At 47.3% G+C, this 72,089-nt stretch overlaps 1 protein-coding gene and 1 pseudogene across 2 annotated transcripts; both read right to left on the bottom strand.

The window, feature by feature from the left end:
* Nucleotides 1-5,097: 5,097 nt before the first annotated feature.
* On the bottom strand, nucleotides 5,098-20,418 carry LOC123171400 (probable aldehyde oxidase 4; annotated as a pseudogene).
* Nucleotides 20,419-27,812: 7,394 nt separating this feature from the next.
* Nucleotides 27,813-43,102, bottom strand: LOC123166651 (putative aldehyde oxidase-like protein). 2 transcript variants are annotated; one of them, XM_044584454.1, is made up of 10 exons: nucleotides 42,752-43,102; nucleotides 31,973-33,637; nucleotides 31,615-31,874; nucleotides 30,812-31,021; nucleotides 30,419-30,637; nucleotides 29,163-30,131; nucleotides 28,966-29,061; nucleotides 28,758-28,856; nucleotides 28,378-28,567; nucleotides 27,813-28,263 (listed from the first exon to the last, which is right to left on the bottom strand). In XM_044584454.1, exons 1-10 carry the CDS (start codon nucleotides 42,900-42,902, stop codon nucleotides 28,049-28,051), a joined length of 4,074 nt encoding a protein of 1,357 aa, XP_044440389.1. In that variant the 5' UTR covers nucleotides 42,903-43,102; the 3' UTR covers nucleotides 27,813-28,048. The 2 variants fall into 2 exon arrangements, with proteins under 2 accessions (XP_044440389.1, XP_044440390.1); XM_044584455.1 differs by lacking the exon at nucleotides 42,752-43,102 and adding an exon at nucleotides 40,703-40,941.
* Between the last annotated feature and the right edge of the window lie 28,987 nt (nucleotides 43,103-72,089).

Raw genomic sequence — 72,089 nt, forward strand, 5'->3', positions numbered from 1 at the left:
CATTACTAACTGTCACCCATTTCTTTTCCCCATCATAGTATTTGTATACCACTTCATCAAGCAAACCTCAAGGATATTGGCTACAAATTACCTCCCCAAATTGTCTGAAACTCCAATTACTAGCCATTGGCAACCGATAATCAAAACCTCCTTGGTATTTCTTCTTATCCTTTGCATCGAACATGTACGGTCCCTTCTAATGTGCACCATGAAAGCAAACCGCCACTCCATCCTAACCGGCGAAAAACAGAGACGCAATCAGCACACTAATTGGGCAAACCTACTTGAATCGAGTGTTCAAATGCACAACTAATCTCAATCTAAACAAGAGGCGAGACTTACCCCTCAGGTACCCAGTCGTGGACGCGGCGGATCTCCGGCCCGATGCCTGCCTCGCCAAATACTCCGGGTCGCCGCTGCTCGCCATTTCGCCCTAGGGTTCTTCCTCCTAGTTCAAATAGCTCCAGCAGCCCCCCACCATTGAGCGCTCCGGCCGGGCGCACGGAAGGAGGCCGCGCCGCGGGTCGAGCAGGTGGCGGGCGCCCCACCCGTGGCGTCGCAGGAAGGTGGCGGGCGTCGCAGGTAGCCGTGGAGCGTAGGCCCAGGACGGTAGCGGCGGAGCAGGCCGTGCAGCTGGTGGCGGGGCAGGTGCTGGCCGCGGCGCAGGTGGCGGCGGCGGCGTCGCAGGACAGCCGGCCGGCGGATGGGCAGAGTGAGCTAGAATGATTTGGGGATTTAGTTGCACGGGCCTACATGTTAGCTCCGGACCCACGTCCATGCGGTCCCACGTGTAAGCTCCGGACCCACAACCACTAACGCCGGCGGACGGAATGGACTCAAATATGGCCGTTTGGCCTCGTCATAGTTGTTGTGCATGGACTAGGGGCAAAACTGAGCACAATTCGCATCTGAGGGCAAAACTGAGCACATGGACACCACTGAGGGCAAAAGGATAATTAACCCAAAAGATTATGTGACAAGTAATTAAAGAGGATGTATGGATGGATTTGTGCATGCCTGTAATGGATATCATGGATGCGACAAGTTACTTACCACTACAACCAGCCTGATGGATGGATGGATGATGTATGCATGCTACTGTGTGATGAAGAGATGGAGTCCTTACCAGGGGCAATGATGATGACCGTGGCTGAAATAAGCCTGTCTTGAGCAATTAAGAGCTGTGGCCTATGGGTACTAAATTAGAGCACACCCTTACCTCTCTTGCAGCCTGTTCAATTCATCGCTAATGTTGGATGTTCTGCGCCTTGGACGGTCATTCTGATGAATGATAACCAGGGCAGTTCTTTTACATCGCGATGGGTAGATTATGCAGCAAGAGATGCGAGTGTTGGGCTTGAAGATGAAAGGCAAAACTGAGCCCTCTTTCTCTACGCTACAGATATTCGATTTTACCTTCTCTACTATGCAGCGTTTTTTCTTTTCTATTCCTCTCTATTGTGTTGATGTGAGTAACGGCCCATCTGGACTTGGATTGATGTCTTCTCTTGGTGATGAAGCCAACCGCCCTAGCTTGGATTGATTTCTAGCTGGCTTTGTTCTTGCCTGTATAGTTGTACAAACTATATATGTCGAACACACTATTGTTTTTGACTTGGATTTCTACCTTATGTTTTTCTTCTTTTCCAAAATGGGAAATTTATAGTCCTGTTTTTATTTGGCTTGGAGTTAATCCTTTTATCTGAAGTGAACAAATGTAAATTGCTTCTTACATTGCTAGTAATACGGCTCTAATTATTTGTTTCTGTTATGTGTTGATGAGTTCTATTCTTTTCTGAATGGCTATGATGATTTGCTCCTCTTTGGTGTTGGAGATCTTTCAACATATCCCGAGATAGAGATGATTGGTTCCATTCAACTTTGCCCAGTTAGACAGTTAGTCGTTATACTAGGAGGCCTTGCTCTACAGCAAGTTACCAGTTGCAGCTAGGGATATCACCAAAGAACTAGCCATGGACAGGGGTGCATGAAAATTAGCTATCCACGTGCCTACCCCAATTGTTTGGGACTGAAAGGCTTTGTTGTTGTTGTTTGGTACCAAAAGGCTTTGAGTACTACCTGAAGCATTTTCCAACTTTGGTGATTTATGGTGGGTTAAATCTGAGCCATTCAAGTAATACTCCACAATTCTCCTGGATTTTGCGAACTATTCCTTGTGCATGTGTTTGTTATGACACCTGTGTCTGATACTTGTACTACTGTTTGATTAGTAATTTGATCAGTGAGTATTTTTGGAATATACTCCAGAAAACAGCTTGATTTTCGCTAATAACTTTTCTTTGTTTCTTCTTAATTTGAGAATGCCTGTTTGGTAACTGTGAATGGTCATGGCTTCATTGTGAAAATTAAGTTGTATATATTCTGGACATTGTGGGCCTGTAGCTTGAAAAAGAAACCTGGCATTACCTATGGCTTTGGTTCTTTGTTATGGCTCTGGTTCTTTGTGTGGACCTTCTGGGAAGGTGAGATGGCATGAAATCATTTTATTGAACCAATTTGAAAGCATATTCTTACTGATGCTATTTTCAGTTTTTTGGTCCTATTTTCGCATCCATTGTCAATTTTTCTATTGATATTTGCCATTCTAGTCCTCCTTAACTTCCACCATCGATGCTTGCCATCCCTATGTCCTTATAAAGCTTCATCTGTGAGGGAGAGGCATCGATGAGGAAGGATGCTGGTGGTGACGCCTGCTGTCTCCCCTGGCCTTTGAGCTTCGCTACATGGGGTCAGCCCTCCTGTTGCGCCCTCTGCACTAATGCATCGGCTTGGGAGGCCCTCCGGCAGCCGCCGCAGCTGAAACATCAGGGGCTGGCGGTTTGCGGTGTGGATCGTGGGGCGGAGTACTCCTGTGGCCTCTGCTGATGGCTGCGAAGTTGGGTGTACTCAGCGAGATCTGAGCTATGGATTTTTCACGATTCAGTTCCGCTCTTTGGACCTGAGCTGCTGTGGCTGGGAACTCTGAATCCCTCTTCGCCTGAGCTCGTACTGAAAGTGGAGGGAATTAATATGAAACTTGCGTTCCAAAGAGGCCCTTAAATCTTAATTACCACCTCTTCTCTCTTGTGAGCTCTAATTGCGCTCCAGCTGCTGATACTGTGCTTAGCTGCAGATGTTTTGTATCTGACCCGACCTATTTTTCACCCTTATCTGTTGCATGCGCAAAGGGATCTTCGATTATTCTACTTTTCCTACACATTCTGTTGGTTTTGCAGTGTGTCAACCAGTTCTGTTGTTTTAGGAACAGTAGTCTAGCCGCACTTATTGTTGTCTTTGTTCTTTCTTTTCTGTTCTTCCTTTTTCTTGAATGGATATGATAATTCTGCTGTCCCTTGGATAGTTCTTCAAACTATCTTATTTGGTGTTGGGTCAGTTTGCTTGTTTCAATTGCTATTTGACTTGATAATTTTATTCTTCTGCTGTACTCTTTATCTACTTATCAGTTTGTACTTTTGGTTTCACGTTACTTCTTTATTTGTTTCAACTTAAGGGTCGTATAAGGTAAGTTAAGATTACTGTTTCCTTCGTGTCATGTTCATGAATGGCTGTGATGATGTAGCTTCCCTGCGAGAGCTTCTATCGAACACCTGAATTGATTCACTTGGTGCTAACTAGGATGGCTTGTGTCACAGCAAGTAACCAGTTCAGCGTCTAACTATTACTCCCCCCATTCACAAATATAAGATGTTCATGGTCATTCTACCAGAAGTTCAGTTATGGTGTTGAGATGGGGGTATATCTGAGCCATTTACTTATACATGGCCCAGTTCATGATTTGCTCCCGATGTAGTGATTCTTTCTGCTTTCACTGATTCTCCTGTGGTTTCTGGTCATCTTGCGCTCTTTTCTTCTCTCTGATTCAAGTAGAAATAGACTATTGGCTTCTCTGTTATTCTCTTTGTGTGATTTGCGCCAAGTGCTGTTGATGGCAATGACGAGTAAGGCTCATTCAGAGGAGGTACTGAGATCAGATACCATCGGTTGTTTTCATGGTATGGGTTAGGGTTAGGGTTTTGTGTGACTAGGTGGAAGCGTGCAAATCGGGACGACTTGCTTTCTAGGAGCAACCATTTGAATGCTGAGATGCCACACAGTGGATCACCAAGTGTATCGGATACAGAGTGGGTTTTGCCCATATGATAGACGAGCCAACTCTGAGCCTCCCATTTTTTTAATTTTCTTTAATAAATACGGCCTCTCTTTCTACAATTTGTGGTTATGTGTTTATGTGTGTATGTAATAATCTTCTCAATATGTTAATGATTTATAGCAGTATTGGGATCTCACTGTAATATATGTTATCATCTACGGCACTTATGAGAAATGCCCATAGCGAACTGGATGTTGAGCTATTTTACACTTGCATTCTCGGAATGCTTTGAATTACTGATGCATCACAGGTTATACATTGTTTGAATAAGAAACAATCCTGTGTGCCGAGGGCCCTGGGAAGCGGCAGAGGGCCCAGAATTACGCATGAGCCCTCAACACAACTGTACTATCATACAATATGTATATAATACTCTATAATATTATTCCTCCTTTTCATCTTTGAAGCTAGTTCCTGTATTTGTACCTTTTGTTTCTGGCAGAGGTACGTGCCTACATGCTTACTCCCAGAACTTAATGGCCGTTCGCGATTATAGAAGTACACATGTTCCTCTTGTTGCCAGTGCTTGCTAATGTGATTATCTGTATGATTGATGAGTCTGGGCTATTTTCTCCCCATATAAATGTTCAGTTTTGCTTAACAAGAGGATATTGTCCAGTAAATTTCTTCAGTATCAAAATACCTATTCGTATGGAAGGTTGCATGTGGACATGTAGAGAGTGAGCGAGACAAGTCGAAAGCGACCGGGAGTGGGTTAATAAACTCATTTGCACATTTGGAACTGGAGATATTGTACTGGTACAGATACATCGATCTACATGTCACCTGTGCGCATACGCTTACTTTTTTAAAATTTAAAACCGGGCTCAGCCCCTTACCATTACAAAATACTATAACAGAAATGTAGCCATCTAAACAAGGTTAAGAAGGGAAGAGAGAAAGCCATCTAAAAAAGGTTAAGAAGGGAAGAGAGAAAGCGAGTTCAATGCATTGACAGAAAACTCCTCATGTCATTTGATCACAATTGAAACACATGATGTGGGACGAAAACCTGACAACACCACAAACTAAACCTAATACAGTAAGTTCCAACATAGCATAACTAGGACTACTCAGCATGAAAGCTGACCCACCACAAAAGGACAACTCTAAACCACAACAATCCTTCCATAAGCAGCTAGACCCCATATCATCCAGATGAAGTTGTCACCTCTCCAGGGACAGTAGCACAGATCCTCATCAGCATAGTTGTACTAGTCTTCGACATCTTGGCACCTTGGGTCATCACCTACTCAGTCGAATCCTTTTGAAGACCTGCCCAGTATAACAAGGACGCACAAGCAGCAAGCACCCTTTCAGAAGGAGTTTTATAGGCCATTTAAACTCAAACATAGCTCTGTTACGACAATTCCAGATCACCCATCAAACAACAAGCCCAATTGTATAAACTTTCTCATATGTATAAGGGCTGCAACGTAATGTACTCTCTCTGTTTCGAAGCAAGGCATTATCAAATATCGAACAATATCCATTCTCACTACAGAATGATAAAAAAGTGCGTAACACAGTGGAAAATATCTCAGACCTGGCCCAAGTCCACTGCAGGGTTCAAACTCTTTCCACAGTCATACACAAGGTCACTCCGTAGTAAAGTAATGGCTCCTATAAGAAGATCAATCTCTACCTGGATTTTTAGTAAAAAGTGAAAAGGAAATAAGAAAAGAATCACAATATCATCCATATGTAGAACATCCAGTAACTATTGAACTATGTTAGTCTGATTGACATTTAGCAGAATATTTTTGTACCTCGCTTATACCAGCTCCATAGTTCAGATAGGTACTGGATTCTTGGCCAGGTACCCAGTATATATGTACTTGAGGACAAATTAACATTATCCTTAACAGCCTGTTTGGGAACATTAAATCGTACAACGATTAACCGTTAGCACACATAAAAATAACAATTTCCATACATACATGTTTTACTCCCATATAGAATAAAAAACCAGAGGGAAATAAAAAAACAACCTGAGCAATCAAAGCATCCCATGAAACGGGCACCGTCGGATTGCTGCTTGAGCTTCTCCATGACTGGCTTTAATCTGTCAACCAGCATGTTGCAGGCCTCAAGGGTTGCTGCACAGCTAGATTCAGACGAAGTGCTGCCGGCGGTGAGCCCACCTTGGATCAAGTTCAGCGTATCAGCCTGAAGAACACGCACTCTATCAAGAAGGGATTCACATCCATCAGGCCACAACTGTCCCAAAGCGAAAGCTGTCATTTGCTGTACTTTGGTCCAGAGCCCTTGCCCAATCTCAATGCCTCCAACCTCAACCACAATGGAACCATCGTTGAGCACAGAAACTCTTCCAGGAGCTGGCCTTGGTGCCACCTTGAAGACGAGGGGCACACAAGAGATACCCCGCTTCCACCACTTGGTGCAGCTGTTGTACTGCCTGATGGATTCGGCTCGATGCAGGTAGCTCGATGTCGTAAGCAACCTATCGAAGATAGAATGCAATGTGTACGTAGAAGCTTCGCCTGTGCTTTCTGGATAGAACAACACAAGGCTGTCATAGGTGTGGAAATTCTTCTGTCTGACACTATTAGCATCAAGTGACAGCACCGAAGCGACATGCTCGATGATAGCTCAGCGATAAAAGATCCCTGAGCATCTCCAGGAGCACGCATTGCTGACTTGGATGTGTTGTTTGTTTTACAGAGCTTGTTGTCGAACGAGAGAGCACCCCAGTTGTATTTCTTCAGGCCTGAAATGATGGTGTCTGGCATTATGGTGCTAGCATCTGGAGAAATTCCAGCATTGACTAGTATGTCCAGGTGCAAGGCTGTGATTCTCCCATCAGACTTTAAACCAACAGAGTAACATGCTTTTATGGGGTGACGACCCCAATCATGATCATGTCAGTACTGCGGTTGAGATACATCCGCACCGGACGACATAACTTGAATGCACAGAGTGCAGCTGCCGTTGCTACCTACAAAAACATAAATTGTCGGATCACTAAGCACAACACAGCTGAAATGGTTAATGTCTTTTGCTTTCTTGGAAGTTGAATGAATGGTAAAATGGCCAAACTTATGTTAAAACCTATCACTAGAACCCTAATCCACCATAAAAAAAGGAATGTTAGTTGTAAAAATAGATTAGTGGATTAGATGTTGCGTCGTGAACTCATCTTATGTGAAACCTAACTTATACACTCATGTTCGTTGAAGGTATATACTAGAAGTAAAAAAAAATGCAATTATTCATATAAAGATACTACCTCCATCCGGAATTAGTTGACCCTCAAACGGATGTTCCGAACGGAGGGAGTACTTGTTAGATTCTTTCAGTTGTGCCGCATGGGCTATGAATTTCTTTTGTCGCTTTGTCGGACTGTTGTTTAAACTTGTTAGATTCCTACTTACATTGCATGATATGAATGCCTTCCCACCAAAGCCTCCTCCAACCCTCCTTGTAATGACACGCACGCTGCTGAACGGAATGCAGAGGCACTTGGCTATTGCACTCTGTGCAACCTCAGGGTACTGTGATGAAATGTATACGACCATGGTGTTATCTTCATCTGGAATTGCTAGAGTCGCTTGTGTTTCCATGTAGAAGTAGTATTGAGAGGCAAGTTTCACCTGTGATCATTCAAGGTACACATATAACTTTGACAAAGTTGCATCATACAGTTGCTATGTTACTGAGCAGATTAAATGGTAACTATAAAAAAGAAGAATCAGATTAACTACACGGACCATACCAGAGCTCAAGTTAATTAAATGATAGTGACTGTAAAGTTATATATGTAACAAAAAGTGGTATCCACTAGTAATGCATATGGTCCAGTTGAAAATAGATAATATCAAAAATGAAATTTAGAAGTTTGTATTGTTAAGTATAAAAAGTTCCATTAAATTTTCAGTAATGCATGTTAAGTATAAGAAGTTCCATTAATTTTTGAGTAATGCAAGCGAGATGTTAGAATGGAAAAGGTCTCATAGTATTTTGAATTAACATACTTCCGTTGAGAGGATCTTGTGGTCACCTTCTGCCATGCCCTTGCAAAAATTACCAACTTGTTTTGGATACATCTCAGGAGGAACTTCGAAATAGCTGTTGTTTTGTACTGCTTGTTCTACAGTAAAGATTGGTGGCTTCAAATCTTTTGTGTCATATTCAACAACAACCTGTTTTCCTGCCAATTTGGCGTATCTCTGAGTTTCTGCAATCTGAAGTAAAGTCCACATTTTAGGACATCAGTACTGAAAAAATACAGAATATATATTTTCATTCTTAGAGCAAAAGGTACCTAATGCTCACTTGTAATTAGGGGAAAATGTGCACTTAAATAAATAGTTTAATTTAACAAGATCACCTTCGGTATTTAATTAGGGGCAATTGTGAGAACAATACAATATATTTTTGGCATATCCACTTGCATTGAGTTTCAACAAGCAATCTTTTTACGAAACAAACAGAGATATAGGTGCTCCTACTACACAAAATTTCTGTAGGCGTTTAATTAACCCAATCTAATAGGTTGTTCCTTAGGGCATTTTACAAGTAAATTTCTGGATATTAATATTATATATATATATATATATATATATATAATTTTTGGAAAAATGAATTTGTGAAATTAAGGTTTCATTATTTTAATTTTTACAGATTTGCCCCTAATTAAGATTTACTTTTTCTGTAACATTCACAAAGGTTTTTCTCAAAGAAGAATAATGAAGAAAAACCCATTTATGAATTGCCTTTATTATACAAGAATTTATTGCGGAGTGAACATTAAAATATGAAAAGATAAGTACCACGACACCAAGAGCTTGTCCAGCATACGCAACAATTGGGGCACCAAAAAGTGGTTCGTCCCCAAACATCAAGCTTGACCCAATATTTTGCCCTCCACTTGGAATATCATTTGCAGAAACAACCGTGAGGATCTTCTCTGATGCTAAAGAAGGTTTGAACTTGATATTCTTGACATATGCAAGAGGTTGTGTGCTGTAAATAAACTCTCCGTAAAGGCAATTTTTTGGAGCAGCAATATCATCTACATATACTGCCTCCCCTGCAGTACAGAAAGAAATTATATCAGTCTGAAGCTAATCCTAAAGGAAGGATAATTTAGAGAGGAAGAAAACTTCTAGATCCCCATTAGGAATTCTGATGGTTTATATTCATCACATACCAGAAGCTTGAAGCTCAACTGCATATTTCTTAATCGGCTCACCAACTGGTTTATATTCATCACTGGAAACTGTTTCTCGACGTGAAGACAACGGAAGCTTACAAATATCATCTGTATCTAAAGAACCAGCAGAACTAATATTCAGAGTTTTTCCAGGCCCTTTGATTCCTTTAACAAATGGAGACAAGTAATTGAAGAGAAATCCAACATCCACACTGACTCTGTATTCAGGATGTGATGTTCCTTCCATTGGTACAATTGTTTCTCTAAGTAGCTGAACTGCTTCGAGCACAACAGATGGAGTGAGCACTTTTCCGTTCAGGTGTTGTTCAACTTTTGTTGCTCTAATAGCATGTTCCGTCCCATAGGCACCAAAGGCCATGTGTAGCTTACTCAACACAAGATCACCAGATGATTCATTCAGGGAGACATTGCCCAACATAGCAGAGTTAACATATGAAACAGCATTGCCAAGAGGGCGCGGTGCCGCTCGGTAAGTTTCGAAGATCACCTTACTTTCTTTCTGAGAATCTGAAGCCCGATGTGGAATAAATATGTTCAGGAGCAATGTACTGGGATCAAGAGGAGGCTGCTCCAGAAACTCTTCAAAAGTTACCTCTAGTGTTTCTGAATAAACCTGAAGACGAACAGTTGAAGCAGCACCAAGAAGTATGGTCACGATGTCCGAGGGAAACGGGTATTTCTGTGCTAGAATTATGTTCCCACCAAGGTTTGCTGTGTTGCGGACAAATGGTGTGGCCACCATGCTCATGTGGTCGGCAAGTTTTGTGAAAACCACACTTCCATTTGCACATGATGTAGATCTAGCTTCTTGCTCGAGTATCTCAATAGTTTTACAAATTGGTGTAGCTGCCCCAATTTCAATGCCACTATCGTTCTTCCAAACAGCTGAAAGTTCAGGAATGTCACCGATGTCAATATACTTGTTATATAGATCCAGATCCTTGTATCCCTTTACACCAGAACTTGTGTTCCCGACAACCACTTTAACAGCACAGTCAGTAAAAATGCCAGAGTTCAGCAAGTCATAATACTACCCGATGCTTTTAGGATGATACCAACCCACCCCGGAGACTGTGACATCCGAAACATCAGTTGGATGAAGGAGCGAAGATTTTATCTCGGATTTCAGGAAGTCCGGGAAAGTGCAGATTCCACCGCCAAGAGTGTAAGCTGGCAACTTCCTAGCGTGGGCGTCCTTATCACCTTTCTTCCAGAATATATTGAGGCCCAAATCCTCCAGGTCAACATCTGAAGCAAAACTTTTGCACGCATCGACAATCGGACGGTACCCGGTACATCTACACATGTTGCCTGAGAAAGCCCTTTCTGCTTCAGATACCGTCAACTTTGAGAACCCCTTTCGTGGTTCGGGCTTCTTGGATTTGTCAGCATTGGCAAGAGAAGTGAAAATAGACATGCACATGCCAGGAGTGCAGAAGCCACACTGAGAAGCATGGAACCCGGACATTCTTTTCTGAATAGAATGGAAGCCATCTTGTGTATTTTCCAGACCTTCGGTGGTGATGACTGAGCAGCGATTTATGTTGTAGAGCAGGGTTAGGCATGAACTGGCGGAGAATTCGGTTACTTCATCTTTTGTTGGATCATAGGTTGCTATAAGGACTACACAAGCTCCACATCCACCTGAAAGAGAGCACAATTATACAATTAGTCATGACATGCTATATCCGCCTCTTTTCAGTAGAATGAGCATAACATGCCAGTATATCCTCTCTCTCTCTCTCTCTCTCTCTCTCTCTCTTATCATGGATCTGGAGGGACCGGCCGAACCGAAAGGACTAGAACTTGCGTGAGCGCTGAACAAATATAACCAAATTTACCGCCGTTTATGTATATATTTATCTCAATTTGGTTTGGATTGTTAGTTCAAAATCTGAACTTGTATCTAAAAAAATGACAAAATTGAAGCATACGGATCCAAAGTACACAATGAATGCCGACGCGCAAACCGTGGGCGGTATGATATATGAACCTTACATAACCAGGCTCTTAACAAGATTTCTGCATGAGCTTTAGCACTGCCACACCCGCATCGACGGAGTTTGTATATATGTTCGAAACAGGGTCACCATGACATACTTTGATGTTCGAACACTACGCGTGCTGCATCGAGCTGGTGAAATCCACACAGAGATACAAAATCGAGCCGAAATTGCTTATATCTCTGGTGATCGGAACGCTGCCATGTACAAGTACAAAAGTACCCACCCGCTTAACGTGGTTAAATGTTACTCGCTCGTGCTCTTAATCACAGGACATAGTTGCAGTTTACCTCAGTGTGAAGTTGTGGAAGTAACAGAGCTTCCAGGGTTTGGGGCTCTGGGGCTCCGGCTCCGGGGGAAAGCAAGGAGCGGGCCGGGCGGAGGAGGAGCTCGATGCTGACCAGGGAACCGGCGGAGCGGACGGGGGAGATGGAGATGCAGAGCATCCTTCCTTCCTTGGCAAACCTGGCGGAGCTAGGTGGCGGCGTGATGGATCTGTCGTCCCGGAGACCGGATTCGGCGTCCTCGACGACGCCACCGCCCCCCGCGACTGCCCACCGCCGACGCCGTCGTCCTGGCGTGCGTCCCTCCCCGAGACGTGAGGGAGGTGGAGCTCGTCGCCCGCTCCCGTGTCGATGGTGGTATTCTGGATCTGTCAAATGTTTGAGAAGTATTGCGAAACATGCTCACTCTGAATTTGTCTGCATTGAATGGATTTCGTGAAATTTCCTATTGCTTTTTTTTTTAGAATCAAGAGCTTTATTAATTTAACCAGCGGGATTACAATCCTTCGTCACACATGCCGTGAGGAAGGTCGGAACATAGTTGATCCAAATACACCGACGTCTAGAGGAGTTACATTGTTTAGCACAAAGATGAGCTAGTTCGTTCGCTTCCCTCGAAATGAAGGATAATCGAAACTCCTCAAAATTCCCGCAAAGCTCTTGGATTTCCTTAATTATGGTAGCTATCTCCGAGCGGTCATTCTTTGGAGAATCCCACAGTTTAACCACAATTTGGGCATCAGTTTCCATGTGCACTTTCCTATACCCCAAATCAAACGCAAGCTGGGCACCATCTCGTATTGCATACGCCTCCATGGACATAGCAGAAAGTCCATTCTCATACCAAATTGCCTGAGCACGAATTAGCTTTTCTTCGTGGTCGCGCACACCTAGTCCTGTGCCTCCCTGATGGGAGTCCTCTTGAAATGAGCCATCTACATTTATCTTCAGGGTGGCTTGGTCCGGCGGCTTCCATCTTTGTACCTCCTTATTGGCGACTATTGTCATCTTTTTCCCAGTCGCCGCTAGATCAGCAGCAACATCTGTTCCCCATTTAACTGATTGCATCAAGGATCTTGTGGTCTCACCATGTGTGCGTGCATTTCTTTCTGTCCAGACGGCCCAGGCACCACATAGAATTACACATGCATCTGATTGCTTAACCTTGTCATGATCCACCATATCCACAGCCCATGTTTCAGGACTTAACACTGGTAGCTTAACTGACGTAGCTTGCTTGACCTCCTGCCAGAATAATTTTGCCCAAGTACAGTCAAACAAGGCATGGCGGATGCTTTCCTCTCGGCCACAAGCTTCACAGAATGCTATTCGCTCAATATGTCTCCCGCAAAGAACATCTTGAGTTGGGACATACCCTTTGATCACCCTCCACCAAAAATTTCTTACCTTCGGCGGTACTGGGAGTCGTCACAGTTTCCTCCAGAACCCCCTCTCCTGCCCCTCTGAGCTTGATGCTGAAACTGTATCACGCCGTAATGCGACCATCAGGTTGTATGCTGAACGCACTGAGAAATTCCCAAATCAATCCGGGGACCATGCCCAGAAATCATCCTGTGCTTTCCCAATCGGTATACGTGTGATCATGGAAATATCAGGCTCCACAAAGTTTGATCCAATGACTTGCATGTCCCAACATCCATTGTCCTCATCTATCAATTCATTCACACGTGAAATAGAAGCATTTGGTAGTCTGACAATGGGCCTTTTACTGTGACTTTCAGGAAGCCACGGATCATCCCAAATCTTAACGGAATTGCCGTCACCGATCCTTCTAATCAGCCCCTCCTTAAGTGCCTCAATACCATGTAAGATAGCTCTCCAAGTATGAGATGAATTTCTTTTGTTTTTTTGCTTCCATAAACTCACAATCGTGAAAGTATTTTCCTTTTAGGATCCTTGCACATAATGAATTGGGGTTTGTAATAAGTCTCCAACCTTGCTTAGCCAGCATAGTTTGGTTGAAGATTTGTATGTCTCTAAATCCCATACCCCCTTCACTCTTCGGTATTGCAATATCGATCCACTTCCTCCAATGCATTTTCCTCTTCTTCTCATCTCCTCCCCACCTAAATCGAGCTAGCAGACTGGTTATCTTTTTACGCATATTTTTTGATAACCGAAAGCAGCTCATGGAAAAGGTTGGGATCGCTTGACACACTGATTTAACTAACACTTCACGGCCTTCGAGGGGTATACGTCAAGGGGAAATTTCCTATTGCTTTATGCAGCTTGGTTCAGTTTTCTAAAAGCTTGTCTAAAGATTCATAAGTTTTTTTAGACCCGTAGAAAGAAATTTGGTTTGGTCGTTCCAATGAAAGATGGTCGATCATCTAAGTTATGCTTAGTTTGTGGATGGTTTCTGAAACGTGACTGAATGTACAATAGTGGAAACGAGAGTGAGTCTGAAAAAAAACACATATGTGCCATTCTCCTTGTTCCGCTGCTTCCCTCCCCCGCATCATTCTCCCCCCTCGTTGCTGGCGTGACCGGGCGAAGCCCGAATGGCGTCAGCGGGGTTCTCTCTCCCCTTCTCGTGGCAGGTGGTGGCGCAGGAAAAAATGGTTGGGCTGAGGCACGGTGCGGCGTGCGGGGCATGGCGGCACATGGCCGCGGTAGTACTCACGTGGGCATGAAACGTTTGATTAGTGGATGTGCATCATGTGGGACCTGATGTGCTCGGGGTGATGGCGTCCAGATCTGGCAATGTGGCGGCTTTAGACTGTGCGGGCGACTTCCTCCTCCCCGGCATGGGGGTAGGGTGTGCTCAGACCAGGTACGGCACGACTGGTGAGGCTGGATCTAGGGTTGGGAAACAATGGGCCTCAAGGATTGGCCCTTGGTCGAACCTGGAGGGCTGTATCTGGCTCATCAAGAACTTCCACCCTGCCACCCAGTAAAACCATGCATGGGGACACAAATCATGGCTAACCAGCCGTCACCGCTGATGCGTCGTTGCGAGCTTCAATGGTCCCGCCACTGGGATACATACCTTTGCGCCTCGGTGCCACCATTTAGCTCGAGAAGCACCCGACCATGCCCTCCGACTTTTGATGGGTGAATTTTACACTCACTATTTCCCGAGTTTAAGCTTCATATTCCCTTTGACTATCACATCAAATTGCTTACTAATCATTAATAACTGCAAAGATATGCAATCTACTTATCTTAATGTTTTGTTGCGGATATAGATGCAATCTGGAGGAAATGAAGACATAATCAGAAAGTACTGAAAGAGAGGGTCGTTTCCATATAAAGGAGGTCACCAAGGTGACTCCATAAGTGAAGATGCCATGTGGTACGAGATGGCGCCCTCATACCAGCAATCGGACCGCATGGAATCAACCTCGGGAAGTCAACGCAAGGTACTTCTCTGTTAGGCCTGAAGTCCAATTCGTGACGCCTCACCCTTGAAACCCTATTCCAGACCTCTGCACTCTTTAAAGGAAATGGAGAAGGAGAGGGAGGACTCCGGATCAATGTCTTCACCACTTCTCCTCCACTTCCTTCATACCTGTCATCTCCTAGCAACAACCACCATCTCCATCTCCCATTAGATTATACTTGTACTCGAGATTTTATCGCAATCAGCGATATTGTAGATGGTTAATCATTCCAAGTGAAATCTTCTTTGATGTCTCTTGTATGTGGTTTGATTGCGATGTGTGAGTAGTCCTCTTTTTTCTCAAATACACAAAAGGTTTGCATATCATTGCATTGATAGAAGAAGAAAAGAGTCATACAGGTGGTTCGTGAACAGACCACAAACACAATTACATGGCATGGCCTACACGACAGGACGGCTGGCGATATACATTGTCGCCCGATCAGTCAAGGCTAACGTGTGAGTAGTCCTCATGGGCTAAGGGCCAAGGCATAGCCTCATGTCCCGTGTAAATCTACCTATGGGTTGACGATATGACTTCCTTTTATTATGTTTCTACAACAAGTTTTGTCTTGTCACCTCTCGGTCCTAGGATTCACTGTAGTGGAGACAATGGTGTTGGTCCATGAATTTTCCTTCCTTCTGCTACATTTCGCCCAAAGGGTTGAAGAGAGATGGTAGATCAAGTTATTCTCAATGGCCCAATTGACCCTTTTCCCCGGGGATCCCAGCTGAGGGAAGCCTAGGGGAGCTGCCGACTCCAACTATCGTCCATGTATGATCAATCCAAGACCTGACCAACTGCTTATCCTACCTTCTCATACCTTCTGCATCTCATGTTTTTGTCTCGGTAGATTCTTTCAGTGGCATGTTTCAGTTCTCTTCCCCATTAGTTAGAAACAGTGAGACATTAGTTCAAGTACAACATACTATCGTTACCGCCTGGATAATTAGACAATCAACCTGTAATCACAATGGCCCAATTGCAAGAGCATAGCTCTACCAGCTTAGCTATAGCCCCCTGCTCAAAAAAGCTTAGCTTTATCCCCCAAAGTCAAGAGGAGTATGCAAGAAAGAGTCAGATGCTTCTTCTATTCTTTATTCTGGCACAACTGGGCCGTCATGGATTTGAACCAGCAGGTCACCCGCTTATCTAGTTATAAGTTTATTATTTTTAATTCATCACACCAATCTTATCTATCTTACAGGTGAATCATCAGCTCTGGCCAATTTTCAAATATTGTTTACAACCGCTCCCGATTGTTGTTTGTGTTTGCACACTGAGCTAGCATTGAAGTGTACCGGCCTGGAGACAAGAATGATACGCGATAACATGTGCTTGCTAGAAGTGCCCTCTACCTCTTCCTGATTCGATAAACCTAGGTCTCTAAGAAAGAAGGTCATTTACTACAACGCAACCTGGATTGAGATAATTAGCTTCGACGGAAGGCAGCGCCGCCGCACCAGCGAGGGAGAGATGGGGGGGGGGGGGCGTGATTGGGGTGTGTGTTTGCTAAGGGTTGCCGTTCACTCCTTTCAAAGTAAGTGTCGCTTCCCTATTTTGGAAAATGTAGCGCTGCCAAACCATCACATTGGCTGTACAATTCATGTGGGCTCACTAGCACAACATTTTCCCCTTCACAATGTTTGCAACTAGTGTTCTCCAATTCATCTAGTATCATTTGTTCTCCTTCTCTCAAACCAAAATTTAAGTAACAAGCATGATTGCGCATACATTATTGAGATTATCATTATCCTTACGAGTTCACATTTTTAAGAACCGGTCCTTAAGAAAAGATGGAATTCAGATAGTTTGGAGAAAATTCATCCTCAAACATTATGGTTGACATTTTTCTTCTACTAAAGAGGCCCTAAACATTCTTTCCTTTCATCTCACAATATTTTCCCTTCTCGTTTGATCTTGAAAGATACTACCCACTCTTGGTCTTCTCTATTAAGTAAACTAAATAAGAAACATATGCACATTTAATTGAAATGGTCGTAAATCAGATGTCTTCTTGACTCATGGGAACAGATTATATACTTGCTGGTTTTTTTATGCCCGGTGATGACTCTTTGTGCACACCGCACGCATGAGAGCAATTTTTGTTTTGTGTGAATTCTATGGCTCGCACGCTTCTATATCTCAATGTTGATGAAAAGCCTTATATTGTCTATATACCTATTTTATTTACTCAAGTTTTAAACAATAGTTTAGTCCAATTATGCTCCTTCTATTGTTCATATGTCTCTATCTCCTATCAAACTCTATAAACGTGACCAACTGTTAATTAGGAATTGTTTCCGATTACATGGTCCAGTTGGAGACAAAGTAGCATACCATGCCTGAAAACAACATATTCGGGCTTAGCTATTCTTTGGTAAAACTAGGTGGATTAAATAGCTAAATATGGTATAATATGGGTAACAACTAAAGCAACTTATAACTCTCATACATTAATGGTGCTATTGAGGAGTATACTTGCAACCTAGAACTTAATTTTGCCCTTTATACTTTAACAAGGAGATTAGAAGAATGTAAATTCTACCTCGCCATTGTTACTGAAATATCAAATCAGTGATATTATATTTCAGTCACAATGTATAAAAAGTTCAACCCTCAACCTCAAGCAAATAAAATTAACCTCCCTCGATCAAAATGCAACCTAGAGAATGACTAGAACAATCAAGAGAAAATAGGTGACATGTGAGTCAGGGGTTGTACATTCTAGGCCTAATGATGGAGCTGACAAGACCACCTTTCCTCGTAAGACAAGAGGTGGGACCACGAGAAGGATATGTGTAGCCATGAGAAGAAGATGTGCAACCATGAAGATGGCATTGCAGAGGGTAACAACATCACAAAAGGAGATATTCGGACTTCGATGGTGTTTCGACTATGATGTATGAGGGAGACGTTTCAACTTTAGTGTTGCAATTGTGTATGTGCTATTTGAGCCCCAAAGTGTATGTGCTATGAACGTCCGTCGGAGATGAGTATGTGTATGTGCAATGAAAGTATAAAATCTATGTGTGTATGTGACTTCATATGAAATACAATCTTTATATGTTCCTTGTATAAGGAGTATATAAGTTGTGTAGCAGCGCAGCATCAACTGCTATGCACCACCACTAGTCACCAGTGACTGGTTGTAATACAAGGCCACCCGGTAGTGACATAGCCCTTGTCGCCTCTCATAAGTCATCACTGACCGACCGACCGGTCAATGATGACTAATCATCAATAGGTCAAATGATCGATCAATGATGAGGTAGTCACCACTAATGCAAAATCACGGACGGGTCACTGGCGAGTCAGTGATAATGGTTTTTTCCCGATCAACGCTTACTGGCTCTATAGAAGTTAGTGTTCTCCCCTAAAAACATCATTCTCTTTTGAGTCATCAATTTATAATTTTGGTAGTAAATCATTCTATTGAAATCCTAGAACTCTACATGGTTCATCTAATAAGAGTACTAAAGCAAATGCTTATGTCTCTGCATGCTTGCATAGAAGAGAAATATGTGCATCCCCGCGGTTGCAGAAGTGTGGTGTACTCGTCGATAGCCATGCCTATAGGCGGCGGTTCAGAGACGACGTGAAAATGCCAGAATGGTGGCGGTGGGGGGTAGGGGAGGTGGCTGCGACGACGGTGCCCGGGCGGGAGGAGGGATCCAAGTGGGAACTCTAGCTTTGCTCAAGGCTAAGGTAGAACGAGGAGAGAAGGGGGAAGTCATGGTTGTTTTTTGTTTGGGCTTATTCTTGGCTTTCGTACTTTGGCACTTTGGCTTGTATAAGCCAAAAACAAAAACACCTAGCCAAAGTGCAAAATTCAAAAAGAAGCCCAACAGAATACCTAGTGCTCTTGGCGGCAATTTGACCGTAATTTTGACCAGTCTGAATGGACGTCCGAGATCAAAGGAAACAAAGATCAGATGGCTGAAAGCTCTCGGCATCTTTCCGGGTTAAAGCTTCAGAGGATGTGGGTAGAGAACTAAAAATGCAAATTATTATTGAGTTGATGAGTACACGGAGTCCAAATTTCAAACTACCACCGACGACATATGTGATATGTGGTGCCGAAACATAGCACGCATGGTAGTGATGCCCTTCACGGCGCTCCAGGCCATGTCGCAGCACAAGGTAGGAAGTCCCTACCAACGATCTCCTCTCCCCCTTTCGCTATTCCGGAGGATATCGGTTAAGAAAGGGACGCGCAACCATGGATCAACCACCCCAGTAGCCAGTACGATCCCAGGGTGAAGGACGATGACAACGAAGGATGAAAAACAGTGGGTATTGGCTCTGACCTGTGACAACGGCAGATGAGAAAGCAAAGTAGTACTCCGTCTGTAAAGAAATATAAGAGCGTTTAGATCACTCTTATATTTCTTTACGGAGGGAGTATGATGTAGACCGGGCGGTAAGAACGTGAGCTGGTTGAAGTGTGAGGCGGGCAAAAGGGAAACTCCAAGGAAGATCAATGTCACTGCAAGTACTATCAGAACCGATTGGTCGATCTGCTTAGCTATCAGTGGCTAGCTTTTCGCCAGTCCGCATGCCCTGTCACGTCTGCTAAGCTAGCCAGCTCAGGTCAAGGCCATCCGCGCTAGCTTTCAGCTTTTGAATTGCATTTGAGCACTCGCTCTTATATTATGAGACAGAGGGAGTACATAGCTAGATTAATCACGTAGAGAAATCAGGAATACGAAATACAACTGCAATCTGTTCGGAAATTCTGGTCACCCTTATTTTTTTTGCGAATAATTCCGGCCACGCTTTACATATCCGACCGAGCTCACCATATAATTTTGTGGACCACATGATAATTCATCGCGATCAATACGCAGAATGATATATACTAGTAGATCGACATAATGATCTCGGAGTCAGACTATCGGTCTCCAACAGACGAAAAACACTAATTTCCTTGTACCGGGAGTTGCCAGGACAGTGATCGTCCTTGGATCATCAAAATTGATGATGTACGCTCGGACTACAACGTCGCATGTCGACGCAAAAATCACAGAAGCTAATCGTACGCATGATCGAGAGCACCACACTCAAACCATGTCGCCCTCAGGAAAAGAAGGAAAGGATCTGCTTCACCCTTCACGGAGTGCAATTGGCAGAGTCACGCGTAGGTTCCAAGAGCTTGCTGGCTTGCAAAGCTAAGAGAATATGGTGGATCAAGAGCGAGCGAGCGTACGTACCTATCTTCGCCGCAGCCGAGCTTGGTGCCGGTGAAGGGCGTCCGGGTGCGGATCAACTCGAGCAGCGTGGTCCCGGGGTGCACGTCGCCGCCGGCCACCTCGTACCGCCGCCCGTTCAGCGCGAACACCACTCTCTCCAGCCTCATCGGTCGATCTCCCTGGTCGCTCGCCGGCCGCCGGTCGTCACCGATCGGTGGACTGCGCGCGGTGGGCGGGCTGCTACTCTGCTTCTGCTATATGAGACTGTGTTATGAGCCGCCTTGCGATCTAGGACGATGTGCACGGCGCGGCGATGGAGGCGAGCTGCTACCAGCATTTTGATTTTCGGTTTTGGGATTTTTTTCGCCCCAGGCCGAGATGGCCGAATTTCGGCCATTTTCAAAAAATTTGGCTGAAATTTGACCAAAATTTGACTGATATTTGATCGAAATTTACCAAATTTAACCAATTTCGGCTGAAGATAGATTTCGCCTCAGGCCGAGATGGCCGAAATTCGGCCGAAATCCCTTTTTTCGGCTGAAAATCAAAACACAGGCTGCTACCTGGGAGTTGAATGAATGGGCAGCTGCGTGAAAGGCGAAGCAATAATGCTGTCCAGCCCAGACACGAAAAGGTCCCAGCATTAATTTTCTCTGTTGCGTTCGTATTCCTGTAAAAATACAAAGGCGAAAGAGACATGATCCTAACTGTAGAATAGTGGAGGAAGAGGGAGATCGCACCTTGGGTGCTCTCCGGTGTATACTCATGTATATATAGCCGGTTACAACAGGGCGCAGGGGTGTGGCGACGTGCATGGATCGTGGGATCGTGCATGCATGACGTGCGCATGTACAGGGAGAGAGAGAGATGGGTAAGCTAGCTACTGTTAACACCCCGCCACAGGTTGAGCGTCCGGTGGTCGGATGTACAAGCTGGACCGGAATTCCTCGAACGCCGGTGTGGGGAGCCCTTTCGTGAGAACGTCGGCGAACTGTTGACTCGTGGGCACATGGAGAACGCGCAGTTCACCGAGTGCAACCTTCTCCCGGACGAAGTGGATGTCCAACTCGATGTGTTTTGTGCGACGGTGGTGGACGGGGTTGGCAGCCATGTAGACGGAGGAGATGTTGTCGCAGAAGACTACACTGGCTTTTCGAAGCGGTGTAGCAAGCTCGTCGAGAAGTTGTCGAATCCAACAGCTTTCAGCGACGGCGTTGGCGACGGCGCGGTACTCGGCTTCTGCGCTGGAGCGAGACACGGTCGCTTGGCGTTTGGACGACCAAGAGACCAGGGCGTCGCCGAGGTACACCGCGTAGCCGGAAGTGGAGCGGCGTGTGTCCGGGCAGCCCGCCCAGTCCGCGTCGGAGTAGGCGACGAGGTCGAGGGAGGCGACGCGACGAAGATGTAGTCCGTGGGTGGTGGTGCCTCGAAGATATCGGAGGATTCGCTTCGCCAGCGCAAGGTGCGGAGCGCGGGGATCGTGCATGACGAGGCAGCACTGCTGCACCGCGTAGGCGATGTCCGGTCGTGTCATGGTCATGTACTGAAGGGCGCCGACAATGCTCCGGTACTCTGAGGCGTCGGGGACGGGTGCGCTGTCCGCAGCCGACAGTTTGGAGCGCGTTTCTACGGGCGTCGAGGCCGGCTTGCAGGTCTGCATGTTGGCACGCTCGAGGAGTTCTTCAGCATACTTGCGTTGCGACAAGAAGAACCCGTCGTCCGTGCGCGTCACAGCGATGCCGAGGAAGTAGTGAAGTGGCCCGAGGTCTTTCATCGAGAACTCGGTGGAGAGCAGACCTTGCAGTCGTCGTAGTAGAGCGGTGGACGACGCGGCAAGGATTATGTCGTCGACGTACAGCAGTAAGTAGGCGCCACCGGCGTCGCTTTGGAGCACGAACAGAGATGGATCTGCGCGCGAGACGGCAAATCCGATGCTGCAGGCGAACGCGGCGAACCGCGTGAACCAGGCGCGCGGCGCTTGCTTCAACCCGTACAATGATTTGTCGAGGAGGCAGATGTGGTCGGGGTGGTCGGCATCAACAAAGCCCGCCGGCTGCTGACAGTACACCTGCTCCGTCAGATGGCCGTGGAGGAAAGCATTGTTGACGTCCATCTGGTGGACTGGCCAGCCCCGCGACGCCGCGATGGTGTGGACGACACGGATCGTGGCCGCCTTGACGACCGGCCAGAAGGTTTCGTCGAAGTCGACGCCGGGGCGCTGGGAGAAGCCGCGAACAACCCAGCGCGCCTTGTAACGCACCAGCGTGCCGTCGGCCTTGAGCTTGTGTCGAAACAGCCACTTGCCGGTGACGATGTTGGCGCCGCGCGGCCGGGGTACGAGCCGCCGGGTATTGTTCGCCATCAGTGCCCTGTACTCCACCTGCATCGCAGTCAACCAACAAGGATCGCGCAAAGCGGCACGCACAGTCTTTGGGATGGGTGAGATCTCGTTAGACGTTGAAGTGGTGTGGTTCTGGTGGTATTTGGGGTTTGGGAAGAACTTACCAGCCTGAGCACGAGTACGCATGGTATGGGTGGGCACTGGGCACTCGCGACCGCGAGCTGCAGGTGGTGCTGGTGAGGAGGGCAGGGGGGAGACGTCGGGGAAGGCAGATGGATCGACGTCGGGTGTGTTGGGCTCGGGTGTGGGGGGCGATGGTGTGGCTGCCATGGCAGTAGGCTCAGGTTGTTGCGGGGAACACAGGGGTGTGAGTGTAGCCACCGGTGGAGCGGGTGTAGCCACCGGTGGAGCAGGTGGCCGGACGGTGCGTGGTTGGCGCGGGACATGTGGCATGGAGTAAATCTCGTCGGTGAGGGATGGTGTGGTGGGTGTGTCTATGGCGTTGTTCTCTTGGAAGGGAAATGTGCCCTCGTCAAAAACGACATGCCGTGAGATGACCACACGCCCGGTGGCGCGATTCTGGCAGCGATAGCCTTTGTGTTCGTGCGAGTAGCCGAGGAAAACACAAGGCGCCGACCGGGGAGCAAGTTTGTGCGGGGTGGTGGCCGTGAGGTTTGGATAGCATAGGCAGCCGAACACCCGAAGGGCTGTGTAATCTGGGTGGACGCCGTACAGAAGGAAGAACGGCGTGTGATCGTGGCGGGGGCGACACGGGCGCCGGTTGAGGAGGAAGGTTGCCGTCTGAAGCGCTTCAGCCCAGTACGAGTAGGGCATGTGAGCATGGACAAGCAGCGATCTGGTGATGTCGTTGAGTGTCCGCAGGGCTCGTTCTGCGCGCCCGTTCTGGGGCGAGGTGTACGGGCACGACATGCGGAGCTGTGTGCCAAGGGAGGAGAACAGGGCGCGGGAGGCGGCGTTCTCAAATTCCTTGCCATTGTCAGTTTGGACAGTGAGGATGGGAAGGTTGAATTGAGTGCGTGCAAAGTGAAAGAACGTGCGAATGGCGGGAAGCACCTCCGATTTGTGGCGTAATGGGAATGTCCAGGCAAAATGGCTATAATCATCGAGAAGTAATAGGTAATACTGGCAACCAGAGTTGCTTTGGGCTGGAGCAGTCCATACATCACAGTGCACTAATTGAAAGGGAAAGAAAGATACATGATCGGATGAACCGAACTGGAGCCTAGTGCTCTTTCCTAGTTGACAAGCTTGACAGATAGTGGGTTGGCTTGGGGTGTGGTCGACGCCCGAGAGACGGAGGGTGCGGCTGAGGGCATCCCCGCCTGGATGGCCTAGGCGTTGGTGCCACACATCTCGCGAAGTGGCGGTGAGGGCGTGGTGACCATGTGGCAGCGCAGGTGTGGGCGTCAAGGGAAAGAGGTCATCATCGGCGGCATTACAACGGAGGATCACCTTCTTCGTTCTTCGTTCCTTGACAGAAAAACCAAGATCATCAAATTCGACATTGAGAGGATTGTCACGGGCAAGAGCTTTAACTGATATGAGATTCCTAATCAGGTGCGGGGAGACGAGGACATTGCGAAGACAGATGGGGGAGCCGCTGGTGGGAATGGTGGTGCCCGGTGTGCGTGACCGCTAGCGTGCTCCCGTCGCCGACAATGATGCGAGATGAACTGTAAGGGACTGAGGAGGAGAGCATACCAGACGAAGACGCCATGTGCGATGTTGCTCCGGTGTCGAGGTACCAGTCGGCCGTTGGTGGCGCCGGCTGCTGCTGCTGCATCGACATGGAGTTCAGGGCGTGGATGAGCGCATTCTGATCCCAGGAAGGACCAGGAGGGTTGGTGGAGTTGTTCGTCAGTGCGTCGTACAGGGGGTGAGCGGGCACGACCCCTGGTTGCCAGACCACAGGAGGTGCGTGCGCTGGAACGCCTGGCCCGGCGGCATAGTGCGATGCAGTGCCGGTGAACGGCGTGCTCCCACCGGGTCGGGGTCCAAGGACGCCGGCGCCAGGTGCATGGAGACGCCAAGGCATCGGCCAGGCGTGGACCATACCGGTCCATGGAGCCGCAGAAGGAGTGGGAGGGCGAGTCATGTGGCCGCCCCCGCCGGAGTACGAGCCCTGACCCCCGCCGGAGTTTGAGCCCTGGCCCCCGCCGGAGTTGTTGGCCTTGCCCTTGCCCTTGTAGCGCCCGTTCCCGCCGCTGTTGCGCCCGTGGCCGCCATTCTGCCCGCCCGAGCCGCTGCTGGTGTTGGGCACACGTGCAGCATGCAGGGCAGTCTCAGTGTTGGCGTCGGCGGACAGACGACTCTCCTCGAGCAGCAGGAATGCACGGCATCGGAGGAACGCCGGGAAGGGAGTCTGCATCGTCAGAATGGGCACAGCGTAGCGAAAACGCGGGTGCAGACCACGAAACATGTTGAGCACCTGGTCGCGGTCGGTGACGGGCGCGCCGAGCTCGGCGAGGCGATCGGCGCAGTCCTTGAGCCGTGCGAAGAAGGAGAGGATGGACGAGCTCCCCTGCTCGATGCGGCGAAACTCGGTGGAGAGGAACACCACCTGGTGCTCAGCGTTCTCGAGGAAGAGGGTGCAGATGGCCGCCCAGAGAACGGCGGCGGTGGCGCCGCGCTGGTGGACGAGCCCGAACACCTCTGGGCTAACTCGGTTGTACAACCAGGAGACGAGATGAGCATCGTCTTGCGCCCAGGCAGGGTCGCGGGGACGTGGCGGTCCGGTGAGGTGATCTGCGACAGCGAGCTTCTGGAAGGTGACTTCGAAGAGGGTGCGCCAGTGGGAGAAGTTGGGTGGGTTCAGGGTGAGCACAAGAGGGACGTGCTGGTTGATGAAGACGCCGGCGAGTGGGGAGGCGAGCGGCTGGTGCGTCATGGAGGAGGAGGCCGTGGGGTCTGGAGCGAAGAGAGCCCCGTGGGCAAGTGCAGATGGGGTGAGGAGGGGCTGGTGAATGGTCTGAGAGGAGGGAGGTGTGACGGGCGAGCTGCCAGAGAGAGAGCCCGGACGTGGTGTAGGTGGGGAGGCGGCGGCGGCGGCGGCGTCGACATGACGCCGGCGAGCGCAGGTTTGCGGAAGCGGAGTGGAGCGGTTTACAGGCGAGGGAGAAGCCCAGCGTCTGATACCATGTAGAATAGTGGAGGAAGAGGGAGATCACACCTTGGGTGCTCTCCGGTGTATACTCATGTATATATAGCCGGTTACAACAGGGCGCAGGGGTGTGGCGACGTGCATGGATCGTGGGATCGTGCATGCATGACGTGCGCACGTACAGGGAGAGAGAGAGATGGGTAAGCTAGCTACTGTTAACACTAACTCCCGTCTCAGTCGAACGTGCAGTCGGAGGCTCACCCAGCACGGTACGGCAAACCGAACGTGGATTTTTGGAGCACGGGTGCTTTAAATAGTTTAAAAACACTTTGAGTTTCAAAAAATTCTACATAATCATATGGATGTATACTGCACATGTCTAAAGCTTGACGATGAAATAAATAAACATGTGAGCTATACAAAAATAATAAAATGTTGGTTTCTAAATAGTGAATAATACGTACACGGTTCAGCAAACTTCAAAATACACACCATTGAAAATATAGGGCTCACTAGAGCTCGTGCACCAAACTTACTCTTTGCGCTCCTCCCTCCCCCTCCCTCTCTGCTATAGTAGATAGGCGACCGAATCCCCAGCATCGAACACTAGTGAGGCCGTGGGTTCTCCACCCCTCCGTCCATCGCTGGAGGGGAGGGAACTGCAACGACCCATCTTGTAAACCTGTTGGTCAGGAATTGTAAGAGAACTTGCAATCATCATGTATCATAATGCACCTCATATCATAGCTTAGCATATAGTTGCATGGTGAAAAAACCCTCTAGGTTAACTTCGCATTATGCCCAAATCTGCTCATAAGTGAATGTTGAGAAGAAAATGGCATCCAACTAATGAATGACCTGATATTTCCCCGAGTCCTAGATGTCATAACCAATCCCTAGGACTGATCTCAAATTTTCTGGATTAGTTTTGGTATTTGAATCAAATGATAATTGTTCAGATTCAAAAATTGGTAGAAGTCTAATTTAATTGCTTGGTGGTGATCCCCTTATGAAAATTCATGAAAATTGATATATCGGGATAATATGTTGTCCTTAACCTCCAGTAAAATTATCAGGACTTTTGGAATCATATTTCATCTACATGCAATTCAGACCCAAATTTAGGGCAGAACTGAATTTGAATTTAAATGATAGCCAAATACTTCTGAAAAATCTTGAAAATTTTCACAGTAGTGTGAAATAGTATGATTGAAACCTGTACCTAGAGTTTTGAGCCAACAAATGGTTAACTAGCCCTTTAAAATCCAAGGAATGAAAGGAATACAAGAAATAGAAGACAGGAGGGGCCAACCCAAACCAAACTGTGGGTCGAACCGGGTCTAGTCGGTCACCCCGACCTATTTCTTTTTTTTTTTCTCTGTTTCTCAAAAAAAAAATTGTCCTCTTTTCCTTTCCCCACTGACCAATGGGGCCCGACGGGACCCACCAATCAGGTTCCCTTCCATCTCATCGGTGCAACGTGCAGAGAGTTTGCCTCCAGGTCGAGATCGGCATTGGCACCCAGGGCACCAACAGAAACACACGTTGTCTGGACGCAATCGTGGCCTCCTCGCATCTTCCGTGAGCTCTCCCCTCTGCCTCCATGTCCTTGAGCTCCACCGTCACGGCCGATTTGGCGCAAGTACTCGAGCCGATATCGGCGTCGTACCCGGCTTCGGCGGACACCTCCACGGTGCCTTCGTCGCAACCTTCTTTCCCGAGCTCACCTTCTGCTCGTCTGAGCCTCGAGCTTTGACGAATCCTCTCGACCAAGATCACTTCTGCTCGTCTTCTTCTCAGGACGGCGCCTACCGCCGCCCGCTCGGGATCCGCCGGCCGCCCCTAAGGCCAGAGCATGCAACGCTCGCCATCGAACTACCAGGTGACCTGTAGCTCCTGTAAGTCCACGACCTCAATGCCGTGGAGGCCATAGCAGCGGAGCAGCACCCGAGCCGCCGCCTATGACCCCCATACACCGGCGACACAGCGGCTAGCCATGTCCTCCCTGGCTCGGCGTCGCCCCGGCTCTGCCTCGGACGGTGCCTCGCCATCCTCTTCTCTTCGCAAATCGAGTGACGCAAGTTTCATTTTCAGACAACTTGCAAATAGCACATGGATTACTATTTATAAACGTGCATTTCAAATGCAGGCCTGCCTTCAGGTTCAGTCAGGAATTATCAATGCAAGTCTCAACCCAGAATTATTACAAAAGTGTGCAAGCACAACACTGAATGTTATAAACATTCCGAACAACATGTATGCAATTTACCATTCAACGTCACGCAACACGACAAACCACACCACTCCTTCCGGTTGACAGTACCCCATTCTTGTATCATGCCGCAGCTCGAGACTGATGTGCAGATAGGCTTTCCAAGTACTTATCCACGATGTCCAAACCACACATTTCCTTCACGTGGGTCATCGGCGCGGGGACGTCGAGCTGGAACGTGAGCTCTGAGCTTCCAAACTCCTTCCTTGCCGCTCGGATGGCCTCTCTCACCGCGCAATGGACCGATGCTGCAAGAACCAGGGCAGGTTCCCCAGAGGCTGCCAGAGGCAGACTAGTTAAATCACTTTAACAAATGAAATTTTCAGCCGGCAAAATAGTAAAACTATATTCATGTTGCTTCAATTCAGGGAAAGCACAATCCTACTACATACCTTTTGACGAAAGAACACGGTTCTTATGGTACCCAGTGTTGAGCACCTCAGCGTTGAACTGCTTCGGGATGGTGTCTACGCTCGGGATCTTGTAGACCCATGTGCTGTCGCTCACAACCAGTCCATCGGCATTTGTTTCGTGTTCTTCGTTTATGAAGAAACCGATTCCTTGGATGAAGGAGCCTTCAATCTGTAAGATGGATGGTAGAGATCAGATATGAATATATGATGCCATCATGTACTATAATGAAGAAAAAATCTGACCAGGGCTGTAATGTAATGTACTTGCTCTGTTTCGATGTAAGGCATTATCAAATAATATCCGTGTTCACTACAAAATGATAAAAGAAGAGCATAGCGCAGTGGAAAATATCTCAAACCTGGCCCAAGTCCACTGCAGGGTTCAAACTCTTTCCACAGTCATACACAAGGTCGCTCCGTAGTAAAGTAATAGCTCCTGTAAGAACATCAATCTCTACCTGAATTTTCAGTAAAAAGTGAAAAGGAAGTCAGGAAAGTATCACAATATCATCCAGTAACTATTGAACTATGCTAGTGTGATTGACATTTAGCAGAATATTTCTGTACCTCACTTATAGCAGCTCCATAGTTCAGATAGGTGCTGGATTCTTGGCCAGGTACCCAGTATGCACTTGAGGACAAATTAACATTATCCTTAATGGCCTATTTGGGAAAGTGTTAGCATGTATAAAGATAACAATTTCCACACACAAACATTTTACACTTATGTAGCATAAAAACCCTGAGGAAAATAAAAAAATAACCTGAGCAATCAAAGCATCCCATGAAACAGCACCGCCGGATTGCTGCTTGAGCTTCTCCATGACTGGCTTTAATCTGTCAACCAACATGTTGCAGGCCTCAAGGGTTGCTGCACAGCTAGATTCAGACGAAGTGCTGCCAGCAGTGAGTCCACCTTGGATCAAGTTCAGCGTGTCAGCCTGAAGAAGACGCACTCTATCAAGAAGACATTCAGATCCATCAGGCCATAACTGTCCCAACGCGAAAACTGTCATCTGCTGTACTTTGGTCCACAGTCCCTGCCCAACCTCAACACCTCCAACCTCGACCACAATGGAACCATCGTTGAGCACAGAAACTCTTCCAGGAGCTGGCCTTGGTGCCACCTTGAAGATGAGGGGCACACAAGAGATACCCCTCTTCCGCCACTTGTTGCGGTTGTTAAAATGCTTGATGGATTCAGCTCGATGCAGGTAGCTTGACGTCGTGAGTAATCTATTGAAAATAGAATGCAATGTGTACGTCGATGCTTCGCCTGCGCTTTCTGGATAGAACAACACAAGACTGTCATAGGTGTGGAAATTCTTCTGCCTGACATTATTAGCATCAAGCGACAGCACCGAAGCGACATGCTCGATGATAGCTTCAGCGATAAAAGATCCCTGCGTATCTCCAGGAGCACGCATTGTTGACTTGGATGTGTTGTTTGTCTTACAGACCTTGATGTCAAACGAGAGGGCACCCCAGTTGTATTTCTTCAGGCCTGACATCATATAGTCTGGAATTAGGGGGCTCGCATCTGGAGAAATCCCAGCGTTGATCAGAATGTCCAGGTGCAAGGCTGTGATTCTCCCATTGGACTTGAAACCAACAGTGTAATATGCTTTTATGGGGTGCCGGCCCCCGATCATGATCATGTCAGTACTGCGGTTGAGATACATCCGCACCGGACGACGTAACTTGAAGGCACAAAGTGCAGCTGCCGTTGCTAACTGCAAAAGCATATATTGTTGGATCACTGAGTAGCAACAGCTAAAAATGGTCAATGTTTCTGCTTTCTTGGAAGCTGAATGAATGGTAAAATGATGCTCAAATGTGCAAACTTATGTTAGAAGCTATCACTAGAACTCTAATCTACCGTAAAAATAGAAATCATCTCTTCATAAAATGCAATATTCATAAAAAAGTACTGTTAGATTCTTTTAGTTGTAACACACAGGCTTTGAATTTGTTGCCACTCTGTTGGACTGTTGTTCATGATTGTTTGTTTCTTACTTACAGTGTATGATCTGAATGCCTTCCCACCAAAGCCTCCTCCAACCCTTCTTGTAATGACACGCACATTGCTGAATGGAATGCCGAGGCACCTCGCTATGACACTCTGCGCAAGCTCAGGGTATTGTGATGAACTGTAGACTACAAGAGTGTTATCTTCATCTGGAATCGCCAGTGCTGTTTGTGTTTCCATATAGAAGTAGTATTGAGAGGCAAGTTTCACCTGCGATCATCGAAGTCATACATATTAATGCATGCCATGTGGTGTTGAAAACAGAGACCATCGAAAATCAAATTTAAACGTTTGCGTTGTTAAGTATAAGAACTTCCATTCACTTTTGAGCAATGCATGAGATGTCAGTATGAAAAGGTCTCGCGGTGTGTAGAATTAACATACTTCTGTCGCGAGGATCTTGTGATCAGCTTCCGCCATGCCCTTCGAAAAATCACCAACTTGTTTTGGATACCTCTCAGGAGGAACTTCGAAATAACTATTGTTCTGTACAGCCTGTTCTACAGTTAAGATTGGTGGCTTCAAATCTTTTGTGTCATATTCAACAACGACCTGTTTGCCTGCCAAATTGGCATATCTCTGAGTCTCTGCAATCTGAGGTAAAGTACACATTTTAATGGTATCAGTATTGAAGAAATACACAATAACAATTCATTGTAATAAGTTTGTGACCAGGGCAAAAGTTAGCTAATGGTTACTTGTAACCAGGGAAAAATTGGCACTAATTATTAATTAGTTTAATTTAAAAAGATTACTCTCGGTGTTTAAACTAAATACGAGCATATTATGATAAAATGTGACATGAATACATTATATTTTTGCATATCCACTAACGTTGATTTTTAGTAAGCAATTTTGTTATGAAAGAAATGGAGATACAAGCGCACCACAGAAAATTTCCGTGAGCGTTTGATTAACCCAATCTAATATAGATTTTGTTAGGGTATTTTATAAATGAAAATTTGGATGTACATATATAGATATATCTTTTGGATGACAATGTGTGATATTAGGGTTTATTATTTTAATGTGTACAGATTTGACCCTCCTAATTAAAAATAACTTCTTCCTTAAGATTAACAACCTTATTTTACAGAGACTAATGAAGAAAATCCCATTTATAAATTGACTTTATTTCACAAGAATTTATTTTTGAGTAAACATTAAAAATATGAAAAGATAAGTACCACGACACCAAGGGCTTGCCCAGCATACTCAGCGACAGGAGAACCAAAGAGTGGTTCGTCCCCAAACAAGAAGCTTGATCCAATATTTTGCCCTCCACTTGGAATATCCTTCGTGGAAACAACCGTGAGGACCTTCTCTGATGCTAAAGATGGCTTGAATTTGATATTCTTGACATATGCAAGAGGCTGTGTGCTGTAAATAAACTCTCCATAGAGGCAATTTTTTGGAGCAGGAATATCATCTACATATACTGCCTCCCCTGCAGTACAGAAAATTAAAGGAAGGACAATTTGGAGAGGAAGAGAACTTCTAGATCCCATTAATAACTTTGATGATGTAAGCTTATTAAACACATACCAGAAGCTTGAAGCTCAACTGCGTACTTTTTAATCGGCTCGCCAACTGGTTTATGATCATCACTGGAAATTGCTTCTCGACGCGAAGACAATGGAAGGCTACAGGGATCATCTGTATCTGAAGAACTAGCAGAACCAATGCTCAGAGTCTTTCCAGGCCCTTTGATTCCTTTAGCAAATGGAGACAGGAAACTGAAGAGAAATCCAACAGCCACACTGACTCTGTATTCAGGATGTGATGTTCCTTCCATTGGTACAATTGTTTCTCTAAGTAACCGAACTGCTTCGAGCACAACAGATGGAGTGAGCACTTTTCCATTCAGGTGTTGTTCAACTTTTGTTGCTCTAATGGCATGTTCCGTCCCATAGGCACCAAAGGCCATGTGTAGGTTACTCAGCACAAGATCACCACATGATTTCTGGGAGACATGGCCCAGCATTGCAGAGTTAATATATGAAACCGCATTGCCAAGAGGGCGCGGCGCTGCTCGGTAAGTTTCAAAGATCACCTTACTTTCTTTCTGAGAATCTGAAGCCCAATGTGGAATAAATATGCTTAGGAGCAATGTACTGGGATCACTAGGAGGCAGCTCCAGAAACTCTTCCAAAGTAACCTCTAGTGTTTCTGAATAAACCTGAAGAAGAACAGTTGAAGCAGCACCGAGAAGTATGGTCGCGATGTCCGAGGGAAAAGGGTATTTCTGTGCTAGAATTATGTTCCCACCAATGCTTGCTGTGTTACGGACAAACGGTGAGGCCACCTTGCTCATGTGCTCGGAGAGTTTTCTGAAAACCACACTTCCATCTGGAGATGATTTAGACCCGGCTTCTTGCTCAAGTATCTCGATGGTCTTAGAAATTGGTGTAGCTGCTCCAATTTCAATACCACTGTCTTTCTTCCAAATAGCTGAAAGCTCTGGAATGTCACCGATGTCAATATACTTGTTATATAGATCCTGATCCTTGTATCCCTTTACACCAGAACTTGTGTTCGCGACAACCACTTTAACTGTGCAGTCACTGAACAAGCCAGAGTTCAACAAATCATAATATTGCTTGATGCTTTTAAGATGATACCAACCCTCCTTGGAGATCGTAACATCCGAATCATCATTTAGATGATGAAGCGAAGATTTTATTTCGGATTTCAGGAAGTCCGGGAAAGTGCAGACTCCGCCGCCAAGAGTGTAAGCTGGCAACTTGCTAACGTCGGCGTGCTTATCGCCTTTCTTCCAGAATACATTGAGGCCCAAATCCTCCAGGTCAACATCTGAAGCAAAACTTTTGCAGGCGTCAACAATCGGCCTATAACCGGTACATCTACACATGTTGCCTGAGAACGCTCTTTCTGCTTCGGACACCGTCAGCTTTGAGAAACCCTTTTGTGGTTCAGGCTTGTTGGATTTGTCGGCATTGGCGAGAGAGGTGAAAATAGACATGCACATGCCAGGAGTGCAGAAGCCACACTGGGAAGCATGGAACCCAGCCATCCTCTTATGGATGGAATGGAAACCATCTTTGGTATTTCCCAGGCCTTCGGTGGTGATGACTGAGCAGAGATTTATGTTGTAGAGCAGAGTCAAGCATGAACTTGCAGAGAATTCAGTGACTTCATCTTTTGTTGGATTGTAAGTTGCTATAAGGACTACACAAGCTCCACATCCACCTGCAATAGAGCACAACGATACAGTTATTCATGGGATGCTATAACCGCCTTTTCTCGGGACAATATAAACATAATATTGATCTGGAGGAACCGGCCGAACTGAAAGAACCAGGCGTTATGTGAAAATTGAACAAACATAACCAAATTTACTGCTAGTTATTTATCCCAATTTGGTTCGGATTCTTATTCCAAAATCTGAACTCCCAGGTAAACAAAAACAATGACAGCAGTGAATCATATGGATGGAAACATATACACGATAATGTCGGTGCGCAAACCACGGGCCGTATGAATCATATAGTGCCAGATTATAAAAAATATTTGCATAGGAGTGAAACACTATTAGTACATGAACTTGCCAGGGGTGTTATGTTTAGTACATCAGCCTAGAAACCAGTCAATTTCAGAAGTGAAACCTACTGATGCAGAGCAAAGCATATCTAGAAATCCTCCAGAAACTGTTTCCCCCCTGTATCAGAGGTGCAGAGACCCTCACCGCCCTTGTCGCGTAGGACATGTGGTGCGCCAGCGGCATCTGAGGCCGTGTCCTCTCGCTTCACACTCTAGATCGCCTCCGGCCATGGGTTGGGTCAGAGGGGGAGGCGGGGGAGAGAAATGGGAAGAGATGGGAGAGTGAGGGGGAGGGGAACCGAAAAGAGAGACACAGTGGCTCGACGGAGATAGCGCCGGAGCCGGGGAAGACGTGCGGCGGCAAAGCTAAACTGGGGATTTGAGGGCCGATTTGGGAAATTTGGGTACCGTTTTCACTCTCTGAGGTGGTGAGGGGCTTCTGTGTAAGATTCCTGCGATTTTGTAAAATATCGCTATAGTTGGTGGGTCTGTTTCTAAATTAACATCACTAACAAATTTACGGTTTCAATGTATTTTACTCTTTTCACAAACTTCTGCAGTATTGCATTAGCATCCGCAGAGATTGTAATAATGATACTTGTGTCTAAACCAGGGATTCCGTGATCTTCAAAAACTCTCTTTCATCGAGCTGGTGTAATCCATTTAAAAAAAAAAAAAATCAAGCCGAATTTTGAATAGCTTTCCCTACGTCTTTGTTGATCGAAATGCTATCATGTCAAATGCTACCCACCACTAATGTGTTTAAATTGTCACTTTGAATCCTTAGCTTAAGAGATACTACCTCTGTTTCAAAATAATAAAAGTTCTGGATTTGTCCTAAGTCAAAATTGTTAAATCTGACCAAGTCTACAGAAACATATATTAACATCGAGAACACTAAATTAGTCTCATGAGATTATTTTTGTACTAGTGTATTTGGTGTTCTAGATCTTGCCATATTTTTCTATAGAGTTGGTCAAACTAAGACAAGTTTGACTTAGGGCAAACTAGAACTTCACTTATTTTGAAACGGGGGTAGTAACTCACTAGGTCTTGTTCTAAAATGTAGGACAGACTTGCATTGGCTCAATGTAAGTTGTGGATGTGCAGAACTTTTGAGGGTTTTGAGCCTATGAGGAGGAGGGGCCGTTACCAATGGCGCTGCTAATAGCAGGTCAGCCGGGGAGGATCTCAATCTCAATGGCGTGGTTGCTGTAAGTTCTAACACACTCATCGAGCTAAGGAATTGGTGGAGTGGTAGACGTTGGTTCACGCTAGACGGGGAATATATTGTCCAGGTGGATCGAGCGAGGTGCAAAAGTGCATGGCCCCACTCGATGGGGCTGGTGCTCCAAGCTGTGTCGCACTAGGTAGGTAGGAAGATGAATGCCGACCATAACAAATCTAGCTCGGCAGGCTTCTATCCCATGCAGTGGCGGAGCTACATTGGGGCCAGTCCATATCATGGCCCGCCCATCTTTTAGAAATTTTTAAGCTATACATTTACTCTTGAGCCTTGGACCAACAAAACATAGGCTATTCCCCTTTTGTTTGACCCTCCTAGCCCGCCCAGCACTGGGCTTTAAGCTTGATCATTGATCCGATGACATCCCTACATGGAGGTGATCCTATTTCGCGCGTTCGCTGAATAGCAACCTACTCCTTCCGTTTCAAAATAGATGACCCAACTTTTAACTAACTTTGTACTAAATTTAGTACAAAGTTGGGTCATCTATTTTGAAACGGAGGGAGTATATATATTGCATATCCCCCCTTGGGTGTGCCCCATCCTAGTTAGCCCATTCTGATTTTTCTTCCGACGGGTTTTGGGAAGGTCCTAGAACCATCGTTGAATCGTTTTTTTTTCTCTATTTTCTTCTGGCTTTTCCTTTCATTGTTCATTTATTCCTTTTCTTCTTCTTCTTTTTCCTTTTCCTTTTTACAAGTCCACAAACTTCTTATCAAACTTGTAAAATTTCAAAGTCGTGAAGTTTTTCAAATCAGCGAACAGTTTTTCAAAATCATGAACTTCTTTGAAAATCATGCACATTTTTCTAAAAATTCAGAATAAACTCAAATTTGTCATTGTATTTTTGAAATACATGAATGATTTTTTAATCCGAGAAGGTGTTTTAAATTAGTTAACATTTTCAAAATATTAAATAAAAAAAAATTCAAATTCATGTTTTTTAAACTATATACATTTTCCAAATTGATGAGATTTTTTGAAACTCGCAAGCAGTTTTTGAATTGGCAAACAATTTTTAAGTTGGCAATTAATTTTTTGAAATCCGTGAAAATCTTAATGAATTGCGGATATTTTTTTTAAAAAATTTAAAATTGTAATTTTAGAACAAGGATCATTTTCTAATATCAAAAAATTTCTTAAATTTTTTAACGTATGATTTTATAAATTTTAAAAATAAAATTTGTGAAGATTTTACGGAAACCCCAATTTTGTAAGAAGCAAAAAGTAAAAAAAAAGAAGCGAAGAAACAAAGAAAGGAAAGAAAATGAAAAGGAAAAACAGAGGCGCCCCATCCCGCCCATGGGGCTTGCCCAAAGAGCGTTTGGGGGACTAGCGGCGCACTATGCGCGCAATAGGAGGTCCCCCCTCAACCTGGCCCAATCCAGAATCGTTTCTAGTTCCTCCTCTCCGCCTTACGCGCTGTTCCTGCAAGCCTTGCAGGGTACTCCCTCCGTCTTATAATATAAAAACATTTTTCAAGTTGTTTTAGCTTGAAAACGTTCTTATATTATGGAACGAAGGGAGTATCAATTAGTTGCAGATTAACAGCATATACGGAGGTGCTCAGTCAGCCATACGTAAGCGCTGCCGCATAGGAATTTTAGTGATGTGACAGAAAGGCGGGAAATGAGAGAATGAGAGGAAGAGGACTATAATGTATATTATCATCCGTGCATGCCACGAGAAAGGGACGTGCCATCTTTCCAACAATCAACCACCTAATAACTATCCAACTGTGGAGGATTGACAACAAATGCGTATTGGCATAAAACGAAACAGTGTTGGTTATGACTCTGTGACAAGGACGTATGAGAAAGCACGTTCCACACTGGAATGTAGAATCGTGACTCGTGAGCTATGGCCAAAATGGAAACGCCAAGGAAGATCACTGTCAGCCTGTCACTGCAAATATGATCGTAACCACCGACCGACCGGCTTAGCTATCAGTGACCGGTAGTTCAACACTTGACGCGAAGTCTATGTTTTCCGTTGGTATTCCTTTTCATTTTTGCAATCAAGGTACGTAAGGTACATCATTTTTCCTGTATGAGTGCTCTAATAATGCTGCCAGAGTAGACCAGAGATTCATGGCCGGTATAATGGCTAGTCTGTAATTTTTTGTAAACTCTTCTTATTTGGTGAGACCTGGCAAAGCATTTACATCTGTTTCAAAGAAAAAATGCACTTCATTAGATGAATCACTTGCATCTATGGTGAAACCATGAACACTTACAATTTTGCAATTTGTTAACTAGTAGTATTTCCTTGCACCTTAGATCGGCACCCGAGCACACCACAGCTGGATGTACCCAAGCACCGACACCAATCGCTTGAATGTGACATTATGAGGGTAGATGCATGGAGTTAAATTTTGAATAGTAATTGAGTCAATTACACCGATGGTGCTTGAACTTGGTGCAAACGGTCACTTTGGTGCTAGAACTTGTGGCATACATCGAACTGGTGTAACAAGTTGGCTCGGGCGTGCAAATACGGTACAAACCTTGGCTGTGTACGCCCGGGCCGCTGATTAGGCACGCCAACATGGCATGGGTCCCGCCGTCAGTGACCCGAAGGCAGACAGGAGGGCGTGTGGCCAATTTTTTTGTGTAAACCCCCTTGAATTATTATTTTCCCTCAAAAACGCCCTGTCGACGTTGCAAGATGGCATTTCATTTTTTCGACTCTATAGCCAGTGGGCCCCGTGTGTACACACTGAGAATTATTAACAAGAAAAAACGAAGGCCTCCACGTCTCGAACATGCGACCCTTGCCCATGTCACAGTCTGGCTGCTACACCATTCAGTCTTCACAACTTCAGATAAATTTTTGTATTCATCAATTTGAATATTAAATATAAGCAGCACATGTATATTTTTCTATTAAATAAACATTTTAAATGTCCATATTTAATAAACAATTTTATATAATAGATGTGTGTATGTTTAAATATTTTTATCTACTAATCATTGTTTGTATGTCTAACATTTACAAAAAATAAATATTTGAACATTATTTTAATTACTTACATTTCACAAATATTTCAAAAAGAATTAGCGCGTGCAAATGGGCTGCACTATCTGCAGCCAATTTAAGCCCCACATGTATCTTCCTTATACTACATTAACAGTTGTTATCCTTGTTAGACATCCGAATGTAATTGATGCAGTGGGTATGAGCACGAGCGCCCTAACAGTAGGTCGTCGTGTTGAATTCTCAAAAAAAAAAGGTCACGTGTTGGAGTGTAGGAGTCTATCATATTCCCTTTTAATTCCCGCCAAAAAAACATTTTCCCTTTTAATTTTCTCGTCGGGACTCACCTGTCATACAACAAACAAAATAAAATACCATCTACCACGTGGACAGGGTCTTTTTTGTGAGAAATAAAAAATGTCGAGGTTTTTCTGCAAAAAGAAAAAAACAGGCCACGCACTTCTAGTCTCTGACAAAGGGCCCCACGCCACGCTGGCGGCCAAGTCAGCGTTGATTTCGTATCCAAGTGCGGTTAGCACTGTATTTGCACACCTGAACCAAGTTGTTGCACCAGTTCAATGTATGCCACAAGTTCTAGCACCAAAGTGACCGTTTACGCCAAGTTCAAGCACCACCGATGTAATTGACTCATAGTAATTCGACTATTTGCTTCTCAAGCTTAGTGTGGCATTTTGTGGACCATGGAATAAATGATCACTCAACCAACCATATTCCGTACCTCGAATCTGGACGTGATATGTGTTACAATCAGTAGGACCTACTAAAAGTAGCGATCACTTTAGCCCAACACATTTCGAAGTTTACAAAATTGAATTATGTTGAATGATCATGTCGAAATAGACATGAAACATGTTCGCCGACATAGTGATCTTGGTGTCAGACTATTGGCCGGTCTCCAACAGACTGAAACATCACTTTCCTTTTAGTGGGAGTTCACGACGACAGTGATCGCGCTCGTAACTAAATACTCCCTTCTTTCCAAGTTTATACTAAATTTGTTCTTTTTAGAAAAGGAGGAAGACCCCCGGCCTCTGCATTTGGGTGATGCATACAGCCATTTTATTAATTATTCTCAAAAGACCTTACAAAGAAATACATCAGTAAGTCTGAAGTCACCGTCTAGGCAACATCTATCGCTACTCCTATCCATTTGATGAAGAGATGCTGATAGTCTGGGCCTAATACCAAACAGACCTCGCAGCCAAACCTAACATCTAAGACTTGAGTTCCCATCCAGGACGCCTGCCGGGTATGGGTCATCCACCGGTCCGGCGCACCCCTCAACCAGGACGCCTGCCGGGTATGAGGCCGCCGCAGCCACCTGCCACCAATCCATCTTCAGAGATGTACTGCTGCATCTACCTTGCCCGGTCTAACTGTCGTCGACGCCACCACGACGCCAGACAACGCCACCATCCTGCGCCCGTCCATCAACACACGCCCAGTAGCGAGACCCCGCTGCTCCATGCCGCTGAGACCCGCCATTGTCGGCGTGTCAGATGCAACGCCGCTCCTCCTTCGCGAACACCACCTGCTACCACTGGTCCTATCCCCTCCACCTGTAGATCCTCTGCACTCCCAACCGAGCCCCAGTGCCCCTGACGACACCTCCAGAAAGGTCACGACACAAAAAGCGCCGCTGCCGCCAGATCCGAAAAGGATTGAAGGTTTTCACCCGGCCGGGGATCGGGGTGGGTAGATTGGGCCTTCAGCTGCGCCTTCATGAAGGAAAGCGGCGCCCATGGGCATCGCCGCCGCCGGGCCGGCTAGACTAGCCAAGGTTTCCCCCGGACCCAAAATACACCACCAGGGCTCACCACCACCGGAGCCTGCAGCCGCAAACCACCGGGACGATGACAGAGGCAGCAGGAGAAAGGGGAACCTCCAGATCTGACGCAACGGAGAACCGCGCCATGGCCGGACTCCACCAGCGACCCGCCACCCGCGCGGCCGAGTACGCTGGCCAGCGTCGCCTGCAGACATCTCCAGCCGCCGGACGCCGCCGCCTCGCCGATAGGGCCGCCGCCCAAGGATCCGCAGGCCACCGATGCGATACTCCGGCCCGCAGGCCGACGGGATCGATCCGGGCGCCGAGATCCCCGCCGCCACTTTCCCCGGCGTCCGCGCGGGCTTTGCCGGCAGCCGTCTCCGGCGGCGGCGAGGGACGAAGGGGGATGAGGGGAGGCGGGCGGCGAAAGATCGGATCGCCCCCGAGTCGCCAGGGCCGCGTCTCGTACGCAAGTATCTCGTCATACTAAATTTGTAACACTTATTTTGAAGCGAAGGGAGTATAAAGCAGATAATGATGTACGCTCGGACCACAGCGCATGCATGTCGACGCAAAATGACACAAGACATAATTCAAGTGTGTACTCTCCCAGCACACACACGACCGACAGCACAACGCTTGAGCGATGTTGGTCTGCTTTGCGTTCGTGCTAGCAAGAGAATGGTGGATCAAGAGCATGCACCTTCGCCGCAGCCGAGCGTGGTGCCGGTGAAGGGCGTCCGGGTCCGGATGAACTCGAGCAGCGTGGTGCCGGGGTGGACGCCGGCGCCGGCCACCTCGTGCCGCCGCCCGTTCAGCGCGAACACCACCTTCTCCAGCCTCGTCGACCCCATCGCCGCTTCGCCACCGCCCGGTTGCGGCGATGTATGGGTAGCTACTCTGCCTGGCAGGCTAGGACGCGCACGGCGACGCGTGTGTGTGATGGAGAACGTGGTGGGCGAGCTGCTGCTGCTGCGCTATAGCGAGGGAGTTGAATGCTGTCTGCCTACTTGCGTACGTGACGCGAGTGCTGGCTGCACGCCTCCGCGTGGCCTCCAGCGTCACCGACGGGGACGGACAGCGCGGCATGGCGGTGATCCGGCCGGTAGGTGCACGTGCAGTGCGAGCGGTGCCGAAGCAGTGCTGTTTGGACAAGAAAACGTCGCAATATTTTTTTCTGCTGCGTGGATAACGATCCTTGTTTTCTTGAGATAGGGAACCCCTCATGCCTCCTAGCGCGCCTTCGTCGGTTGTCAACATGGAAGCGGCAAGAGATACGATCTTGACTCCCACTTGAAAACGTTATCTGCTTTCCTTGCAGAAAAAAAAACGTGATCTGATATTCCACCGTCGTCTCTTCCTCTGATCCTCTCTCCATTTGAAAAAAGAGATTCCTCATCAACGTGGAGCAAGCAAAGCTTGCGGCGTGGAGTCTGCATAGTCTCTTTGTATGTCTGCCCGGGAAAAGAAATTTTGTCACGTATCAACTTTGATACGCGTGGATACCGTAGGAGGTCGTCAACTTTGACTCTCAATCGGTTAAGTAATTCTCGCGACGTCCGATTGTCACTAACAAGTTCTTCCTCCCCGACATGTTCATGTCGATGAGATTAAATCTACCCTTCATATTCATAGTGGTTCTAGACGTGATTGTATAACATATTTTTTTTATTGTGTACTAAATTCCCTTTAAATCTGAGGTTGAGCTCTCACGCACGCGTCACGCCCCCTCGTTGCCCCCGCCCTCGACATAGGCCACACAGACACACCTGTCACACACGTGGTTGCCCCCGCCCTCTGTAACATGGGCCATGTTGCAAATCTTAGATGAGCTCCCACAAGAACGGACATGTCATGCACGCGAGGCAGCGAACGGCACGACAAAAATCAGTCCCTAGCCTTTTCCTTAGACGTAAATAAAGTTTGGGCTATGAGCAACTACAGCTCAATCAACCCTTTGCGTACCTTGCATCTGGATGTGATATATGTTACATCAGTAAGACCTACTAAGTTGCGATCGCTTTAGCCCAACATATTTCAAAGTTTATAAAATGAATTATGTTGCACGATCATGCTGAAATAGACATGAAACATCGTCGACGACATAATGATCTCAGTGTCACATCGGCCGGTCTCCAACAGACTAAAACACCAATTTCCTTGTACCGGGAGTTCAGGACGCCGGTGATCGTGCTCGTAAACATAATAAATATTAAATAGACGTACGTCTTTGGATCATCAAAATGACGATGTACACTCGGACCGCAACGCATGTTGAAGTCACACAAGGCATAATTCTAGTGTGTACTCGCTTTCCTTTTTTGAAACTTTCAACGGGGGAAGAGAGCCCCTCACCTGAATTTCGTTTCAAAGGTCGCGCAAACGCAAGAAAAAAAATCTGGTAGTTCTTGGCCGTAGGATGAAATCGGAGAGAAAATTAGTACTCCCTTTGTAAAGAAATATAAGAGCGTCTAGATAACTCACTATTTTAGTGATCTAAACGCTTTTATATTTCTTTACAGAGGGAGTAGTTCCGAAGGAACCAGGACAAAGGGTTTGAGCTCAAGTGGAAGCTCTGAATTGTGCACTCATGATCGGCAGTACGTATACTACACTCAAGCGATGTTGCCCTCAAGAGAGAAAAGAAAGAATCTTCTTCACGCAGGTTCCTAGAGCAAAGCCAGCTAGAGAATGGCGGATCACGAGCGAGGAATGCACTGCATGCGTAGTATAGCATGATGAGCGTACGTACCTTCGCCGCAGCCGAGCTTGGTGCCGGTGAAGGGCGTCCGGGTGCGGATGAACTCGAGCAGCGTGGTCCCAGGGTGCACGTCGGCGCCGGCCACCTCGTAGCGCCGCCCGTTCAGCGCGAACACCACCTTCTCCAGCCTCGTCGACCCCATCGCGCGCCACTTCGCTGGTCGCCACCGCTCGGTCGACCTCGGCGGGCGAGTGAGCTAACCAGAAATGGTGGATTGAGATGTCTACTATATGAGGAGGTACTCAGCTTGGCAAGGACGTGCACTGGGATGTGAGTGATGGGGGAACGTGGTGGGCGAGCTGCTGCTGGCCGCTATAGGGAGGGAGCTAGTTGGATGAATGCTGGTCGTCGGCCTCGATCTGTTGCCTCTTTACTTGCGTGACGGCGAGTGGTTAGCTGCCCCGGCGACTCGGAGCGCGGGGAGGAGATCGGGCCAGCGTCACCCGACGGGGACAGCCACGATACGGGCCGCGATCTGATAGGTCCTTGGACGTGCACGGCACGTGCAGTGGGATGTAACTACTGAAGCTTTGCTGTCTACTAGTCTAGACACGAAAAAGTCCCAACATATTTTGTTGCCTCCACGTTCGTGTAAAAATTGACGCGAAAGAGATATGATCCTAACTCCCGTCCCGATCAACCTGCTATCCCGCCCGCGTCTCTTCCTCTGTCTGTCATCACTCTCAAACTGAAGAAACTGGATGATTCCCCGCGCATTGCCTTGAAAAATATTAAGAGACGTGTAGGTATACAATACTATTATTTGTGCATCTTAGAGTTTCTTTTGTTAAGTTAGCAACCTAACTGTTTGATTTTTTTAAATAAATTAAATTAAACTTTCCAATGAAAAAGAAATCACAAGTGAGACCGTCGGATCAATATCCGGCATTTTTAAATTTCATAAACGTATCTACAAAAAAGTCTTGTAGCATTGTAAAGTTTTTCAAGAGTTTTCTCAGTAAAATAGACGACACACCTGGCAATACTTGTATGCACGCATTGCCTTGTTCAATTCATATTTTCACTTTTTAATGGAACCTAACGATCAATATCTATTGCTAATTCCAGTGAAATTTTCATACCACATGAATAAGATGGAGTGCTAATGACATGAGTTTGTCTAAAATGTATAACATGGATAATCATGTCACTAATTATGATGTGCCAGACATGTATGACATGCGTGAGTTGGAAAATTGAGAAAGCGCATGTTGTAAGAATTAAAGGTATTGAATATGGTGCATAGCCCCCCAAAAAAACTTATAGATGCTGACATGGCACACTTGATGAGGTGAAAGGCTACTTATAATGTGGATGAACTTTTTAAGAATATAATACATATGATATAGGATAAGCAAACTGCAAAATGGTGTTTAGCTACTCGCGTGTCCATGTATAGGATCCTTTTTGCCGATCTGGCAATTTCCATGTCCATGCAAATTGCTTTTTTACAATTGCAACACACACATACTCATCCCTATGAATGGAAGCACATACGCCCTACCCATATGAATACCTCAGAGATACTGAGCAAGCACACCATCTTACTGTTGACGAAGTCATCACAGACGTCTCGTAGTTGATGGGAACGTCTCTTCTCACTTTACAAATATCTACAGAAAACCTGAATAAACCAGAAAAATGTGAGCACCGGCACCAAGTCTAGGACTTAAACTCTGGTGGGCTTGTTCCACCACAAGGAATTTAACCATCTGAGCTACACTCATTTAAAAAAAATTTCATTCACCGGACTTTCTCTAGTGATAAGTGAACTACTTGGACTGACTTCACCTGATCCAGTGGTTATATCAATGACACGTCTATGAGCAGGTCGTTATGGCATATATACTGAGTTAATGACCACGTGGCTTATAATTTACTTCTGCCTACCCTCTCAAAACAGACTGGCGCCATGCTTTCTAATCATAACCATATGGCCAAACAACACAAAGTGTTCATGAAGCCCACTTACAAAGTCAAAGAAAAGCCAGACAAACAGGAAGACGACGCAAAATAACGCACAACACATGCACTTTCAGACGCTGCCCTCTTGCGGGCAAGCATGAGCATATAACGATGCCTGCACGTTTAAAGGATGGGAGACATCAAGATCACCAGGTGCCAGCACCAAAGCTACTTCAAGCTACAACCCAAGCCCACCAGAGGATGTTGTCAATGCGTGACAAGAAGGTACTTGACACCCAAGAAGGCCACACTAGTGCAGAAATGCTTATAGACAATCTACACTAGTGGCATGGAGCCGTGGAGACGAGATGGCGCAGGCCACATGTATGTGGCATCCAGCAGGGGATAGGTACGAAAATTACTAGTGGCATGGTAATAAAACGCCGCGCCACCGGTACCTTCACTACTGTTGGCGCCTGTGTCAAACAGGCATGCCACTACTAATAAGTGGCATTTAAATGTGCCTGTACACGACTAATGATATACATACTGGTGGTGTGTCAAGGAGTCTACACGCCACTAGTATGGTGCGCCAATAATTGAGCTTTTTGGGGACAACCTCTAGCTCCTTCTTCCCCCTCTCACTTCATAATGCACGATGCACCACCATTGTCGAGTCCGACAGAGCGGGCAAGAGTTTTCACGTGGAGCCCTGACAAAGGGGAGAAACACGATCGTGGTGCCCCAAGACGAACGCAACACTCACATCCATCACCGCCACTAGTGCTAGAGCACAAAGCTTTTGCTTGGTATCTACCCGGTGTCATGCCGAGGGACCAGAGTGACGGATCCTACAATAGGGGAAGACCACCTAGATGAATCAAGCCCCCCAGGTCAAGATTTGGTTCGTACACGCTTTCGCTTGGTATCTACCCGGTCTCATGACGAGGGACCAAAGTCACGGATCCTACCATAGGGGAAGGCCACCCAGATGAATCAACGCTCCCTGGTCAAGATTTGGGTTCAAACACTGCCAGTAACAACAACCTCGCCATGACCACTCACCGTCACTTATCTCGTCCCTACACAGCCAATAGGCGCATCCAACATTGCCACCACGTTGGTCGATGTAGGCCGCCATCTCCAAAAGATGCAAGACTCGACATCGTTGCTAGACATGGCTTGGAATTTTTGAAAAATTCAAAGTTCATATTTTCCAATTGCAAGAAAATCTAAAAAAGTATGGAAGCATACAAGGATGAAATATACATGTGTGTAAAAATTCGGGATGAAATACCTTAAAATGCGACCTGTACAAAAAAAACAGATTCATGAACTTTGAGGATGAATAGTATCATGTGCTAAAAAGCCCCAATTTTTGTGTGCACAATCCTTATTTCAACGTATTTCTTCCTGAAAATTCACACACATGTACATTATGCCTCCATGTATATCTATACTTTTTTAGATTTTTTTGAAACATAGAAATATGATTTTTGATGAATGTTGAAAATTGTAAAATGAAGGCCTCCATGGAGGTCGGCCTCTAAATTAAAAGCAATCTTCATGATTAGCAGACCTAAAATAAACGATCGATTTAAATACCCTCGTTCCAAAAAGAGGTAGGACTTGAAAATGTATGAGTAGTCAGCCTGGCAATCTAGTAGGACGTACGGCGACGTGTGAGACGGAGAACGTGGGTAGGGTGGGCGAGCTGCTGCTGCTGCTCTGCTAGCTATAGCGAGGGAGACAGCGTCACCGACGGGGACAGCGCGGTACCGGTACGCGCGGCGATCCGATCCGGTAGGTGCACGGACGTCCACGTCCAGCTACTGAAGCTATGCTGTTTTAGACACGGAAACGTCACCACATTTCTCTGTTGCGTATGTGGATAATGATCCTTCCTGTTCCCGAAAATGGGTCGAGAATCTGTCAATCAAAATGGATGCTGGAAGAGATACGATCCTGAGTTCATGACTGACACCTGTTAGAAAACATTATCTGCTGTTCCACCGTCTCTTCTCCGTTTTAAATATGAGATTCGTCGTCGGCGTACGTGGAGGAAAGCAAAGCTTGCTGCGTGGAGCCTGTCTGCTCTCTGTCTAGTCTCCGGCCCCGTGAAAAGAAAAATCCCATACTCTGTCTCAAACTGAAGCAAGCGAGCAAGCAAGCAAGCCGAGGCATGGGTCCGGTGTGTGGTCTTCTCCGTGCGTGTCCTCTGCCGGCGGACGTGTCTGCCAAATGAGAAAAGCATCCCCTCAGCCGGCTGATTTTTTTTTTTGCTTCTCATGCTTTTTTTTAACACAGTATATACACATACGCGCATACACTTATCCCTATGAACACACATGTACACCCTACTCCTATGAGCAGCAGATACTCATCCCTATGAATACACGTACACTCCGAGAAACTGAGCCGACATATCAATATCATCTTGAGATGGACGAAGTCATCAAAGGCGCCTCTTATTCTATTATCCAGCCTCAATCGCTCGTTCATCATCCCAAGCCCGTCTCTCACCCTCAAGGCGTGTTGCTCCGAGTCGGAGATGATGGCGCTACAACACCGCCAGTGCTACAGGGGAGAACAAGATGGTGCTGCAAGCTTGGTCACATTTTGCGCCGCAGGCGGCTGCCGAATTCTGCAAGCGCTAGCCGCTTGAGAACAAGTTGCACAATATAAAGTACCCCTTGTCGTGGAATTGTCACGGCAGATGTCCTAGTGTGAGGATTTAGTCATGAGGCCAATGCATCTATGTGGTAGCTTGAGAGGGGTTGAGCGGAATGGAGAAACGCAACACGAGACAAGGGTTTAGACAGCATCGGGCCCCGGGAAACATCATCCGGTAACAACCCTACATGCTGTTTGTGACGAGGTCTTATTATCATCACGAGGGAGTCGCCGTAAACCGACTCTCCTAGTTGTGTCTAACCCTTAAGATTATTTCTCTCCCCTCTTGGGGTGCCCTGCCCCTCCTTACATATGTTAAAGGGGCGGGTTACATGTAGAGTCCAACTCGGATTAAGACTTAATCTATTTTGACTTCTCTTCATGGGCTTCTTAACGTCTTGGGCTTCTTAACGTCTTGGGCTTCTTAACGTCTCGGGCTTCTTAACCCCAGGCGACTCTGTCTACCGGGTTATGACTGTCTGCCGGGTTATGATTGTCTGCCGGGTTATGACTCTCTGCCGGGTTATGACTGTCTGCCGGGTTATGATCTGACTTAACATCTGCCGGGTTACCATCTGACTTAACATCCGCCGGGTTATCATCTGGGTTAACTGTCTGCCGGTTTACCAAGTCCCAGCCGGGTTATAACTCCGGTCGGGTCATACCACGGGGTATATCCCCGACACCCCTGGTGTCGGATTCAGGGTTCCGGCAAACCCTTGAGGTTCGAACTCTGGGGTGCGCACGAAGATCTCTCTCTTCCTAGCTCGCTCTCGCAAAGATCTCAAGGCCTAGCTCGCTGAACCGAAGGAACAAGAGACATGAGAGTCTATACTAGTTCGGGCCACCGTTGTGGTGTAATACCCTACTCCAGTGTGGTGTGGTGGATTGCCTTGCAGGCTGAGGATGAACAAGTACAAGGTGGGAACAACCTCCTCAGGAGAGGTGTTCTTGATCTCGGTGAGCTGGTGTGTGCGAGGATGGTCTGAATGATCCGTCCAAGATGAGTTGCCTCCTATAGTGGTGGCTAGTCCTATTTATAGAGGCCCTGGTCCTCTTTCCAAATGTTAGGCGAGAAGGGATCCCACAACGGCCAATTTTGAAGGGAGACAATTAGTACAAGTTATCCTGACAAAAGGTGCTCTTCGCCTGCCAAAAGCTCTGGTGGTGATGCAGTTGTGGGCTCCGCGGTAACCTCCGTCTTGCCGTCCTGCCGGTCTTGGTCTTGTTGCACCGATATGGAAACCTTTGCCTGATGCCTCGGGACTCCTCGCCTGCGCTTGCCTCTTTAGCACCAAAGAGGAAACTGGTACTCTGCGTCCGCTGGCGCCCGCCTGGCGTCGGTCGTCATGGCTCATGTCACGCGAACCTCGTGAGGTGCCCCTGCATTGATATCTCCGCTCCTCGGGAGCCAGCCTAGTGAGGCTGCCCCTGAGGAGGCCTTGCGTCGTCCGCCTCGCGAGGCTTGGCCCCTCGCGAGGGTCTTGAGTGGTTGCTGATGAAGATGGGTCGTACCAGGCCCGATGGAGCGACGCCGTGGGCCGCAGGCAGGCAAGTCTGGGTACCCCCGTTCCCAGGACGCCGACAGTAGCCCCCAGGCCCAAGGCGCGCTCGAACTTGGCTTCGAGGCGAAGCCAAAGGACAAGTGCGGAGCGCCGCGGGCCCCAACCGCCTGCGGCCTTGATTGACGCGTGGCGACTGATGGGACGTGGGCGTCTCCGCTTCCCCATGCTGCCTCGGTAACCGTTTGACTTGACGAGTCCCTGCTACATGAAGTAGAAAACCATCATTACCTGCGATCGTGAAGGCCGGCGGTCGGCCTCCTTTTGGCTATAAACGAGGAGAGGGGCGGAGCCCCCCGTCACTCATCTCATCCTCCATTCCGCCCGCTTCTTTTTTCCCCTGCTTCACCGCCTTGCTGCGACACCCATGGCGCCGATACGGAGATTCTCCGCCGCTGAGAAGGGAAACCCCCCCCCCCCCGCGAAGAGCCAGGGCCACTCCCACCGAAGAAGAGGCTGGCCCGCTCTCGCGACGTTGTTGTGAGGCCGCAGGTGACGAGGCCTTGGTACGAGCGGCCTCCCCCCGGCTACCCGTTGCCCTTGTACGCCCAGGCTCAAGGCTCCGGAGGGGGAGGCAGCGGCCCGCGCCGCTCGCGCCTTGGCCGCGGTGCACATGCTGTGGCGGTGCGCGCTGCCACCCCACGAACTCACGCGGAGGGCTCCTCGCGTGAACTCGTGGTGTGGGCGGTGATGCCACCGCGCGCGTGGATCCGATTCCCGCAATTCTTCGCTGGAGAGATGCCGCCGAGGGGGCCGCTCGAGCTGTGGCTACAGCATGCCAAGTGCGACACCCCGGCGACGCGGAGCAGAGGTCTAGGCCATCTCCCCGGGCAAGATCTTCATGACCCATGGATGGGGTGAGGTCGCCCGCGTCTGCCGCGCGGAGGGGGCCCTCGCCATCCATTTCGAGTACGACGGCGCCTCCACGCTGTTCTTCAAGGTCTTCGACGAGGAAGGCCGCCGGGACGGTGCAGCAGTAGGCACTGGGCCCGCCCTTGGCCCTGCCGGCAGTTCCTCCAGCAGCAGCGATGGTGCCTGGGAGTCCAGCGACTCTCCCGAGCTCAACGAGACTCCGGAGACGAGCGATGACAGCTACGCGCCTCCGAGCTCTCACCATGCCCGGTGCGCAGCAACGGCGTCCGCCCGTCGTCGTCGCTGATCTGGATGGGGTTGGCGTCGGCCTCCCGTGGCCCACTGTAGATACGACTTCTGATAGTCTTCTCCTTTTGTTCCCTGCGAGGAATCGAGATGAACCCCATGGGGGTGTGTAAAGAATCTGTAGTGCCTTTTGTGTCTATATAATCCTTATTGCGAAAATTTATGATTGCGTGTCTTGCTTCGGCTTGGTCCCCCCTTTCCAACCTCGCGGTAGCTTAATGCTCTACGCCGACAGGTCCCAGTCCCCAGGCAGGCTTCAGCCGTCGCTGGTATGCCAGGTCGCGATGCCGTGGTCAAGGCCAAGAGGTGAGCGGCCCGAGGTCCGGTGAGAGCTCCTGAGGCGCGATGCTCAAGAGGTCCCCTTTAGCATGCAAGCAACTCCCTGAAAGTAGGAAAGGAAGGTGGCTTCGCCGCAGCAAGGCTGCAAGAGCTGGAAATCCCGTGTCACAGCGCTGGGTCGGCTCGAGTGCATGACTTATCTTAGCGATCCCGGGTCGATCCCTTGCGCAGCGCCCGATTCGTCCGTTAGTGGCAGTGGTGTCGTCGGTGAAGGAAATATGCCCTAGAGGCAATAATAAAGTGTAACACCCCGGTGTAATGATGCTACAGTAAACCCTGGGGTTAAGTTAATCATTTTGCTAAACAAGTGTTTGATCATCATTTTCTCCTCTCTCTTTTTAAATTCCAGTTGAATTCAATTTCAAATTATGAGTGAAATTCAAAATGCTCAAACATGAAAACTAAAATGTTCATCGTGTGGAAAATATTCTTCTGGTAATATTGGTGGTGAACCAACATTTTTTGCAAAGTACCTAAATGGCCTAAAATAGCTATAACAGAAAGTTGTTAAAAAAAAGAAAGCAAAAGTTAAAACAAAAACAAAAGGAGAGAAAAGGGGCTAGAGCCCCTGGCCTGCCATTGGGCCTCGGCCCACCCAAGCTAGGCCGGCCCGCTCCCCCTCCCCGGTCATCCCTCTCCTCTCTGTTCACGCGACCGAGCCCCCCCAGCTCGTTCCCACCCGACCCGGCGCGGCGCCCCGCGCTGCCACGTCGCCGGCGAGGGGATAAGGGCAGCCCCGACGCCTCAGGCTCCCTCCCCACTCGCCCACTTGCCCCCTCTCTCCCTCGTCGATCTCTCTTCCTGCTCGCTCACTCCCCTCTCTCTGACCCGAGCGCCATCGCCGCCGTCCCACCTCGCATCACCGCGGCGACCGCCTCCCTCGTGCTCCTCCGACGTAACCAGCCGCTCCGCCGCGCTCCGCTACGACGACTACGGCCACGAACGCGAGCTGGCAAGCCCCGCAACACCGGATCCCCGTCTTCTTCCTCCCCGGGTCGCCGGACGCAGCCGTCGTCCATTCGGCCTTCCCCTGCGCTCCTAACCTGTCGAGGGCCTTTCTTGCGCCGCGCGGTGAGCCCCTCTTCTTCTCCCCTCGCTCCCCTGGCCTCTTGCGCTACCATAGCCACCACGCTGCCATGGCCGAGCTCGGCTCCGCCGAGCAGCTGGCCGTCGTCGTTGCCATGCTCGCCTGAGCACGGGAACGTGCTCAGTGCAGCCCGCCGAGGCCGCCCGTGCCGCTTGCCCACCTCGTCGACCCCCCTAGCGCGATCCCGACGAGGTCCCGAACGCCACCACCGCCTCCACTCGTCGCCGACGCCGTTTCCGGCAGCTCCAGCTCCGGCCGGCCTCACCACGCGACGCGGCGGGATCTCCTCGTTCGAACGCGCCAAGTCCCGGGCCAAAAGACCCCCTGTGCGCGATTCCCGGCGAAGTCCGGCGAGCCCCGCCGCTGTTTTGGTCGCCGGCGGCGAAACCCCGACGCCGCTGATGTGGCACACCTGGGGCCCGCCTCTGGGTCACTGCCCGTGGGCCCCCTGGCCCTAGTTGACCACGTTGACCGTGGTCAACTGTGCTGACTGGGCACACAGTGTCACTGACACGCGGGCCCCATCGCATATTTTGTTAAATAAATGTTTTTCTAAATAAAAGTGATTAGTTAAGCTTAACAGTCACTGACATGTGGGGCCCAGCTGTTAATTAACCTCTTTTTAGTTAGTTTAAAGTTATGTTAATCCACTGTCTATGACAGGTGGGACCCACTGGTCAGTTTGACCAGTCAGCGGGTCTGTTGACCTGCTGATGTCATGCTGACACTCTGCTGACGTCATAATTCCTTTTCTGTTAATATTAATAATTTCATAAAATACTTTAATCTTTAAAAATTCATAGAAAATAAACCGTACCTCGGATGAAAATGTTTTCTATATGAAAGTTGCTCAGAAAAATCCAACGAATCCGAATACGCGGTCCGTTCATCTGTCACATGCCCTTAGCATGCTGAACATGGAACATTCCCCCTCCGGTCATCTGTCTGACACAGGCCCGAAACCGGGAACACCTTCCCGGTTGAATTCCCCCTTCACCCATATCGTGCAGCCATACGTTAGGTCACACCCGACACATCATATTGCCACGTTATGCTTTGTGATGCTATGTTTGCTTTATATTTACTGTTTCTTCCCCCTCTTCTCTCCGGTAGACCCCGAGACCGATGCTGCCCCTATGATCGACTACGTCGACGATGACCCCTCCTTGCCAGAGCAACCAGGCAAGCCCCCCTTTGATCATCCCGATATCGCCCATTCCATTCTCTCATGCTTGCATTAGATTTTGCTACTGTTATTGTTTGCTCCTATTCTGATGCATAGCCTGCTTTTGTAACCTGCTCATTGTACCTTACCTGCTTATCCTAAACTGCTTAGTATAGGTTGGTTGGTGATCCATCAGTGACCCCCACCTTGACCTTGTTGCCCCGGCTTCATCATCGAAGACCCGATCAACGGGATCGAAGACCAGGCCCCGGCATCGCACATCACTTTCCCCTTAGTTGCTCGACACTGCTGGGTTACTATCGAGTGCTGAGGGTGAGACCTCTACAGCACTTCTGATGTTAACCCTGTAGTGTAGCTATTCGGCCGTGGTCATCGAGGGTGATTCCGCCTTAACCACTTCCGATATGACTATATCGTGCAACCCCTCAAGTGTGAACCTCGGGGGTGATTCCTCTTACTTCACCTTGATGATTACATCGAGTGGAATCCACCGGGGGTGATTCCTCGGGTTTTCCCCTTGATGTTTGGACACACGGATACTTGGACTTTACAACTGTTACTTGGAAAGGCGGGTCGACCCTGAGGGGTACCCGCGAGTGATGTGGAGACGGGTTGACCTGGAGGGTACCCGAGAGTTGAATACGAGGCGTGGCCGGGCATTCTTAGCCCTTGCCGCAAGTCCTCGAGACGGGGCGACGGGGTCACATCTTTCGTGAGTCTCTGCTCGTGACCGCACTACCAGCACACTAACGGTTTGGATATTTGATCCGAGGGGCCTCTGGCCCGATAGCACTAACCATCACGTGGGCATAGTATGGGCGTTCTGCGTCGTATGCATCAGCCGAAGCTTAATAGACGTCAAGCGACTGAGCGGCGCGCGCCGGGCTGGACTGGTAAGCTCCTACCTTTTTAAGGAGGTAGCTAGGTCTGCTCACCGGCCGCCCACGCAACATGCAGGAGTTCCCGGGGCGATGGCCCATGACCCCTGGGGGCATAGGTTTAGTCCGGCGTGCTTGACCTCTCTATTAAGTCTAGGTCGGGTTGCGGCGTATTGTTTGGCCGAGGCCGGGCATGACCCAGGAAAGTGTGTCCGGCCGGAGTTAATCGAGCGTGGTGGGTAAGTTGGTGCACCCTTGCAGGGAAGAAAACATCTATCGATAGCCTGTCCTACGGTAACGGACACTTGGAGTTGTATCCCGATCGATACAACTAGAACTGGATACTTGTGATGAGACTTGGATATGAGATGATAACTGGATAGTATGGCTCTGGGATTGCTTTCTCGCAGGGAGTCGAGAAAGGATCTTTGGCCGAGGTTGATAACACTTCTACTACTTTACTTTATGCTACTCTACTCCCTCCTGTTGCTGCAAGATGGTGGTTTCCAGAAGATGCTAGTCTTCGATAGGCTAGGCTTTCCCCTCTATTTTGGCATTTCTGCAGCCCAGTCCACATATACAACCTTCCTTTGATAATGTTGCATATGTAGTGTAGATCCTTGCTTGCGAGTACTTTGGATGAGTACTCACGGTTGCTTTGCTCCCCCTTTGCCCCTTTCTTCTTCTTTCCGGTTGATGCAACCAGATGTCGGAGCCCAGGAGCCAGGTGCCACCGCCGATGCCTACTACTACGTGGAGACTGTCGACGACCAGGAGTAGTTAGGAGGCTCCCAGGCAGGAGGCCGTGCCTTTCGATCGTGTTGCTTTTGTGCTAGCCTTCTTAAGGCATCCCTGTTCAACTTATGTCTGTACTCAGATATTGTTGCTTCCGCTGACTCTTGTGTAATCGAGCTTATGTATTCGAGCCCTCGAGGCCCCTGGCTTGTAATATAAAGCTTGTATTATTTTATTTGTGTCTAGAGTTGTGTTGTGATATCTTCCCGTGAGTCCTTGATCTTGATCGCACACATTTGCGTGTATGATTAGTGTACGATTGAATCGAGGGCGTCACATAAAGTTGTTATTTATATTTCCTTATATCATGATAAATGTTTATTATTCATGCTAGAATTGTATTAACCGGAAACTTAGTACATGTGTGAATACATAGACAAAACAGAGTGTCCCTAGTATGCCTCTACTTGACTAGCTCGTTAATCAAAGATGGTTATGTTTCCTGACCATAGACATGTGTTGTGATTTGATGAACGGGATCACATCATTAGAGAATGATGTGATGGACAAGACCCATCCGTTAGCTTAGCATTATGATCGTTGAGTTTTATTGCTATTGCTTTCTTCATGACTTATACATGTTCCTCTGACTATGAGATTATGCAACTCCCCAATACCGGAGGAACACCTTGTGTGCTATCAAACATCACAACATAACTGGGTGATTATAAAGATGCTCTATAGGTGTCTCCGAAGGTGTTTGTTAGGTTGGCATAGATCAAGATTAGGATTTGTCACTCCGTGTTTCGGAGAGGTATCTCTGGGCCCTCTCGGTAATGCACATCACTATAAGCCTTGCAAGCAATGTAACTAATGAGTTAGTTACGGGATGATGCATTACGGAATGAGTAAAGAGACTTGCCGGTAATGAGATTGAACTAGGTATAGTGATACCGACGATCGAATCTCGGGCAAGTAATATATAGATGACAAAGGGAACAATGTATGTTGTTATGCGGTTTGACCGATAAAGATCTTTGTAGAATATGTGGTAGCCAATATGAGCATCCAGGTTCCGCTATTGGTTATTGATCGGAGATGAGTCTCGGTCATGTCTACATAGTTCTCGAACCCGTAGGATCCGCACGCTTAACGTTCGATGACGATTGGTATTATGAGTTTATGTGTTTTGATGTACCGAAGGTAGTTTGGAGTCCCGGATGAGATCACGGACATGACGAGGAGTCTCAAAATGGTCAAGACATGAAGATTGATATGTTGGAAGGTTATATTCGGACACCGGAATAGTTCCGAGGTGTATCGGGTATTTTTAGGAGTACCGAGGGTTACCGGAACCCCCCGGGGGTTATTGGGCCTTATGGGCGTAGTGGTGGAAGAGAGGAGGCAAGCCAAGGTGTGGCGCCCCCTAGCCCAAACCGAATTGGACTAGGGGGGGGGTGTCGGCCCCCCTTTCTTTCTCTCCTCCCTCTCCTTCCCCCTTCTCCTTGTTGGAATAGGAAAGGGGGGGCCGAATCCTACTTGGAGTAGGATTGCCCCCCCATGGCGCGCCTCCTCCCCCTGTCCGGCCTCCTCCTCCATTCGCCCTTTATATACGTGGGAAGGGGGCACCCCAAAGGCACACCAAAGTTTCTCTTAGCCATGTGCGGTGCCCCCCTCCACAGAAACACACCTCGGTCATATCGTTGTAGTGCTTAGGCGAAGCCCTGCGCCGGTAATTTCATCATCACTGTCACCACACCGTCGTGCTGACGAAACTCTCCCTCAGCCTCAGCTAGATCAAGAGTTCGAGGGGCGTCACCGAGCTGTACGTGTGTAGATCACGGAGGTGACGTGCGTTCGGTACTTGATCGGTTGGATCGTGAAGACGTTCGACTACATCAACCGCGTTACTTAACGCTTCCGCTTTCGGTCTACGAGGGTACGTGGACACACTCTCCCTGCTCGTTGCTATGCTTCTCCTAGATAGATCTTGCGTGATCGTAGTAATTTTTTGAAATACTACGTTCCCCAACAGCCGGGTTAGGCCCGCGCGAGCTCCCCCCTCTTTTTCATGCTCTTCTATGTGCTATGCGTCCTCGGGTCCCGGCCCTCGAGCGAGCTCAACCGCCACTGGTATGCCAGGTCGCGGTGCCGTGGTCAAGACCAGGGGGTGAGGGCTGGAGAGCCAGTAAGAGCCCCTGAGGCGCGATGCTCAGGAGCCCCCCTTTAACGCGCAAGCGAATTGCGTGAGAAAAGGGAGGAGCTTGCGGTGCCGCCCTCAATTAAGCTCCGAAGATTCCTGCAGGTTAGCGTGAGGGGAGAGTACGGATTGCAATCGCGTTTGCTGCCCTGCCGTTGCTCTTTCCGCAAGAAGATGAAGGCACTGAGGGCCTGGTGAGGTGACGTGCGTGGGGCGTGCCGCGAGCCAGAGCTCGACCACTCAGGTTTGTCAGCGTTGCAGGGACGGACCCGAGCACAAGCGCCGTGCCGACGTGTGTAGCCCCCGTTGCGGGATGAGCAGGAAGCCGGCCAGCAGTGCGGTGGCCGCGAGGGGCAACAAGTAAGCAGGCGGTGATTAGAAGGTGATCCATGCAAGAGGGCAAGCAAGTTCAGATAGGTGCAAGAACGATACATGCCACTGGGATGGACCTGAGCGGCCTGGGGATGATGCAGCCAGAGAGGCGCTCCCAACAGAGTAAGCTAAAGATGCAAAAGGATACACGTCGCAGGGAAAGACCCATGTGACCTGGGGATGAGGCAGCCCGAGGGGCGCCCCCAGCTGAACGAATCGGAAAGAGTCACCTGGTACCGTTGCTGAAGAGGTGTTGAAGTAGCTGAAGATGTGTGCTGGGGAGGTCGCTCCTCACGAGCCGCCAGGGCCCTGAGCTTCAGGAGGCTCCGGGGGCTCGGGTGGTTCTTGAAGAACCGTCACCATCTCCGCCAGGACTGCATGATGCCTGACCTCCTGAGTCGCCAGAACGCTCCGTAAGTGGCGCTGGAAGGTGGCAGCCGCGTTCGGCAAGCCGAATGGCATGCGAACGTAGCTGTGAGGCGGACCGTCGCACCGACCAACGCGTGAAGGCCAGAAACGCTCCTGAGACGCAGCCCTGTTGAGCCATGGGATGTCGACGCAGACGCGCAGCTCGTCGTCCTCGCTAGGACGCGGGGCTACGCCAAGGGGTGGGCGGCGGTCGCCGCGTATGGTCCTTGCTTCCTGAAGCTCCTTAGTCACCTTTGTTGGGGATATGACTATCAGATATGACCCGCCCAGGAGGGGCCGGGTCATCCCTATGGCGATTCATCTCGAAGAAGCCCAAGAGTATGTTAAGATGGCGGTTCATAGAGAGGCTTATTTGAGGGCCCAAACCTGAAGGCGGCTTAAGGCCCACAAGTATAAACCGCCATGTATATGTAAACTTGTATTGTAAGGCATGTAAGATAAGTCACCGAGCCGGACACGTTGTATGAGCCAGCCGGGACTCTGTAGGCCGCAGGGCGTCAACCCGTGTATATAAGGGGACGACCCGGCAGCGGCTTAGGGCAAGAAACAACAACTCGAGAGCCAGGCAAAGCGTATCTGCTCCCTGGTCATCGAAACCCTAGCAATACCACCTCAAACTAGATTAGGCCTTTACCTTCACCGCAAGGGGCCGAACCAGTATAAACTCCTCGTGTCCTTTGTCCCGTTTAACCCCTTTAAGCTAACCTCGTCGCAATGGCTCCACAACTAAGTCCTTCCATGAGGACATCTGCCGTGACACTTCCACGACAGTTGGCGCCCACCGTGGGGCCAGTTCACGGTGGTTTTGGGTTCTTAAAGGGCAGCTTCGAAGGGATCAAGGGATACGCTGTGGGCCGGATGACCAAGAGTCGTCGCGGCAAGCTCTACATCGACGATGCAGGCTGGGGCCCCGAGGCCGGCTCAATTGAGTACGGGTACCGGGTCCCCTTCGGCGGAATTCACGTCTTCATCGGCAAGATCGGCGAACCGGGCCCTGAGCCGGACATCTGCTCTGACATCATCGAGACGGCTCAGCGTGCGCGACCCGCCCGGGTTCAACCCGCCGTGAAGCATGCCTTTGTTGGATGTATCCACGGGGCTGAATTAGAAGGCTCTGAGTCTGGCGGTGAGACGGCCATCTACTCAGATGGTGAGTCGTCCACAGGCGAAACCGATTCAATGTATCAGTTGCAAGACGGACGGCTTGGGGGCTGTTCCCATGGTGACAGTATTCCGGACCCCCATGAGCCGCCGAACAGGGTGGCGATCTTCTTGGCTAGCACCCAGCCGGTTCTTGGTTCGACAGCCGCCGCGGCCATGACTTCCAGTGCAGCGGCGGTGACAGCAGCGGGTGCGGACGGTTCAACACGCCCGCCGGCTCAAGTTCTGGCGGATCTACTAGACGCTCTAGCGACCCCGATGGAGGTTGATGTGACCCCAGACAACCAGGAACAGCATAAGGCGGAAGTGGCTAAATTGCGTGAAGGGATCGCGCAAGCTAAGGCGGACATGGCAGCGGAAAACTCCAGGATGGCTGCAGAGCGGGCCGTTTTGAACGCCCAAGCGCAGCGGATTCAAGCAGATTCATACCGGCTTTTGGTGGATCAGAACGCTTCAAACTAAGTCTTGAGGAGGAAGCATCGTAGTCATCGGCCCTCAGTTTATGAGTCGAGGGACCTCTTCAACACACCCGGAGCGGGGGCTAGTAATCCGCTGGCGATAAACCAGTCGATTGAGGCGCCAGGGGGCGGAGTACTAGGTCAGCCGCGCATAGCCGGTTCTCCACACATGGATAATACCCCACCTCAGTGCGGAGTGACGCCGCCGGGTCATTACTCCACCCCTCTAGATAACATGATTGCTGCAGCTACGCGATTGGCGGCTTTAACGATCAAGGGCGAGACCCCGGCGGCGATTGAAACTAGAAGGGCCAGGGAACTTCTTCAAACTGCTTTGGTGCAGCAGCATGCTTATTCCTATAGCCGTGACCGGATTCATTCAACCCCTCGTCCGAGCCGGAGCTACAGTAGAAATATTGACTCTCCAGCAGTTTCGAGTACCGAGCGACGTCGTCACCAACCTCATGGCCATGACCCGGCGCGCAACGGGGCCGATGCACAAGATTTGGTGGACCAGAGCAGGGCACGTCGGGAGGCGGAGCTGGCGGCTCATCAGCACGCGCCGATTTTCCTGACGGCTTCAGTTGAGGCGGGTGCGACTTCCAGGACTTTCGGTGTGCCGTGTCTAACATCGGCTCTACGGAACGAGCGCTTGCCCAAGGATTTCAAAGGCCCTTGTAAGGTGCCCAATTACACAGCAGATCAGCCTCCTGAGGCCTGGGTTGAGAGTTATGAGATGGCCATGGAGATGCTGGATGTTAGTGAGGCTGCATACGCCAAGTACTTCACCATGATGTTGGAGGGGACGGCTCGTACCATGTTGAAGGGGCTGCCGGCTAATTCCATCAGGTCATGGGCAGAGTTGAAGACCCGGTTCATCCAGAATTTCGGAGATACATGCAAGCAGCCCATGTCAATTGTGGATTTGGCTTCTTGTGTTCAAGCTGAGGGTGATTCAGCCACCAGTTGGGTACGCCGGGTCTCGACTATCATGCACTCTTCAGATAACATGAACGTCGGTTCAGCGATTCTGATGTTGGAGAAAAATTGCCGTTTCACTCCGCTCAAGCAGAAGCTTGGATGGCTCAAGTGTCATTGCAATGACATGGGTACTTTAATGGCGGCTCTTGTTAAATATGCCGACTCTGATGGTACCAAGGACCCCGACTCTGAGGATGAAAGATTGGGAAAGGGAAAGAAGAGCAGCGGCGTGAAGGGATAGCAGTACAATCTTGTCAATCAGGGAGGCAACGGTAAGCGCAAGGCTGACGATTTCGTGGCTAACACCGGTGCGCGCACTTATAACCAGCGCCGTAAGGGACAGTCGGCTCCAAGGACAGGTTTTGACCTTGAGGCGATGTTGAATCAGCCGTGTCCAAAACACGGAACGGATCAGAAGCCGGCTACTCATTCATGGAAAGATTGCAGCATAATGAGAAGCTTTCGGGAGTCCATCCAGCGCCACCATGGCCTGAACGGCAGATCAGGGTCCGGTTCTCATGGTCCGGGTCATGGCAGCGGCGGTTCAAATTCCGGGTTTCAGGGCCATGGCAACCAGGGTGGTTATAATTAGCAAAGTAATCAGGGGGAATCAACAGCAGCAGCAGTCTGGCTATCAGAGCAACCCGAAGCAGTTGAATAGTGGGCAGTATCATGTCTTCACCACTAGCTTATGTAAGCGGGACCAGAAGCTTCATAAGAGGGCAGTGAATGCGGTTGAGCCGGCGGTGCCCCATTATTTGCGATGGTCAGAGCAGCCTATTGTATGGAGTCGTGAGGATCATCTACCCCGGGTTGATAATCCGGGTCACTTGGCTCTGGTGGTAGCACCTCAGGTTGGGGGCTATAAGTTTACTAAGGTGCTCATGGATGGAGGTAGCAGCATTAACATCCTTTATTATGAGACCTTCCGTCGCATGGGACTGACAGATAAGAATCTTAAGCCGTCAAACACTGTCTTCCATGGTGTGGTGCCGGGTAAGTCAGCCTACCCGGTGGGCAAGATATCTTTAGAAGCTACCTTTGGAGATGAGCATGATTCCAGATCTGAGACTTTAACCTTTGAAGTGGTCAAGATCAAGAGCCCTTATCATGCTCTGTTTGGGCGGCCGGCTTATGCTAAGTTCATGGCGAGGCCTTGCTATGTTTACTTGCAGCTTAAGATGCCGGGTTACAAGGGCACCATTACCATGCATGGGAGTCGTAAGGTGGCCCTGGAGTGTGAAGAAGGTGATGCGGCTTATGCTGAATCAGTTTGTGCAACGGAGGTGTTGAAATTTTACAAGGATAATGTTGACCCGACAGACATGACATCCTTGAAAAAGCCAACAATAGAGCATGATCCGTTGCTTAAGTTTAAGTCGGCGGACGACACTAAAATGATTGACTTCGTCCCTGGTGATTCATTGAAGCAGTTCAGTATCAGTGCCAATCTGGATCCGAAATAGGAAAGCGTGCTCATCGAGTTCATCCGTGAGAACCGAGACATGTTTGCATGGAAGCCTTCAGACATGCCGGGTGTACCGAGGGAACTCACTGAGCACACTCTTAATATTAGTCCAAAATTAAGCCGGTCAAGCAATTTCTTCACTGATTTAATGAGGAGAGGCGGAAGGCCATCGGTGAGGAAGTGGCCCGGCTCTTGGCAGCAGGGTTTATCGTCGAAGTTTTCCATCCTGAGTGGTTGGCTAACCCGGTCCTGGTACTCAAGAAGAATGGCACTTGGCGGATGTGTGTGGATTACACGGACTTGAACAAGGCTTGTCCGGCTGATCCGTTTGCTCTCCCTCGTATTGATCAAATCATTGATGCTACGGAGAGTTGTGAGCGTTTGAGTTTTTTCGATGCTTATTCTGGTTATCATCAGATCAAGATGGCAGTTAAGGACCAGGAGAAGACAACTTTCATTACTCTGTTTGGAGCCTTCTGCTATGTGTCTATGCCTTTTGGGCTCAAGAGTGCCCAGGCGACTTATCAGCGATGTGTGCAAAATTGCCTTCACAATCAAATTGGGCGCAATGTTCATGCTTATGTAGATGACATTGTGGTGAAGTCAAGAGAGAAGGAGACCCTGATTGATGATTTGAAGGAGACGTTTGACAATCTCCGGGTCTACAAGATGATGCTTAATCCGGCTAAATGTGTCTTTGGTGTGCCAACAGGCAAGCTCTTGGGTTTCCTGGTTTCTAACAGAGGCATTGAAGCTAACCCGGAGTAAATCAAAGCCATTACTTCATTAGCTAAACCGGCGTGCGTTAATGATGTTTAGCGTCTGGCGGGTCGTATTGCGGCTCTGAGCCGGTTCATAAGCCGGCTGGGTGAGAAGGCTATCCCCCTCTATCAGATGATGAAGAAGACGAATCATTTTGTTTGGAGCAATGCTGCTAACCAAGCATTTGAGGATCTGAAGAAATAGTTGGCTGAGCCGCCCGTGCTTGTTGCCCCTGTTGATAAATAGCCTCTGTTGTTTTATGTGGCTGCTAATAGCCGGGCCGTCAGTGTAGCCATCGTGGTGGAAAGGAAAGAGGCAGGCAAGGAGTACCCGATTCAACGACCGGTTTACTACATCAGTGAGGTGCTTATCGAGTCCATACAGAGGTATCCACACTGGCAGAAGCTTGTGTATGGGGTTTTCATGGCAAGCCGGAAGCTTAAGCAATATTTTTAGGGTCATCCCATCACTGTGGTTAGTTCTGCCCCTTTAGGAGACATCATCCAAAACATTGAAGCCACAGGCCGGGTTGCTAAATGGGCCATTGAGCTTGGACCTCACGGTTTAAAGTATGTGCCACGTACGGCCATCAAGTCCCAAGCACTTGTGGATTTCATCAATGACTGGACAGAGTTGCAGGCACCCGAGGAAAAGCCGGATAACACATATTGGACTATTCACTTTGATGGATCCAGACAGTTGGAGGGCTCGGGGGCTGGAGTTGTCTTAACTTCCCCACGAGGTGACAACTTTTCTTATGTTCTCCGGCTTATGTTCCCCTGTACTAACAATGCAGCTGAGTATGAGGCCCTGCTCCATGGTCTTCAGATGGCTAAGGAGATGAGCTTAAGCCGGGTGAGGTGCTTTGGCGACTCAGACCTAGTGGCTCAGCAAGTTTCTGGTACTTGGGATTCTAAGGATCCGCTTATGGCGGCTTATCGTCGAGAGGTTGATGCTATTGTGGGTCATTTCAAGGGTTATCAAGTGGAGCACATTGATTGCAGGAAGAATGAGGCGGCTGATACGTTAAGCCGGCTGGGATCTCAGCGTAAGCCGGTGCCACCTAACACGTTCCTGGATATTTTGCTTAACCCTTCTGTCAAATTGCCTACCGAGGAAGATCTTGCTGTCCCTGACCCGGAAGTGTAGTTGGTGGCGGCTCTTCACGCTATTCCTGATTGGACAGTTCCGTATTTGGCTTACATGACCCGGGGTGAGTTGTCGGAGGATGAAATCTTGGCCAGACAGATAACCCGGCGGTCTAAGTCAATGACAATTGTCAATGGGGAGTTGCACCATTGCAGTGTCACAGGGGCGTTTCAGCGTTGCGTCTCTCCCGAAGAAGGCCGTGAGATTCTACGGGAAATCCATGAAGGAGATTGTGGTCATCATGCCGGCTCTAAATCTCTTGTGGCCAAGGCTTTTCGTCATGGGTTCTATTGGTTGACGGCTCATGCTGATACTGAGGATTTGGTAAGCAGATGTGACGGCTGTCAAAAATTTCACGATGAGCTCATGTGCCGGCTCAAGAATTTAGAATGATTCCAATTACTTGGCCGTTTGCAACTTGGGGGCTTGATATGGTTGGGCCTTTCAAGGGGTCCAAGGATAAGAAAACCCACCTTTTGGTGGCGGTTGAGAAGTTCACCAAGTGGGTTGAAGCAGAGCCAGTCAGTAAGTGTGTTGCAGCAACGACGGTTCAATTCATGAAGAAGGTGATCTTCTGTTTTGTCTTTCCACACAACATTATAACATATAATGGCACTAATCTTTCTAAGGCTGCTATGCGAGAATTATGTCAACGAGAGCATACCCGGCTTGACGTTTTATCTGTGGCTCACCCTCAGTCCAATGGTCAGGCAGAACGAGCAAATCAAGACATTTTGTGAGGTATCAAGCCCCAGCTTATGGTCCCTCTGCAAAGGACGCCGGGCTGTTGGGTGGAGGAGTTGCCTTCGGTGTTATGAAGCATCAACACGACCCCTAACAGATCTACGGGTTACACCCCCTTTTTCATGGTTTATGGAGCAGAGGCGGTTCTCCCTAGTGACATCCATCATGATTCACCCCGGGTAGCGGCTTGTGTGGAAGCTGACAATGAAAAGGCACGTCAAGATGCACCTGACCTGTTGGATGAGGAGCATGATCTCGCGGCGGCTCGTTCGGCGATTTATCAGCAAGACCTACGTCGTTACCACAGCCGCCGGGTCAAAACTAGAACCTTTCAGGAAGGCGACTTAGTGCTCCGACTCATCCAGATCAAACAGACATGCATAAGCTCTCGCCGCCCTGGGAAGGACCTTTTGTGGTCAGCAAGAATCTGCATAACGGGTCATATTATCTTATCGACGTTCGAGAACACAAGGATTCACGTAAGTCGGAGGAGGAGAACCATCGGCCGTGGAATATTGCTCATCTTTGGCCCTACTATACTTGAGCCACCAGCTCTTATGATGTACATAGTTCGATGATGTATATATTATAAGCAGAATAATAAAGCTGGCATCCCTGATAATTCAGGGTCTCTGCCGTTTCACTTCATTGAAGTTGAGTCTTTATCATCATATTACATATTCATTTAAGAGGCTTGATGCCCAACTTCAGGGACCAAAGAGGGTTAGATGCATGCCACAGCTCAAACATAGGTCCCTGACGAGTACGGTTTATTTATATGATCACTTGGGGCTTCCTGCTCATCGAGCATAGCTGTCAGTACCCTCTTGATCGGCGCAATGCCAAAACTTATATGATAACTTGGGGGCTTCCTGCTCATCGAGCATAGCTGTCGGTACCCTTTTGATCGGCGCAATGCCAAAACTTATATCGTCACTTGGGGGCTTCCTGTTCAAACATAGGTGTATTCACCAAAGAGAACATAGCTGTCGGTACCCTCTTGATCGGCTCCATGCCACACATGTCAGTATGTCACTCTGGGGCTTCCTGTTCAAACATAGGCGTATTCGACCAAAGAGAACATACGTTACTACCCTCTTGACTAGGTTTGTCCAAGCATAGGCGTATTCGACCAAAGAGGACATAACCTTTCTGGGTCATCCTACCTGTAGCCAGTTGCTTCAACTCCATCGGGTCATCCCGAGATTGACCCGTCGAACTCTTAAACGATCAATCTTACGGCGTATTCGACCAAGATCTGAGCTCGTTAAGGTTCAAACGACGGCTTGTCATGTGAGAGCACGGCTTACAGATAGTCAGGATAGATCCAGGCTTCATAAGCCGCCTTTCTTGAAACTTGGATAAATCGGCCCGCGTACTCCTGATAAGTCTTTGAGCAAGACCAGACTTTGTCTAGGGTTCAAATGTGGATTGGGCACACTATGAGTCAGGCTCACGGAACGCACGAACAATCCAGTGGCTCCGGCTAGTTTCATTGAAGAAGACACTTTGGCTTGGCAGCCCACAAAAGCCTCGACTTTCTGTTGATTTTTTTTCATATTCGAAGTTTTTTCTTTGGCTGCTGATTTTTTATAAGTCGGGCCCAGCAGCCCTACTTATGGCTCATATTTGAAGCATCTTCCGGGTATTCATAACCCGCCAGGATGGCAGACTCTAAGTCGCCAGAATATCATACTTTTATGTTTACAATTACGGCTCTACCATTTCTAACTGCATAAGGTTGCTCAACCGGCAGTTTAGGCATACAGCCACATGAATGATATTTTATGTTAAATATTATGGTCAGACTGGCCCTGGTTATGGACTATTTGTCCCAGCGGCTTCAATTGGGTATCATGACCCGCCCAGCGGTAAGCCGTCAGGGCATTGTATTTTCTTGTGTGCAGGATAAATATCATTTAGATCTGCATAAATCAAAGACTATCATACCCCTTATGGTTTTTAAACCAGAAGATCAACAGTATCTATTATTATATACTTAAGACAGAAGTCAAATAAGCCATGACGTTCCTCCACATAGATTAAATTATCTTGACCACTAATTTTAGAAAAAACGGTTAAGATTTAAAGATGTAAACATTACTTACAAATAGCATGTACATGCATTATTTTGGACATATCAAAGTCTTCCACGTACATGTGCCTATGATGAAAAAGTCCAACCCAGGCACGCTTCGCATCGGCCAAAGCTAGCTAGGCTGCCTAAAAAAGTTTTTTTTTACGTGCAATCATGAGGTGTAGATGGATTACGCATGAAAACTTTGTGACGCCAGCCAATACTAGACTCGGACAGACACGTCAATGCAAACAGAGAGACAGCCTAATACACATATGTATATATGCACTAGCAAGGCAGATCCATGTGCATATATATGCATGCATGCATACTAATGAACTAATGTTTTTTTGCCAGAGCTTTACTTAGCCGATAGGCTCAACATCGAAAGACACCAATGGTTGTGTCCATATGTACAAGTTGCCTGTTTGTTTTTAAATCAAAAAATATACCAAGCCAATCAAAAAAAAAAAGCTTTATATAATCCAGTGTATGTAGAATACAACATCGACTCCATACTTTCAAAGATGATTTGGTTTTTAGGGGATTCCAAAACACAAATCAATAGAATTTATATAGAATTTCGAATTTGATTTATGTGTGAAGTTAAAATCTATGAGAGTTGCATACAACCATTGTAAGATACACATACAAATCTAACTTCAAATTTTCTCGCAAAAAAAATCCAACATCAATTGGGTGGTTACAACCATAATCACGTTCATTCAAGAAAATTAACCAGGAATCTTTGTGTGTACAGGGAATCGACAAGGATATATACATGTACTCACAGGATATTAAACCATAGCAAAGTGTAATAAAAAATGGTGACTTTGTTTATTCGCACACGACGTCGCCGGGTAATAACAATTGAGAAAAATACATGCATGGCGAAAAACAAAGAAACCAGATGGCAGCCACGGTTACAGACACACTCATCAACACTTGAAGCATGGAAGATACAAGTTGATCTCTGTCCATAAAAACATTTTAATAAGGCATTCAATGAGGAAAAACAGTTTATCTCAATTTTTTTTGCAAAAATGTTAGCCAGGCATTTAATTCAACTTCCTAAACAGAAATTAATGCCGTTCTCGGTGAACACAACTTATATCGACCATGCGGAGAGGTCTACAATCATCAAATTTTTTTTTTTTAATGCTAAGTAAGAATTGACCTCTTTTTATATAAAAAAGAATTAGTCTATCCATCAAACTTTTTGGATCTAAACAAGAATTAGACTATGCATAAAATATATCATAGATAAATCTTTCTTAGTTCGATGGAGCTCTAAGTATATTTTCTAAACCTATAACAGAACAACCATTATTAGAACAAAAATCAAATACAAACATTTCTACAGAAATTTCGCAACAAAGGTAAAAAGTAGAATTCTTTCCTAGAAAAAACATATACGAAGCCATAAGTAGGTTCATTGTATAATAAAATCTATCATATTATATTATTAAGACAGAATAAAAAGAACAGTGAAGATTGGTTAATCTTTAGTGATGGTAATTTAACGATGGAGATTCATCATCAGATATACATAGGCTAGAGTATATACATGAGACATGTATCTAAAATACGTACGTAAATAAATCTGTGATAAAAAAGAGGCCACGTGGAGTTAAAAAAAGTTAGGAATTGTATAAAGTTTACTATTCACGTCGTAATCATTTGAGGGATAGTTTTCTGTACATGATAAACATATAGTAGTTTAAACATCCTCCGTGTGAGTCCCGGACTCCTTTAAGGAATTGTATAGGCTGAATTAAAATTCTGCAAAAAAAAAAAAAAAACCTACCGCTACTCGCCGCGCAGGACGACGACCGCACGCCTGGTCCGCATGCGTCGTTGTATCCCACCGAAATTGCCATCCCGACTCCCGAGTCCCAGCTACCAACGCAATCGGTCTCTTCGTCTTTCTGGGTGCGGTCCGTGAGCATCGGCCTCTATCCATGTTCGTCTCTACGGTCCGCTCGCCGTCGCTGATTTCTTGCCGAGCAGCCACCAGTCGTATCATGTACTCTTTCCACCGCATCTCACGTGCGCTACTGTCATCTATCATCATCCCCTCTCCTATCCATAGGAAAAAGCTTATAGGCAGGCACGGACCAAATCTCAGAGGAGGATGGGAGAAAGATGATGGGTGCTGTCGTGAAGATGTGTCATGCATAGTGGTTAATCAAGGCGTTCTGAGACTGCCGCGAAGGAAAGAGCAGCGTGGCTGCAACCACGGCAAGACGACCACCATGCATGTGCCTTACAAGCTGCTGCTGCTGCAGCAGCAGTAGCAGCAGCCTCACTTTGACCTGGACGACATGACGAGTACGAGATCGATCCCGAGCTGCTTTCATTGCTCAACATGCCTTTTTCTTCCGCACAGTTCAATCATCCATTCACCGTATACCTGTTGGACACTAGGACCTGTTCGCCATGTGTTTAAGGTACTGCTTACTACCTAATGGTTATTTCTTTTCAGATGAATGTGGAGATTTGGTAATGCTTACGGAAAAGAGCTAGGCAATGGTTATTTCTTTTGCGATGATTGTGGACAGAAGTTCAAAAACAGGATATAAATTTGTGAGTGCTAACAGCATATCCTTGGAAGGAATGCTAAAGGTACTGAATTTATGTTACATTGCATGTCATATTGTACTCTCAAGGAACAATAGCTAATATTATGTGCATATTTTTTGTCTAAAGTATATTGTGTGCACATTCTTATTTCTGTGAATGAATCCTATGGATTATTTGATACTCACAAAGTTATAGTAGTTGTGGTGCAGTGTGCAGTAATTATGAATGTACAGGTCACTGAGATTTTGTCGCAAATTCCAATTTATCCATTGGATTTTAACTTCTACGGTTTTCCTAGGTGGCACTGATAAGTTAACGTTAACATATTGCCATAAGGCTGTCAATTTTCTATTCCATGTTCGGTCCTTGCATGCATTTTCTGAGTACGTTCATAATTATTATGCAGGCTATTTTTTCCATGGATGGACCGAGACATAGGGACGAAAGCTTGGCATGGCTACAACCACGACAAGACGCCCACCATGCATGTACCTTACTAGCGGCAGCAGATTCAATTGGCCGTCAACGACATGACGAGTATGAAATTGATACCCAGCTTTAAGCAATGCTCCTCCCAGTTCAACAGAATAAACTTTTCCAACATTCCCTTTTCCTTTGCGTAATTCCATTCATTCGTGCTCCGGCACTTACCTGTTGGACTTGCTCGCCATGTGTTTGAGGGAATGCCTAAAGAAAATAGATGACAATGGTAATATCTTTTCGTTTGATTGTGGTGATTTAAAGGCTAAAAATATGATATAACTATTTGTAAAATCTAACCGCATATCCTTCGAGCCAATGCCAAAGGTCCGGAATTTAGGATATGGTGGATGACATATTATGAAAGTTTTATATAGTGTGTCTCGGTGGTATAGCGTTTGGAGAGGCAACGTGATAAGCCGTTTAGAGCCATTGTTAGCCCATTTAGCTTGCTATATCAGCAATTTAGCGTTCTAATGCTTCGACCACTGCCATAGCCCTTTATTTCAAAACTTTGCATATTATACTCTCAAGTAACAGTAGTTGATGTTGTGCGCAAATTTCTTCCTACATAATGTTGTATGCAAATTCTCTGTCCAAACGAATCCTATAGACTATGTTATACTCACCAAGTTAAAGTAGTTGTTGTGTGTGTGCAGCTTTTTTCTCAAAGATGCTATGTAGAAATCCTTATCTCTACAGGTGATTCTCATTAATTATATGACAATTGTCATGAAAGGTTAGTTAGGATTGGTCTCAAACTCAAGTTTATCCATTCACGTTTAGTTTATAAGGTTTTCCTATTTGGCAAATGAGGTCATAAATTATGTGATTTACGTCATGTTGGCACTTGAGTATTTTTACAGCAGCATTGTGCCATTTTCATTGGCTTGCATATATAATGTAGCAGTGCCTTTCTCAACCTTGATTAATTATTGTACTGCTATTTATATTTATAATCTTATCATATATCAAAGTAAACAAAGAAAATTATGACATCTTTAAGCTTTTAGCTTGCAAGCATCTATTAAATACAGTTTGTACTTCCAACACCTAGATACAATGTGTGCTTTATTCAATAGTGTAATCTTTAGATGCATGTATATTTGTGTATTATTTCTAATTAAAACAATGAATTCATTGGTTGGATTTCATTACTCTTATGCAGTTTATTGCATTCTTAATGTTGCATACTACGTCACTCATACAATGTAATGTCGGCTCATGGATAATCTAAGTATGTCCACGGCAGGCGGAAGAAATGGAAAAACAAGAAAATCTAGAGAAATATCATTCGGTGAGCTCTTTCTTGGTAACATCAAAATTTTGACAAATATTTGTTATTGTTGGATAGATTTTTCCATAATTCTTAGGAGTTGCTACAAGAAGAAATAACAACATTGATGCATGGTTTTGTATTTTGTTAATCTGCTTCCTAATTTATTAATAAGAACAACTTATAGGAACACTATATCGATATAGTGATAGGTCAGAGAAGTGCGTCCAACAATAAGAAAACGTATGATCTGAACACCATGGAAGAATGGCAGTTCAAATCGAAGGCATGCTGCATGGACATATATGTATGTATTCTTCAAGCAACAACAGTGAAGTTGTGATCATATTCTCAGTATACAAATAATTATCTTCACGAAAATGCAATCATAAGGTTGCTAATGACTTTGACGACAGTCATGTTGTGTAAACAATTAATATCACCCGATACATGATTCTAATTCTATTTATATTGTGCACGGAGAAATGATACTACTTGGCACACCTATTATTTGGCCTTTACTCGGAGATATGATTATACTTCATCCATAAGCAGGGTATGCGACGAAGTTAATCAAGATGAACACTGGTGTAATTCAATTTTACGTAGTGCTGATTTGATGAATGAATTAATTTTATGTTGTGCCGATTTGACAAACAATTTGGTATTTTTCTGTTACATATGTAAGAAAATGGCTATACTTTATAACACTACAGGGATGGATTTAGTTATCATTTTGTTATATTATATAAATATATAATCAGTGAAATCAATTTAACTCCATGAATTGTGTGTGAATGCCATGAATAGCTAAATCTGGAAATTAATTCTACGTGCAAATTGGTCGCTGCAAAGAAAATTTATCAGAAACAAATTCAGAGTAAAATCAAAGGAAAACTATATATTTGTGTACTAAATTTTGGAGAAAAGGCTACATACTAAATTAGATTGAAAATAAATGGCTTATTGTGACAGGACAATATATGCTGATGAAAAGTTTTCTCAACACAGGGTAGTCCCTTCAACATTCATGTATGCAGTTGAACAACTGACATATATTAATAGCAAATTACAACCTAGCCGCGCAAATGCGCGGGTCACTCCGCTAGTTAAGGCAAAAGGCAGAAACGTGCACGATGGCACGGCAGATTCCAGTTTTTACTACCCTATTACATGACTCCATGAGCCGAATGAGATCAAGTGTTTTTTCAAAAAGATCAAGTATCTAAACCGCTTGGCGGTTCAATCTTCCTGGCCTTGCTGGCTGGAGGCTTCCGCGTCATCCCTTGCCGGTTCTTCGTCCTCTTTTGTCGGCTGAAAATTTGGTGATGACCAATCGATGCCAGATAAAGCTTGAAATTCAGCTTCGTCATCTATAAGATCGGACGGTTCAACTTCAGGGGCAAAAGTATGCTTACGGATTGGAGGGATCAGATCCATTAGTCGGTAAGACGGTGTAGGCATCTTCTGATTTTGCTTGTCGTAAGCCGGATGGTACTTTGAAATGTCTGAATCATTGGCAATCTGGGTGGCCATTGGACGAATTTCCTTCACACAGGCGGCAAAGTCATTTTGGTCAAAAGGAGTACCATCCTCTTTTAAGCTTGGTTATCCCGTGGCTACATCAGTCGGCTCTAATTCTGGTACCCATGCTTTTACCCGACTC

Source organism: Triticum aestivum, chromosome 7D (genome assembly GCF_018294505.1).
Source record: "Triticum aestivum cultivar Chinese Spring chromosome 7D, IWGSC CS RefSeq v2.1, whole genome shotgun sequence".
Classification (NCBI taxonomy): Eukaryota; Viridiplantae; Streptophyta; class Magnoliopsida; order Poales; family Poaceae; genus Triticum; species Triticum aestivum.

What these genes read in the sequence shown, in the direction of transcription:
- LOC123166651 (XM_044584454.1), bottom strand. Translation starts at nt 42,902, where the DNA reads ATGGGGTCGACGAGGCTGGAGAAGGTGGTGTTCGCGCTGAACGGGCGG. An exon ending in GGGATGCTTTGATTGCTCAG is followed by an intron (nt 29,062 to 29,162) that starts GTTATTTTTTTA and finishes TTTCCCAAATAG; the next exon opens with GCCATTAAGGATAATGTTAA. An exon ending in CCGTGTTCTTTCGTCAAAAG is followed by an intron (nt 28,264 to 28,377) that starts GTATGTAGTAGG and finishes TGCCTCTGGCAG; the next exon opens with CCTCTGGGGAACCTGCCCTG.